Source organism: Sorex araneus, chromosome 8, assembly GCF_027595985.1.
Source record: "Sorex araneus isolate mSorAra2 chromosome 8, mSorAra2.pri, whole genome shotgun sequence".
Taxonomy (NCBI): Eukaryota; Metazoa; Chordata; class Mammalia; order Eulipotyphla; family Soricidae; genus Sorex; species Sorex araneus.
Window position 1 is genome coordinate 20690174 of NC_073309.1, and position 72089 is coordinate 20762262.

The 72089-nt window shown below is 38.1% G+C and overlaps 1 pseudogene; it reads right to left on the reverse strand.

Annotated features, from left to right (window-relative positions):
* Positions 1-9985: 9985 nt before the first annotated feature.
* LOC101555061 (heat shock protein HSP 90-beta-like) lies at positions 9986-47893 on the reverse strand (annotated as a pseudogene).
* Positions 47894-72089: the final 24196 nt, after the last annotated feature.

Consider the following 72089-nt stretch of genomic DNA (forward strand, 5'->3'; position numbering starts at 1 on the left):
TCCTTAGTCTTTCCAGCTCATCTTCTCACCTGAATGTATATTCTTTTCCTTCTCCCCTTCCTATATAAATAAGTTTAATTTAATAAAAATTGTCTTGATACAAAAAATTTAAAAGAAAAAGAATTTCTCAAGGAGTAATAGGATGGGCGTATCAGGTGTAGAGTTTCTGACCTGCAGCTCCGAATACAGTCTCAGGGACAATATCTCTCGGAACCTTAAAGGATGACGGAGAATGTGACCTCTGCTGCAACTCAGACAAGTCTTTGCAAGCATTGCCACTGAAGTATAGAATGCCCAGGGAACAGCACAAACATGGATGTGGTTCCTGATTATTACAATAACAGCAAGGGAAGTGGGAGAAACAAATCTCTATTATTGTTGTGGTGTTTTGTTTTTGCCACATCCAGCAGTGCTCAGGGCTGGCCACATGCACAGGGATAACTCCTGACAGGGCTTAGAGGACATATGAGGCCCTAGGGATCCAATCCAGATCCACTGTACCTGTTATACTATCTTGCTGGCTCCTGGAAAAACAAATTTCTTAAGAAATTTCTGACCTTGCACAGCTACACAGAGTAAAAAAAAATTTTTAAAAAATCTACCTTTTGAGGCATATAATCCAATTATATACCCCATTTCTCTGTAGGCTTGAGTCAGAAGTTTATTTTTACCTAATATAGTCATTCTGAATTTAGAGAGATTCATATTTAGTGATTAGTCAAGTTTCTCTGAGAGGAAAACCATTAAGAAGAAGAGATTAGTTTAGATCATAATATAGTTTTTTCACTGCTGCATATATTTGGAACCAATCAACATTTGAGAGCACTTTGGGATTTAGGGCTCATCACTGATTTTTCTTCCTAAGTTTTGTGTAAGACTCATAACATTAAAAAAATGTAGTTTAAAAACATACTAATGTTCAGATTACTAGTTCCTCTTTTTTGTTGTTGTTGTTGTTGTTGTTGTTTATTTTTTTGGTTTGTTTTGTTTTGGGCCACATCTTGATTCACTCAGAGGCTAGTCTTGGCTGGGTCCTGGTTGACCCACCACAATAGGGTCCCGCCCTGCCAGCTGTTCAACAACCTCTGGGTGCACTCCATCAACCTCAAGGAGATCAACCCGAGGCCGCAGATGTCCCGGTGCGGCCCAGAGACGCAGGCAGGCGCGTGTTTGTCAGGGTGCAGATCATTACAACATGCCAGCCAACCAAAAGCTTACATTTGGTAGCCTGGGAACACTTGTAAAGGCAATTAGAGGCCACCCCAAAAGCCTCTGTCCCTTGGGGCTGGAGCGATAGTGCAGCAGGTAGGGGGTTTGCCTTGCACTTGGCCAACCCAGGTTCCGTTCCCAGCATCCCATATGGTCCCCTGAACAAAGTCAGGAGTAACCCCTGTGTATTGCCATGTGTGACCTAAAATGAAAAAAACAGACAAACAAACAAACAAAAAAACAACAAAAAATCTCTCTCCATCTTGGAGAGCCTAGCAAGCTACTGAGAGTATCCCTCCTCATGGCAGAGCCTGGCAAGCTACCCGTGGCGTACTCGATATGCCAGAAACAGTAACAATGATGGTCCTCATTCCCCTGATCCTGAAGGAGCCCCCAATACACCACTGGGTTACACTAGCACAGGACAGGGACGAACGGAGACATTACTGATGCCCGCTGGAGCAAATCCATGAAAAGTGGGATGACAGTGATACAGTGATTTGTTTAGGGCCACACTTTGATGTACTCAGAGGCTAGTCTTGGCTCTGTGCTCAGCAGACACTTGTAGGTGCCAGGGGACAATATGCAGTTCCGGGGATCAAGCCAGGGTTAGGGCAAGCAGAAGAAGACACTGATCTCAATCATCCTATTAGAAACTTCCACATTATCATGCAAATGATATAAATTCTTCTAGCCTGCAAACCAGAAATTCTATTAATCACACAATTATTTTTCCTTATTTTTCTTTCCCCTGAACCTTGATAATCACCAACATACATTATATTTAAATATTTTTATCGATTCTTTCTTTATTTATTTATTGTGAAGCAAAGTTTACTGAAACTTGTTTAGAGATGTTAGGTTAGAGAGAGAAAGAAGCGTATTTTCAATAAAAAACACAGGCTTCTCCAGAGTGGATATAAGGTAAGCAATGAAACAGTGAGACAAGCAAGCAAGACATGTGTTCAAGGAGGGTGCAGACTTGAAGAGCAAGCCAATTGTATCTACTCGTAATGCACCGTGTAAGTGAAAAATATAGCATTTTCTTGTTTTTGTGACTGGCCTATTTTATCTAAGAAATGTGCTTAATGTTTATCTGTGTCATGCCATGTGACAAGGTTTCCTTCTGTTGGAAAGCTAGTTACTCCCTTGTATACCACATTCATTGTTTTGCCCATGAACTTGATGGTCTTAATACTGCTCTCATTTCTTTACCATTTGAACAATGCATCTGTGGACACAGATATATGCACATTTATTTTGAGAAATTGGCTTCCATTATTTTGCTTTTTCATACTGTACCATCCTTAAAATTTTCATTTTATAGATTGTTTTACTAAAGAAAATCTTAGCATATTAAAGGAGAATCAGTAGGCTTTATTAAGAAGCCATTTAGTTCTATACAAAGTTCCTTCCATGTTGGGGATTTTTTCTTCTACTTTTCACTAAGTTTTCTGTTTCTAAAACAATAAAAAAAATTAAAATAAGGTATTTTGACTCTTGATTTCTAGGAATGTTTTCTGGTTTCTTTGTGCTGCACAAATAGATAAAAACATTTATTTTTGATGTCTCAAGTTCTTTGTTTTACTTGAAAATAGACATCTTATAGGGCCTTTGACACACAAATATATTTCACACACACACACACACACACACACACACACACACACACACATATATATACACATATACATATTCTAGGGCAATTTCTGTGGTTTCAAGTAGAGTTTTTCAATGATTATATATTTACATAGAAATCCTAAATTGCATTCACTCAGTTTATTGCAAGCGTGTTACCCAAATACCTGTGCTGAGTTTGCTTTCGATGTCTGGTCTAGAAAACATTTGCTGGAATTGGCTTTCTCCTGCGCTTGAGTTCACACTGTTATAAGAACTCTGATGTTGAAGTGGCTGCTGTAGATTCTGACTTGGAACAAGAATAAATTCCAAGTTGTATGTGACCTAAAAAAAGGGTCCCCCACTGCACAGAAAATATTGACATTTATGTTTCCTCCTGGATTGCAGTCTCAAGCATGCTGAGAGCAGCAGTGCCCCGCGGTTCTGTTGGGTAGTCATTTCAGGCAATGGCCGATGTGCGCACCTAGAGTGCTGTTGACTATTTCCGGTGGACAATGGCCAATCAAAAGGACAGACGGAGAACAGGATTACTGCATACATGAGCTGGCCACCTTTGCTAAAGCCTTCATTCGTTTCTTTCTTCAGCGTATTCCAGATATAATTTGTAATATTTCAGATGTCAAGTAAGTCTTTTTCTTTTCAAATTACACATGCTGGGAAAGGCTTCCGTCAGTTTCAAATAAGACATGTCAATCATTAGACCAGGACTCAGTAAAAATCCTACAAAAATGACAAATATCTCCACTGAAGAACCAAGAATCTTACAAAAACAGTCCATCAAGGATATCAGTGACGAATCTCTGGTAGTTGAGTGTTGAAATAGCTGAAGAATAATATTGCTATATAGTGTCCTGAGTGAAAAGTCTGTCAGGACCAATATAATCCAATAAAAAACTGATACCAAGACTTATGTATGACCCTGTATACCAACCACCATATAGGTCTCTCCTTCCTAGAGGAAGATTATTAATTAATTTCAGCTGGAGCAAGCCTGTTGATGTGTATATGTGAATCTCTATACTCTGTCCTTTTTTTTTCTTGCTTTATGGGTCATGACTGGCAATGCAGAGGGATTACTCCTGGCTCTGCAAACAGGAATCACCCCTGGAGGCGCTCAGAGGACCATATGGGATGCTGGGAATCGAACCTGGGTCGGCCTGGCTGCATGAAAGGCAAATGCCCTACCCACTGTACTATTGCTACAGCCCCTCTATACTCTGTCCTATCATGTGAAAAGGCTGCACAACGAGATTTAGTGATGGCAATTTGCAAACACACCTCTTCTCCCTCCTCCAATTCTCAAAATTTTCCACCCATTCCAAATTCCTCATACTTCAAGGGAATTTTTTTTTAATCACAAAAACATCAACAACCAAATTTTATTCATTTTCATGAAAAGACGTATTTTGACTCTAGGTGTATATCTTGAGTTCCAAGAGAAAATTTTCCTCGGTTTATTAAGACTGAGGATGTGAAAACTGTATATTCTATGTATTAGTTTTGCTTTCTATCTTGTCAATTGGAGGAGAAATGAAAAGATATAAATAAATAAATAAATCATAATGGTGCACTTGTTTACTCTCTTCAAGATTGTGATTTAGCATCTTTATGATACAGCCAGTTCAATAATATAATAGAGTAAGAGGAAAGCCTAAAAATGGGTGATATATATGAAATAGCATCCGCTTGTGTTAAATCAGAATTTTTCACTTGACTTGGCTACTTCTTAGCACTGTACTTTTAGGCATATTATATATTTTGTAATTTTTTTTACCTCTTCTATGAAGGAAGGTGTGTAATACCAACACTATTTTGTGAGCATATAATTATATAAGCATATAAAAGCATAAGTATACACGTTACAACAATTATATAACATACATACATAATGACATGCATGTTTTTTAATATGAATATTTTCTTGTGGAATTAACATTTCGCCAAAGAAGAAATAGCTATGGGAAACAGCTCTCTAAAGCTAAATTAGAGTCATTAGGGCAACAAAAATTATAGCTGTAATGAAATAATATGACATATTAGAACAGGTGATATGAAAAATAGCAACAAAACCAAATACCAAAAAGGATGCAGAGAAGCTACTCTTCACAAATTAGGGCTGGCAATGCAAAAGGGTGCAGTCCATCTGAGAGACAGCTTGATTCAAAAGACTAAGTAAATTTTAAAAAGTTCATATATTTGCTTATGACTTAGCAATCACACTCTAGCTAATAAAAACTTCCGTCAACAGAAAAAGATGGACATAATGTCCACAGCAGCTTTTCTACAATATTTAAAACCTTAATAAACCCACTGTAGCACTGTTGTTCCGTTGTTCATTGAGCTGTTCGTTGTGTTCATTGTGCTCGAGCAGGTACCAGTAATGTTTCCGTTGTGAGACTTGTTAGTTTTTGGCATATTGAATATGCCATGGGTAGCTTGCCAGGCTCTTGAAGAGGGATGGAGGAATAGAACCTGGGTAGGCCACGTGCAAGGCAAATGCTCTACCCACTGTGCTATCGCTCCAGCCCCATCAGAATCACACTTCTCGAAAAATAAAACAGAGGCAGGGTGAGAGAAACAGTACAGTACAGTGGATACAAATGGTGTTTGCCTCTCACACTGTAAATACAGTTCTATACCAGCACCACATATGGTCCCCGCAAGCCCCACCAGGAGTGATCCCTGAGCAAAGAGCCAACAGAGCCATGAGTAAACCACTAGATGTTGCTCAAAAATAAATAATCAATTAATTAAATAAAATAGAAGGGGAAGAAAAAACAATACAGGAGTTAAGGTTAATCCTTTGCATGAGGCTGGCCCTCGTTTGATTCCCTAGACCACATGATGTCCTGAGCATCACAAGGAGGAGCCCTGGAGGTATGAGCACTGCATGGTGTGACTTGGGCAGCCCAGGCACCTGGGGTGACCTATGCAGGCCTCCGACAGCTGAATCCTAGATTCACCACATCACCCAGGCCTTGCACTGAAGCATCGCCTGGTAAGTCAATAACTGCCCAGAAGGAACCCTTGAGTGGGTGTCAGTAACATCTCCATTTGTCCCTGTCGTGGCTAGTGTAGCCCAATGGCATCTGATCCCTCCAGGAACAAGAAGAGCCTCAAACCGTTCAGGGTTTTGACAAAGAAGTCTGACCATCTCCTGGGTGGGAGTCTATAAATTGCATTACATATCTGGTCCATCTGATTTTCAATGCCCTGGCAAATGAGACAACATCCCTGATTCTGGATCATCCATGGAGGTTGGGACTCCGGATTCCTTCTCTCACTTGAGTGAAATGTGATACTCCAAGCATAGCTCATCCGATTCCTCTTTGGGATACCCAAATAGCGTTCTCGTCCTGTTTTCGTAGGGCCCATGTCTCTGAGGCAGAGTAAGTTAGTGCAGGAAGAATGGGGGAGTCAAAAAGATGTGCCTGGAGCTGGAGGTTCTTTGTCCTCTTACCCACTTCTTTGACACTCTTAAAGGCATTTCAAGCTGCTGTCTTCCTCCTGAGCAGTTCAGGTGCCAGGTCGTTTGTCATGTTGAGTTCTTGACATAGGTGAACATAACTGCTGCATTCAGAGACGTTCGTTCTGTTGAGGGTAAATGGAACATCAGGAACTAGTCCATTTCTCATGAACACTGTCTTTGTGAGATTCAGCTGCAGTCCAACCTTTCCACACTCACGGTCAAAGTCATCCAGCATTCGTGCCGCTTAGCTGATATTTGGTGTTATTAGAATGATGTCATCAGCAAAGAAAAGGTGGTGTAGTTGCCCACCTTCTATCTTCATTCCCATTCTGTCACCCTGCTGAACCCTCTCTTTACATCAATGATCACTTCCTTGTAGAATGGTGAGTTCCTGGTGGTGAATCCACAATACAGCTCGCGGAGGATTTTGATATACTGAGTTTGAATGCCCTGTTTGACCAAGGCTTCGATGACTGCCTCAGTCTCAACAGAATCAAAGGCCTTCTTTAAGTCGATGAATGTTAGACAGAGTGGCATCTTGAACTCTCGAGAAACTTCAATGAGTTTGGTCACTGTGCGGATATGGTCACGCTGAATCCTCTTCGGAACCTGGCTTGCTCGCATGGTTGTCCTTCAACTAGTGTTCTGCCAATCCTATTCAGGATGACTCGAGTGAATAACTTGTAGACAATGGACAACAGGCAGATCAGGTGATAGTTGCCAATGTCGTGAATGTCTCCTTTCTTGTACAACAGGATGGTCCTGCTGGTTTTCCATTGGGATGGAACCTTGCATTCAGACAGGTAGTGTGTGAAGAGCCAAGCCAGTGTATTGACGAGTGCTGGCAGCATAATCTTCAGGTGTTCGGGTCTGACCTCCTCTGGACCTGGTGCAGTACGTGTCTTTACCAATGAAATGGTGTGTCAGATTTTGGAAGGGAGAATGATGGCAATGACATATCCATCCTGCGGAATTTGGTATGTGGACAAGTGGACATGGCTATCAAACAGATCCAAGTAGAAGTCGTGGATAATCTTTTCCACTACCCTTCTGGAAGATGTGATGGATCCATCAGGACGTCAGAAGGCAGTCTTCTTGGTCTTAGAGTTGGCGAAGGACAGGAGGGTGTTGCCAATACTTTTCCTGGCTTCTGCCACATAGGCCAACACTGCTGGTCTTCTCTCTTTGAGGTCTTCCTTTATCGCTTCTCTGCACAGCTTTGCGAGCTTGGATGTTAGCTTGTGATTGCCTGAGGTTCGAGCCAGAACACGTTGGTGAATGAGCTCGAGAGTTTTTGAAGACAGGCTACTTTTTGTGGTTTTCTCTCTCTCTGCATTCCTCTCACAATCATGGAGGTGCTGAACCAGTCTATCATATTCCTCATCGATGTTGTCAGTGATGGCATCTTCCCACATTGCTGCAGTAGTGTCAAAGAGCTCCTAGTTGGTGGTCATTCTGGGAGTTCTCTTCTTAAACTCTGCAGCCCTTTCTCCCAGCTCCGTGAAGTAGAATTTCACATGAAGGAGATGGTGGTCTGATCCATTTGGAATTTTGGGACAACAGTGACATCGGTCAGGCAAAACTATCGATTGAATATGATGTGGTCAATTGTGGAACTGTCGACTGGGAGACTCCCATGTCCAGCGTTTAGATTCAGCCTTCTTGAACTGTGAGTTATCATAGATGGTCTTGGTCAACATGATGAACTCAGACAGTCCCCCTCTGTTCGTTCCATTCTAGACCATGGGTCCTTATATGGAGTTCTTTGGGTGACCTTCTAGGTCCTGTCTTGACATTAAAATCACCAACGATGACCTTGTAGAAGGTGTGGTCCTCTTTATAGAATTTCTCCAGCTCTATGTAGAACTTCTCAATTTCTTCTTCATCGTAGTTGGATATTGGTGCACAGACGACGAAGATAGAAACTGCTGGCAATGAGTCACATCTACTCAAATGTAAAGCATCCGATTCAGGTTGCTAGACATTCCAATGAATCAATGCTCATGGCTAAGTTCATGTTGACAAGAATACCAACACCACTGACGGCTCTACTGTCTGAGGAACAATTCTTCTCCCGTGTCAAAAATCAAGTGATGTGTTCAATGTCTTCTCGTCTCAGTCAATCCAATGACATCGTACTTGATCTTCCATACTTGCCCCATCAGATCCTTGATGGATGCTTCTGATGCCAGTGTACATGCATTAAAAATGCAAACAGTCATTTTAGTTCTTCTTCGTTTTGGTAGGCTAGTTTGGCCCTGAGATTTTATCAGCCTCTCCTTGTTCATCCCATTTAATGCTGCCATACTGGGGGCTCTTCCAGGGTCAGAGGAATGAGGCCCATTATTGTTACTGTGTTTGGCATATCAACTATGCCACGGGTAGCTAGCCAGTCTCTGCTATGTGGGCAGGATACTCTCGGTAGCTTGCCGGGCTCTCCAAGAAGGATGGATATAATTTTTATTTACTATTACCTAAGTATATGGCTCAATCTTCAATCAATTTGTTGATGCATCAAGTAATACATTTATTCATTTAAAATTAGGGCCTGAGCAATAGTATAGTGGGTAGGGTGCTTGCCTTGCATGTGGTTGACCCAGATTGGATTCCCAGAACCTCATATGGTTCCCTGAGCCATGACAGGCATGATCTCTAATGCAGAATCAGGAGTAAGTCCTGAGCACAACCAGGTGTGGCCCCCCAAACAAAAATCAATTAGTTCAAAAATCAAATTAATGTCTATCACTAATTTCTAGGAATGCAGTTAAATTGTGTTCTATACACTTTCTACTAGAATAGAATACACACTATAAGAATATGTTATTTACCACTTTTCAAAGAAATAACAAGCACAATAGTATTATTAGAAATTTAAGAATAGATATTAACAAAACTCATGGAAGAGACATTTGTCTATAACTTCATGGTTGAGGGAAAAGGTCCTAGAGGAAATGGCATCTGAGAATTGTAAGAACTAGTAGGTGACTATAAAAAAAAGCAGGAAAGAAAATTTTAAAATTTTAGTTATTTCTATAGAGACAATCAGTAAAATTTAGGTGCTTTATAAAAGTGATGTGTTATATATAAGAACAGAACAATATAAAAAGAAAAAATACTAATCCTTTTTATCTTCATTTTTAAAATGAGGTTTTATACTTCATTTTATTTCTCTGCCCCACCGTCTCTTGCAAAAGTCAGAAAGTTGATGCAGGAATGTAAATACTGGGGCAGAGACAAGACAGATTACTAACCAGCTAACATAAAGAATTAAGGGGAACAGAAAAATGAATATATCTTTGCTAATTTTTAGAGAAGAAGCTGCAGATTACAGCAAGATCTCATACTAATTCCTGATATGCATTATAGTGGGCACACCAATTTTATTGAAAATGGTCTGGAAGGGGAATAGAAATTTGTTTTCCTTAATTAGCTTGCCTGTTTGATTATTTGAGTCTCATGTATTATTTGAAGATACACTGCAAAAGAAAAAAAAGTTGACATCAGCTGTCACAATATTTCTAAAACCTGATTGTTTCTGTCATTTATTTCAGTTGTTTTCTCTCCTTTCCTTTTTTTATGTGGTTGCCATAGTTATTGGTGATGGTGGTGCAATACCCAGGAGCTACATCTGCTTGTTTGTGATGCTCTCACACTTTTTAGTTGCAGTGCTCACTGGGGTTCACACACTGTAATGATCACACACACTTCGCTGCAGTGTGCTCGAAAGCCTATCCGGTCACACTCTGGCATTAAGGGTAGTGCCTGGATGGAACTCACAGCTTTACACTTGCACAGCAGGGGCTTTGCTCCTGAAATATCAATGGCTTTAGCAGCCATCATCTTCAAGTGAGGAGGAAAAAGAAAATCAGATGGAGTTCTTCAAAGAGTAGCATCCCAATTTCAGTAAACTAAAGTTGGTATAGCTTTCATCTTAGAGGAACTTGAAAGAACTATTGGATGAGTAAAAACGCTTAGCTTTGTAAATGAATATTATTATCCATAAAATGCTGTGTATTGTGCTAAATTATTAGCACATGATCACTTTTGGTTGCAGATACTTGGAAGAAAAGTTGGGGCTGTCAGAAAAAGACTATGTATAGAGGGAAAAAGATAAATAAGAAACATTATTTTGTCATATTGAAGTATTAAACATTAGGTAGTAGGAACAAATTTTACTGTTCTCCATTATTCTGACTGTAATATTAATGCAGAGAGCAAGTAACTTGGCAAAATATTTTTCTAGAAAAATATCTCTTCATACATTATCAAGTGAAGCAACTCTCCTAGGCAGAGATTGCTGCAAACTCAGTATTACTTAATTAAATAGCATTTCTTCATAAAAGTTATATTTGAAATTGAGATTTTTTTCCCTTTTAGTTGTCCAGGCTAATCAAAGGCTTTTTCTTTCTAATTTTACAGACATTTACATTTTTATGTGGGTTGCTATAAAAATTTCTCTGATTTGAGGGCCTTTATTTTCTTCTTCAACCCCCCCCTTTAGTTAGAGAATAAAGGCATTTATTTCTATAGGAAATAGCAAACTAAGACATCAATCACACTAAGGTAAACAAAACTTTCTCTGATTTTAGGGCCTTTATTTTTCTCCTTTTATTTTTTCTTTAATTAGAGAATAAAGACATTTCTTAATATAGGAACTAGCAAACCGAAACATCTTAAAGAGGGGATGGGTTCCAGCATCCCTCCCCGCCCTGGGAAGAGCTCCCAGCGGCCTAAGACCACTGGAACCTAGCTACAGCCATGCTCGAGGCCCCTCTCCATATGTTCAACAAGCCTCACGCATGAAAGTACCGGCAGAGGAACCCAGGTGTGTGTAATCCCATCAATGGCCAACATCCAGAGACTTAAAAGCAAGCTCCCAGAAGCACGTGGTCACAAAGCGGCCACTCGATATCTTATACCTTTCCATCTAGTAGAAACTAGCAAGCTACTGAGAGCTTCATGCCCACATGGGACAGCCTCGCAAGCTTCCCATGGTGTATCCTTATGCCAAAGCCAGTAACCAGCTGAATCTCATTTCCCTGGCCCTGAAAGAGCCTCCAATATGGCATCTTGGAAAGGCTGAGAAGAGAGAGGCTTCTAAGATCTCAGGCATAGGATGAATGTAGAGGTTACTGAGACCGCTGGAGCAACTCGATGATCAATGGGATTTCATGAATGGTGATTTTTTGTTTTAAGGGGAGAGGTGGGCCATACAGATAGTACAGTGGCTAAGGGACCTTTCCTTGCATTTGGATAACTCAGTTCTACTGTTGGCATTGCATGATCCCTTGAGCACTGATGGAAGCAATTCCTAAGCACTTCTGGGTGTGACTAAATATCTCCCATCCCCAGAAAAAAGTAGGAAAATATAAAATGATAGACACAATGAAGTGACTGAAAACTAAAGTTTAAGGACTTGAGTTATCTGGACTATGTATATGAGTGTGTGTGTGTGTGTGTGTGTTTGTGTGTCAGGAGGGGGTTCATGGGCACACATGCACATACATGCATGCAGTGGGTAAATACATAGAGGACTTGGGATTGAGTGGTTGATTTTAGTACCACCGAGGCTTAAATTAGCCTTCAGGGTCAAATTAGGTAGATTAACCTTGAACCATATACAAAATCATGAAGAATGAAGGCAAGAAAAGAAAATAAAAGAAGGAACACAGAAATTCAGTTGAATGTATGTTTATAAACATATTCAACATCATTAAAGAATTGCTGAACTATAAAATCATAGGAATATGTTATACAAAATCAGTGGGGAAATAAATCTGAAAGAGCTTTAGAGACATTTGAAATTAAACTATCTATATGCATTATATATACATATTATACATACATACATATATGTTTGCAGAAAGAGAAAATAGGAAGGGAAATGAAACATTAAAAGTAATTGAGGTAGGGTGAAGAATATCCATAAACTCTTTGACCTTCCTCCTATTATGGCTGATACTCTTTCTGCTGCCATTGAAAACAGAATAATCTGGGACTGCATTGAGAAGTATAATAAAGCAAAGTCAGTTTTTCATCTTAAATCTGTAAAATGATGAGCAAGTCCCTCTTGCTCGCTCGAACCCCTGAGCTCCAGCCATACTGGATGTTGTGTCCCAGAGACCACACATGGAAATTGAAACTAGTCTGGCAGGGCCCAGGGTCCAGGTTTCTGATTGCTTTGCCACGGGCTGGCCTACTTGGAGCCTCCAGATGAGACCAGCCACTAACAGAAAACCACTTTATCTCTTCTAAATGCCACACTGTACTGAACATTCAGCCAGGTAGTAGGAATAACAAAGCCTATAATTATGAAAGATTTTAAAATATTTGTGTTTTACACCATTATGTCTTCAGGTAGTTCTTCTCTGTGAGATCATAAATATTTGAAACGGGATTAAAATAGTGGAGAATTTTCCTAGGTGCACAAAATGTGAAATCTTTAATGGATCACATCAAATACACAGCAAATAAAATACAATTAATCTCTACCTGAAATGTTCTGAAATAGAGCACAATACAGAGCAGAGTGGGTCCCAAATATTGCAAATGCAAAGGATACTTGTGGACATTTATCCCTATAGTTCCAAAACACTGTTCTAAAAAGGCATTTGCACTCTCATATTCATTGCAGTACAATTCATGGTGGTCAAAATCTGGAAACAACTCAAGTGTCCATGAACAAACTAAGAAACTGAATTAAGAAACTATATCACATATCATGGTATCACTGTATCACTGTAATCCCATCAATCATCAATTTGCTCGAGTGGGCACCAGTAATGTTTCCACTCGTCCTAGCTAGCCCTGAGATTTTTAGCAACATCTCTTTACTCCTTCTTCCCAGCGGTGCTGCATTGGAGGCTCTTTCAGGGTAAGGGGAATGAGACCCATCATTGTTACTGTATTTGGCATATTGAATACGCCACGGAGAGCTTGCCAGGCTCTGCCATGTGGGTAGGATGCTCTCAGTACCTTGCCAGGTTCTCTGAGAGGGAGAACTAGACTATAAGAGGTCACACAGCCACAAATGCAGCCATGCACTTCAGAGAGCATGATATATAAAACAACTATATCACATTTACACAATGAAATATTAACCAGCCACTAGAAAAGATAGGATTGTGCAATTTGCTGCTACACAGATGGAGCTGTAGGGTATCATGATGAACAAAGTCAGCCAGAAAGAGAGGGGTAGATATAGAATGATCTTGCTCATATATGGTATATAAAGAATAATAGTAAGGAAATAACAAATGTCCTAAATCCAAAGAACTAAGAACTGAGCTAACATGGTGAGCATATGGAAGGGGGGGTTCTTTGGACATCTTGGGGGGATAAACCCAAGACCATGGTGGAGAGAATTGTACTCCCTGGTAGAAGATGTGGTGTTGGAACACTGTATACATGAAACCCTGACATTATCAGTATTACAAGACAAAAAAATTAAAAGTTTAGGTTATATAGAAATAAACAATTCTGAGACTGAAAGCATATTCACTCTAGAATTCTACACAAGGCCAATTCAGGAATGATAGCAAAATCTGGACTTTTGCTCTAAAAACTGAAAATAATTTTGTTTTGTATATATGTTTTTTTCCCAGGGTCAGGGGAATGAGATTGCTGTTGTTAGTATTTGGCATATTGAATACACCACGGGGAGCTTGCCAGGCCCTTCCATGCTGACGGGATACTCTCAGTAGCTTGCCAGGCTCTCTGAGAGACATATATATATATATATATATATGCACATATATTTCCCTTTATGATGATGTGTCATGGTGGTCCAGGAATATGTTCATTCATGCGTGAGGCTCAGCCCAAGTATGTGGAAAGTGGCCTGGATCATGGAGGCAATTGGGTAGTGGAGTTTGGCTGCCAGGGCTGGGTCCCTTAGGGCAGGGAGGGCTCTCACCCATCCCCCTTTGGAGCGGAGTCCAGGGGCATGGTTATGGGGGGCCTCATTTTATGCTCCCTTCCGGGAGAAGCAGCTGTGAGTTCTGGAGGGTGCTTGAAAAGAGCCTCCAATCATTGGGAAAGATGAATAAGGAGAGGATGCTAAAAATCTCAGGGCTGGGATGAATGGAGACATTACTGGCGCCTGCTAGAGTAAATTGATAAACAACAATGAACAAAGGGATGACAGTGATACAGTGATATACTATATGTTATTACATTATATGTCATATTATATAACAGATATATAAAACATATATTTAGTATAAAGGAAATAAGCAGAAGGAAATAGGATACATGAAATAAGAGAGGAAACAGTGATATCTGCCTAGAAGAGAAAAAAATTTTTAAAAAATGTACTTTTATTTCTAAAGGTCATTTCTAGCAGATGAGCAAATGCATGCTAATTATTAGTATCATCATTATGTCATAACAATTTTAATATAGCAGGAGTAATACTTTTTTAACTCTCAACAATCAAAGAAGTATATGTTAATATCCTCTTTCAGTACAGAATAAAAGGTGAGCTGGAGTTTGAAATTATTGAGGTAAAATAGCTTCTAGCGATGAAAGTTTAAAATAATATTGTGCTTTCAGAGACAATAAGAAGATCATATTCTCCAAATTATATGGACCCCTGTGTGTTGTTTCAGGCTTTATCCCTCCGCTTTCAATGTTTCTTTTATGCAACTGACATGCCTTGTCTCTACTTCCCTCTTTCTACCTAACTTTCTCTTTTCTACCAAACACACTGACACCATATCAAAGACTTTTCACTCTGGAAAAAGGATTACCAATCACTTAAATAAGGTGTCCATGAAAAATTATGATTGTGTAAATAGCACGTTATAAATCCCCCCACATAGGAACCTGGGGTAATGGGGACATAATTCTCTGTCTGAAGTACAGTGATGCTACATTCCACATATTCATTAGGGAAAGTATTGGTACTGTCACTTGAAGTATAGAAAAAAATGAAGCATGCATAGGCCATATAATCAAAACAAAATCACAGAGTCATTAAGAATAAAAGGAAATTCAAAATAATGTCCTATAACCCTGAAAAATACATTATCTATCACCAATGTTCACTCTCTTAGTTGGCAGAATTTATTATGTGTCTGACTTAGAAATTTGTCTGTATGGTTTGAACTAATTTATGTCAAATATTATTAGACAGATTCGATGTGACAAAGTGAAACAGTTCCAAATGACTGTAGTTGACATATATTTATTGATGACTTAACAATTTTTCTGACCCTTGAATTATCTCTTTACAGAAAAACTATATTTGGCACATAGCTGGAGTATAAAAATGAAATTCCTGTTGAAATAAATATCAATACATGAGGGAGGGAGAAGATTATGGTGGATATTCAAGATGTATTACACATATCCTTCCACTAATGTATTCATCTAAGAAGAACAAAAGAACACATGACTAAAATTAATAAAAGTCAAATGTTAATAAAAGTCAAAAGTCAAAATAAATGTCAAGTTAACTTAATAAAAGTCAAAAATTAACAAAGTCAAATTAATAAGTCAAAAGTCAAAAGACTAAATTTATTAATAAATTAATAAGAGTAGTGATGTGGTGAAAGGGAGGTAAAGTGAAATATGGGAAGAAATCCTAACCCTAGATTTACCAGAACCAATTTAAATACAAATAATTCTTCTGCTTGCTACCTCACTGCACTTTAAAAAATTTATTTCCTTGGCCAATCCTGTATAAAATGACATCTATATTTACTCTTTGTATACGTGTTGGGGGACAGGAGAAAATCTAGAGCATTATGATGGATGTCTATTATGCTGGAGAGATTGTCTTGCCTGCAGCTAACCTCAATTTGCTTCCTAGCACCTCACATAGTCCACTGAGAACCACTGGGAGTTATCCCTCAGCTATAAAGCCAGATGTCTGCCTTGAGAACTGCCAGGTGTGGTAAAAAAATAAAAACAAAAACTGAAAGTTAGTAACATAGAATCTAGCATATCATGGTTATTTAAAATGTCACATGAATTGACCAAAGATTTCCTATTGTTTGACAAAGAAAGCTAGTAAAGAACACAAATGTGGTCCTAAAAGTGATCTATTTTAAGAATTGGGCATTTACTTCCATAAAGGAGCAGGAAAAAAAGTACTTATTAAATTTTATCAGACTGTTTTTCCTATTAATTTTAATTAGCTCCTATTAAATATTAAAGGATTCCTCTTAATGGCTACCAGACAATATTTAGATGTATTATTAATCATAGATGGAACTTCTGTCTTGTTAGATTTGTTGTCTTTTGAGGAATTCTATTTCATTTAAGTCTTTTCCTAATAGGGGATCCTGTGTTATACCCCAGAAAATCCTCCACCATAGCATATACATATTGCATACAGAGTATTGCATTTCTCTCAAAGGCACAGCTCTGTTCAGTGAAACAAGGAACTGAGTAATCCTACATTGAATAACAATTTTCACTGACCATCACAAACTAGAAATTTACACTGGTCATTGAAATAAAAACGACCCTCTTTGAGAACTAAGGAATATTCTTCAGCAGTGATAGTCCGATATTGCTTCTTTATGAGTACTGTAAAAATAATTTTTCTAAACATAAAACTATCTTCAAAAAAGAAGAAGGCATCAAAGTTTGAAATGATTATAGAGACTGAAATCTAAGCTTCCGTTTCATAATTATCATTTTAGATCCAGGACTGATGTATCAAAATGATGGATGTACCAAAGAAAGTCGGGAGGAAATGACAAGTAGGCATTGGGAGTATAGGGAGGGCAATAAGGAGGAGTATCTGTCACTGTCACTGTCGTCCTGTTGCTCATCGATTTGCTCGAGCGGGCACCAGTAACACCTCCATTTGGTGAGACTTGTCGTTACTGTTTTTGGCATATCGAATCAGCCACGGGTAGCTCCGCCAGGCTCTGCCGGGCGGGCGAGATACTCTAGGTAGCTTGCCAGACTCTCCGAGAGGGGTGGAGGAATCAAATCCGTGTCGGCCCATGCAAGTTGAACACCCTACCCACTCCGCTATCGCTCCAGCCCAAGGAAGAGTATAAGTTTCCTAATCCCTATACAAGGAAGCAAACTAAATTTGCCAATTAGCTGAATTCTAGAAACAGGAAGAGTAAGAGATGCAAGGGAAAATATTAGCAAATGACTAAGAGTAAGGTGATACAATACTGTGATAAATTTCTGGGGTGGAGAGAGCTACCAGTGTCTATCTGGCTTAGAGGCCACTATAGTAGCTATCCATCATCCAAACCATATGGTTTGGTGCTAGAACTTAGTAACGCAATACTGCTTAGGCCCAGTGGTGCTGAGGGCAGCCACCCTGTCAGTGCTCCATACCTCACAGCACTGCAGATGGAACTCAGGATCTATCACATGTATAGTATGCACTGCTCATTCCTGAGGACTCTCCCTGACTCTTCGAGATATTGTCAGACATTAGCCAGAGATCGATGGCTAATCCATTTACAGTGGGTGCAAATATGAAATCAGGTGATTCAAGAATCCTGTTGAGGAAGTACCTCAACAAAAGAAGAGAGATGGAAAGATGAAACAAGTATTTCTTTTTTATGTTGTAACAAATTACACCAAAGTGAGCTATAACAAAACCACACACATTTAGTGTTCAATTTCTGAAGTCTTAAGTCCAAAGTCAGTTACACTGGCTTCACACTAAAATGTCGTCTTTGCTGGTACTCCTGGAGGTTCTGAGTTGTAAAACACTTTCCACTGCCTTGCTTATATTCTAGAGTCAGTCTTTCCTTTCATTCTAGGTGTGAGCAATCCTACCTCTTGCTCCCATATTCCCATCTCTTGCTGCTGACTCTGATTCTCCCATATCCCTGTTATAAGGATTCTGTGATTATGGTGACCCACATGGATAATGTAAGATAATCTCCCCATCAAGATTCTTAATTACATCTATAAAGTCCCACTGAAAAGATTCACACATTTGGGGAGCTAAAACTTGAACCCTTGGGGGAAGCCATGATACAGCTTAACATAAATAATACGCAGATATGACATGGTTTTTATATCTTACACAAAATTTCATAGTTTAGAAGGAACTTTCTAAAGTTTACTTGAAGAAGAATCATTTTGGAAAAAGGAAAGATGTTGAAAACTAAGTGTTTTTCACTCAAAAATTTTATAAGTTGCTGAAGTTATGTCTCATTGCTCACCTATTTGCTCGAGCGGGCACCAGTAATGTCTCTCATTGTTAGACTTATTGTTACTGGTTTTTTTTTTTTTTGCATATCCAAAATGCCACGGGTAGCTTGCCTAGCTCTGCCGGGCGGGTGCAATACTCTCGGTAGCTTGCCGGGCTCTCCGAGAGGGGCTGAGGAATTGAACACGGGTCGGCTGCGTGAAAGGCGAATGTCCTACCACTGTGCTATCGCTCCAGCCCCCTGAAGTTATGAAAGGTATTTATTCCATATCATTAATGTGCAACACTGAACCTAAGACCATTGTTTTTCATGCCCTTTATAGTAGCAAAAATCCTCTATGATAAACAGAAAACTCATTTTTAAGGTGCCACTTAAACTAGAAAGTAGCTAGATAAGCAGATAAATGTGGGAATGGAGGAAAACAAGTGACTGTTGTCTCCAAAGTTTAATTGAATTTTTTTATAGAAATAGAAAATTCAACAAAATAGGGGAGTGATCAAGAAGAGAGAGTTCCACCAAAGACCCTCCTAGACTACAAGCGTCTAAATGGGTGTTCAGAGATCCATTTCCAATGTGTGGGTGGAGGCTTGCCACAACAGTAAGCAATCTGCAGTCTGGTGCCCCGCAATGCACCTCATTTCTGACAATATCCACCCAGAGATAATACAAACTCCGCAGGTTGGGAATCAGTCCTATAATACTTCCCTCACCCTCCCAAACCCGACCTCTGCCACACTCTTATGCCCTCTAGAAATGCCAGTGGCAATTTCAAAGTAGCACCTGTGCTCCCCCCTGAAGGACTACAAAGCAGAGGTTTCTGTGATGCTCTTTGGATCTGATTACTTTTTTTAGAGAGACCTCCAGAATTTAGACAAAGATTACATTTGCTAGATTATTGGTGTATGAAAGCTATGATCTGGATTGTATAAGTCTGTACTGCTACAATGAGTATATAGTTATCTATACTTATATAATCAGCATGTGTACTCATCGAATCCAGTAATAACCAGTTGGAAGTGAGGTCTAGAACAAGGACTATGTGAAAGGGTGTGGAGACATCATTCAGGCAGTCTCCAGCATGCCCCTCCCCCAGTGTCTCCATCTGTTCACCTACCTAGATATACTTTGCCCTTTGAATGAAGTTTCATGGCACAGCAAAGAATGATTTCAATCTCTAGTCCTCCTCTCAGTTGCAGGTCAGGGTGATGGTTCCAGATCTCTAAACACATGCTTGATTCCCCTAATAACCACCCTTCATGTCACTAGTGGTCCACAGGCAGAGTAGATCTTGAGTTCACTTTGTACAAGATAAATATAACAATTTTTTTGACACACCCAGCAATGCTCAGAGTCTATTCCTGGCTCTGTGTTCAGGAGTGACTTTGGTGAGTATTTGGAGATCATAAGAAATGAGAGGGACTGAACCAGGGTCTGCGGCAAACAAGTGTTTTACTTTCTGTATGATTTCTCTAATCCTTTATAAGATAAATATAAAATATTCATGAAAACCTAGGTGGGACTGTTTAAAAGTCATTTCGAGAAAAAAACATGGATTCTTGGTTCTCTCAGAAAAGAAAATACTAAGCTATACAGGAAAGAGAAAAAAATCACTTAACTTCAGGAGACAGTTAAGTGTAAAGACAGAATATCCAGAATCATATTATCATTGCTTCCATTAGAATGGATCAATCTCTTGTTTCTAAGTGGGTATTCAGAGCTTAATGAATTAGTGCTGTTAATAAGGGAGCATCTTTGCAATTCTCTTTATTGAAAAGGTTGGTGTGAGGGACTGGAGAGAGTGGTGCCTGCTCCTAGTGTGCTTGTTTTGTATATGACTAATCCAAGTTGCATCTCTGGCACCCCAAATGGTCCTTTGACCCTGCCAGGAATGATCCCTGAGCACAGAGCCAGGAGTAATCTCTAAGGACTTCCAGGTGTGGTCCAAAGCATCAAACAAAAAAAAAGTTTAATATGATAAACAATAACTGTAAATATTTTTAAAGCAATAATAAGAAATCAGAGAATTCTACATTATTTTCTGTAGAAATGGGGTAAATTAGTTGGATAAGGACAGTCAAAGTATATCAAGTATGGGTGAAAAGAGTTAAAAAGAATCCCCTTACTGCATATTTTAATCAAATTCTCTTGGAAACATCTGAAAAAAATAAAGAGAGGCAAACATTTTGAAAAGGAAGAAACATTGAAAGTTAAAATATAGTCCTTGATATTTGAATCAATTTACCTTTAAAGGAATTATTCCATGAAATTATGTTTGATCCTAGTTACTTGAACCTATATGAAATGTTTTGACTAGGGAAAATACATTTCCTTAAGTTCCATTTGTGGAATTTAGTTATCTATTCAATATATGTATTTCATTTAACTTCAGCTGATTTGAGACATCCAACTCTCCATTGGGAGGCACTTTGCTTTTCTCATAAATGTGTAATTTTCAGCTCGAAGAAACACTTGCACCTTCAGGGAGTAATATATTCTCTTCTCCCAATACTTCCTTATTTTATTTACCCTGTCAAGTAGCCAACAAGAACATTTTCTCATACTGTACCAGGCTCAAGTGCAGTTCAAGCACTCCGTTAGGCCAACTTCAGAAGAAAATTAGGAAACAGTCTCTAGCAAAGTAACTAACAGTAGTTCTTACTGAGACATGAACCACCTGTTGGAGATTATAATCAAATTAGCTCTGTGAATAAAGATCAATTATTTTTAAATATAATGTACTTTAAAATGTTTGCACTTTGATTTTAGCATCTCTGAGAAAAAACATTGGGATAAAATAATCTAATTCTTGCAGTGTACATGGTAATTGTTCCACTCTGGAGTTACCTAGGCATAAAAAAGTAGAAGCTTTTCCTCTCTTATTGGTCATTTAGTGAGTTGCTCAAAATTGAATATGGCAAATTCTGATTCTTTAGATTGTTATTTGTTGGAAATGTGCAGAAATTAAGCTATCAGAAATGTTCCTTTTAAATGAATAGAAGCTAGTGGCAACTTTCCAATAAAGTAATTTCTTCTTTAGTTAGAATGACCTTAGTTAGAGAGGAAATCCTATTTCAGTACCATTTTTCCCCTCCTTCATTTATGCCCAAAGCATATTGTATGTAGAGATATCACACCATGGACCCAATAATAGTTCTGCTGTAGACAATTTCCACCTGACTGAATTTCTATTACTGTGGATAACCTTCAACTCAGGTACAGCATTCACAATTTATAAAGAATATAGAAAAGAGAGGTCTTTCCTATAAATTCAGAATTCTAGCTGTGTAAAGTATGGATGTATTGCATAATTTTGAAAGTGATTGTGAAATCCTTTTGAGTATGATTCTAATGGAGGGATTACTTTATTGTTGCTCACCCTGAAAGAAGGGTCTTCCTGAATGCACTATTATTTTTCTCAAGTATCATATGTTTGCAAGACAGTTTTCTAATGTTTCCCCAGGGCATACTTCATTTGACTAGAAAACAATGAAATGAAGAATCTAGTTTAGCAAAGGGTCCTGTCAAAAATCTAAATGCTCATTACATTTTTTTAAATCTGGGTCAGGCAAGACTAGAAATTGAGTCAAAGAATCTGGCTCAATGAGGAAGTATTACAGAGGTAAATACAGAACGTTTAAGTTCCAAAAAGTATCCAGAGGCAGGTGAAAGCACATCTGCCATGGCATTGGCTCTGTTAATAATGTACAGTGTAAACTTTATTAGCTAATTAACACTTCTCTACCTCCTTTTCCTCATTAAAAATTTTATTTGAACCACGTGGTCTATAAACTTTTAATTCCAAGGTTCTCAGTTTGAAGTAGGGGAAACTTAGTGTTGTAACAGGTGTTGGCTGAATCAAGCACACAGAGACCATTCGTGACAGGAGCAGAGGAGATCTTTATTGCACTAGTTGATCAGAGTCTAGGCTAGGCAAGCACCTGAAACCTTGGACAAAGCTCAAGGGTCTAAGAATCTGTTTTTACAGGACATTGCTACAAGTCCATCATCACTTTGCTTTACGCCCAGAAACGCTAAAGTGCATGCACATGATGGCATCTTATCAGCATGGTTACAGAAACCTTCCTAATATCAGAATTTTCTTAGCTTCGAACAGAAAAGTTCATCTTAAATCCAGGCAGAGTGCACCTATATGTAAAACTCTCCACCCACAAGCAAAATCATCTCTCTAAAGTACATGCTATAAGTCAATGATCAGAAACAATGAGACAGATACATTTTCATCATAACATTAGTAAGCACATGAGATAGTCTGAGTATAGCAAATACTTCTGTTTCTTTGTCCTATCTCCTTTCTTGTTATGCACCACACAATAGTATTTACACATTTATTTACAACTAGAAGGAAAAAAAAGAATAGAAGTCACCAAATCCTTTCAAATCCATATATTATAAAAGAGAAGGTCACAAGAGTGTCAAGGTCTGCTAGAAATATTGTGTTTTGATCACAAACCATATTTGCTACCTTCGACTATAAATTTTATTCACTATGCTTGTATGCATCCAGATATCTACCCTCCAATCCATCAATATGTACTGTACACTTAATATTGTCAGGTTCTCCATAAGCTCTGAAGGACATGAGACATGATGTAATTCAGGGGACACATTAATAAACAATTAGTTATTTACATTAAAAGTACTCAGAAAATGCAGTGTAATAATGGTACTTGGCAAGCAGCCTTCTTTATTTGAAAATATATCACTTATCCCCACACGAACTAACTTCTTTATTCAAAAGAAGCTAGAGATCCAAGGTGATTTAAACACATGAAACTTATTTCTCAGTGTCCAAATACTGATCTTTTTGCAGGACTATTCTGTCACCACAACATCCATGCAACTGAATTCTGAATAATACATTGTTACATTTAGAAAAGTTTTCGAGCTTATAATGGTTTCCAAAAAGATCCTAGGAAGCTTTTATCCTCTTATAGACAAACAAAGGTTCAGTCACCTTTAATATCGAATTGGCATTCTATGTAGACTAAGGTAATAAACAAGAACAATAACAACTAAATCCTGAAGGAACTAGCAGAAGCAACCTCTATTTGGCAAAGAATGGCATGCAATTATGAAGCTATCAAAACCCCAAACCCATACATTTAATTAAAAATAAAGAAGTGTGAGTATTGAAATACTAATGAGAAAACTTTGCTAACTTTTCAATGAGAATAAGATATCTATGAGCCAGATATCCTAACTTTGGAGTTCACTGACCATCTGGGATTCAGAATGCATGCCTTTTTGTGCTATGATTTATAAATGACTGGCAGATCAAGGAGCTCTTGTTCCATATATCTTCTATAGAATAATAACTGTATAAGACTCCTATTATATAAGGTTCTGAAATTCCTTGATTCCCTTTTACTTAACAATGGCAAGCCATACATAATAGCTACCAACTTTGGCAAGGGGGCTGTCATAATCTACTAAGAGATCAATGAAGTTCTGTTATTTTCTTTTCTTTTGGGCCACACTCAGCAATGCCCAGGGCTTCCTCCTGGCTTTATACTCAGGGATCATACCTGGTGATGCTCTAGGGACAACCATGTGGTTTTGGGGATCAAATCTGGGTTGGTCATGTGCAAGTCAAGTGTCTTATTCTTTCTGTTCCCAAATGTCATATTTTGTTTTGTTCTGGGACTCCACCCACTGATAACTCAGGGATCACTTCTGGTAGAAATCCAGGAACCATATGTGGTACCAGGGATCAAACACTGATTGGCCAAATTCAATGCAACCACCTTATCCACTGTGCTATCTCTCCTGTTCTGAAGTTATTAGTAGGGATTCTTTGCAAAGTAGTATCAAGAAGAAAGCATGGGTAAATACTAGATAATTCTGCAGTTGTTCATTTTCACTTCCATGATACCTCCACTTTCCAGGCACATGTGAACAGCCAAAGGTTCCAACTAGCTGTGCCATTGCATGATTTCACAGGCACTGTGTTCTTAATCATTTGATTCTAGATTCACTCTCCAATTTTCTCAGTCCAGTAAATTGTCAACAGTAATAACTTTTTCTGAACATCAGTTTCCTGCCCACATGGGAGAGCCTGGCAAACTCCCCGAGGTGTATTCATATGCCAAAATCAGTAACAATGATGGGTCTCATTCCCCTGACCCTGAAAGACTATCCAATGCGGCACCATTGGGAAGGATGAGTAAAGAGAGGCTTTTAAAATCTCAGGGCTGAGAGGAATGGAGCCATTACTGAGAACGCTCAAGAAAATTGACAATCAGCAGGATGATAATGATGATGATGATCAGTTTCCTCAACTATAAGAAGTTTATTAGCCAAATAAAAAGGAATTCCTTACTTAGGATTGCACTGGGTTAGTAAAATTAAGAATACAAAGTTATCTTCTAAGTGTGTCACATGGATGCAGGGAATGCCTCCTTTTACTTATCTAGAAACCCTATGAGGTATACATTTACACCATTCTACTGTGGCATGCCTTACATTAAAATATGAAGATATTTAACATATACAAACAAAAAATTTTTATTAGAATTTGTATGTGTACATACTACCATAATTTTGGTCATTGATATACCTGTCATCATCTAAATTTTTCATTTGTAGAATTTGTTCTTAATTATTATTTTTATCATTATTATTTTGTGTGTGTAGTAAGAAAACAAAATAAAATCTGTCCTCAGAAAATTTTAAGTATACAATATTGCTATCTCTAGACACTATGATATACTGTATAACTCCAGAACTATGATATACTATATAATTGGATAATAGATCCTTTATAATTTTTTACCCTGTTTATCTGGGCTGGTGCGATAGCACAGCAGTTGGGCTTTCACCTTTCACTCGGCCAACCCGTGTTCGATCACTCCGTCCCTCTCGGAAAGCCCGGCAAGCTACTGAGAGTATGGAGCCCGCACGGCAGAGCCTGGCAAGCTACCCGTGCATACTGGATATGCCAAAAACAGTAAAAATAAGTCTCTCAATGAGAGATGTTACTGGTGCCCTCTCAAACAAATCGATGAGCAACGGGATCTCTAGAACTTTCGCCCTTCTAGAACCCTGTTTATCCAACTCTCAGCTCCTTGCAACTACTATTTTATTGTCTCTTTCTACATGTATGACTATTAGATTAGAGAAAGAAATTAGATTAGACGTAACTGCTGCTGGTCTATTTCTCATGGAAAAATCCCACCCATCTTGACACAAAGTAAGTAGTTCTCTATTCCTCATTATATGTTCATACCAAATTTTCTTTATTCATTCATCTGCCCCTGGATATTTAGGTTGTTTTCAAAATTTTTTCTAGTGTAAACAATGCTGATTGAATACATGAGCACTGCCATATTTCTGAGAACCGGATTTTTATTTCTCTGGACAAATGCTCAGCAGAAAATAAGACTGCTACATCAGGTGGTGTTTGGTTTTCAATTTTTTTCAAAGGGGCTACTCCTTGCAAAGATCAATCCTGTAAGGGCTGATGGTGCTCAGGAGTCACTCAGACCATGACCTAATGGTACTCGCAGGGCTACCAGGGAAATGCTTGATGTGTGCTGAGGAGATCATGTAGTCCCTGGATTGAACCCGAGATCTTAACATGTTAAATATGTGTTTAACCACTTAAACTTTCTCTTGCCACTGTTATCATTTTTGTTTTTGTTTTCAATTTTCAAGTATCTCTGTGCCATGGCCAGAGAGATAGTACCGAGAGTAAAATGCTTGCTTTGCACATGGTTACCAAGGGTTTGACCCCTGATCTCCCATATGGTTCCCTGAGAATGGTCAGGAGTGATCCCTGGGTACAGAGCAAGGAGTAAGCTCTGAATACTGCCAAGCTACCCCTACCCCCACCAAAAACAAACAAAAGGACTCCATATTGTTATTCATAATCACGGTTCCAGTTTACATTTCCATACACAGTGTACTAAGGTACCCTCACATCCTACAAAATATTTGTTATCTTAAATCAAACTCTGATCTATTATCTAGAAGGTGTGAAGTAATATTTCATTGTGTATTCAGATTCATTTATGAGATGATCAGAGATGCTGTGAATCATTTAATACACCTGTGGATAGCTGTATGTCTTCTTAGGATACACTGACTTGTAGAGTTTCTAGTTTATTTTGAATCTTCATTTTTTTCCTAATATTTTTCCACTCCCTATGATGTCTTTACATTTTCTTTAATTTGCTTAACACCTTGATGTGCAGAAAAATTGTCTTTTTGTTATTTTATATTGTTACTTCTTAGGCATCTAGTGTCATGTCCAAAAATATTATTACTAAGACCAATGTCAAGGAGTTTTCTGAACCCCCAACTACACTTTGCTGTAGTTTTATGAGTTCAGGTCTGTTGTTTATTCCAATTTTATATTTTGAGTTGAATATTGTATATGGGGCAAAATTTATGTCCAATTTATTCCTCTGGCTGTAAATTTCTTATTTTCTCACAATTATTTAATAAACTATAATTTCCTTACTTTATATTCTTTAGCACTTATTGATTATTAGTAAAATTTTTGTGTATTTATTTATTTGGAGGGTCAAGATTCTGTTTCATTGTTCTGTTTTCATGCCAGTTTTTACTGTTTTGATTAGTACTGCCATGAAATATAATCTGAAGTCAGAAAATATGATTCCCCTACCTTTGTACTTTTTGCTCAAGATTGCTTGGGTCATGTGTGTTTATATTTTGGTTCTATAAGATTTTAGGGATGATTTTTTTTACATTAAAATTAAAATGACATAGGGTTAAATGGGCACTTCTATAATTCTTTGAATTTGTAAGATAAATCTTTGCATTATTTGTCTCCTCATTTAAAAAATATATATTCTTTATATTTCAGAATGCAGTCTCTTACTTTGACTAAAATTCTCTAAAATTACTTAACCACATGAATATTATTGCAAGAGTTATTACTTTCCCAGTTTTCATAAGCATATTTCTATTTTCTATAAGCTTTTTCCACTATTTAATTTTGCCTTGACCTTTATTTCTGTCCTACTGCTGAATTCAAATTTTTTTTTTTTTCTGCTTTACTCAAATCTCTTGCCCGCACGCCTGGCTGTCTTCCCCTTCCCCGGGGTCCCTCGGAGAGGATGGGCTCCAGCTTCCCTTCCCACCCTGAGCAGAGCTCCCAGCAGCCGAAGACCACCGGAACCTAGCTACAGCCATGCTGGAGGCCCCTCTCCACACGTTCGGACAGGCCTCATGCATGAAGGTACCGGCAGAGGAACCCAGGTGTGTGTAATTCCATCAACGGCCAACATCCAGAGAGAAACTTAAAAGCAAGCTCCCAGAAGATATCTTTAGCCTACTTCTCCCTCTGGGAGAAACTGGCAATCTTCTGAGAGTTTCCTGCCCACATGGGACAGCCTTGCAAGCTTCCCATGGTGTATTCATACGCAAAATCCAGTAACAAGCTGGATCTCATTCCCCTGACCCTGAAGAGCCCCCAGTGCAACATCATTAGGAGGGCCGAGTCGAGAAGGACTTCTAAGATCTCAGGGAAAGGACAAAATAAGATGTTACTGAGCCTGCCAGAGAAATCGATGATTAATGGGATTTCAAGATTCGTGATTCGTGACTCAAATCTTGAAGTATAGCACTGTAGCACTGCCATGCCGTTGTTCATCCATTTGCTCAAGCGGGCATCAGTAACATCTCCATTGTAAGACTTGTTACTGTTTTTAGCATATCAAATACACCACGGGTAGCTTGCCAGGTTCTGCCCTGCGGGCGGGATAGTCTCAGTAGCTTGCTGGGCTCTCTGAGAGGGTTGGAGGAATCGAACCCATGTCGGCCCTGTGCAAGGCAAACACGCTAGCCTTTGTGCTATGGCTCCAGGCATAAGTTAGTTTATTTATTTGCAATTTTGTTGTTGTTGTTCCTGTTACTGTAACTATTTATTGCTGCTAATGCTATTCTTACTGCTTCCCTTCCCTCTGATAACTGTGTTGTTTGCATCCCATGTGTTTTTATATAGTGTTTCCTTTTACATTTTCTTATTATTTGTTTCGATTTCCTTTTTGATTTCTTCACTGATCCATTAGTTGCTAAGAAGTTTTATTTAATGTCCACATATTTGTGAAGTTTTAAATTTTCATCCTTATATTGATTTGGTGTTTTATACCATTATGATCAGGGAAAAACTTATGATTTTAGTCTTCTTAAAAATTGTATTACTATGCATGTATCTGTGCAACATATGCTAAGAACTTTTTTTTTTTGAGAATGTTCTATGTGGTTTAGAGAAGAATATACAATTTGTTCCTGTTTGGTGGAATGGTCTAGATTTGAACATACAGTCTATTGGGGCTATTGTATTCTTTCAGTTCACAGTAAACTTACTGATTTCCTGTTTGGGTGATGTAAAGATAGTTGAAAGTGAAGTACGAAGTATCCTGTTATTACTATGTTGCTGTGTATTTTCTATTCATATATGTTAATTGATATATTTAGAATTCTAGTGATGATCCATGCAAATTTAAATTGTTATTCTTCTTGAAATTTGATTATTACAGGACTCTGAAGAGAAAGAAAAATAAAAAAAATAATTATTCCTCTTATAAATAGACTATTTTACCATAATATAATGGCCTTCTTTATGGTATTACTGTTTTGACTTGAAGTTTATATTTTATCAAAAATAAGTATAGCCATGCCTGCTATATTTTGATTACAAATTGTATCTACTATATTTCTTATCTCCTCATTTTCAGCCTGAGTATGTCCTTAAGATAAAGTGAATTTTGGGGATGAAAATTCATTGTATTTTTTTCCAATCCTTTCAACTACTAAATATCTTTCAATTAGATACTAGTATCCACATATGCTCAAATTAATATTGATAGGTTAGATTTATTATGTCCATTTATTTCTTGTTTCTAACCATTTAATATTTTCCTTGTTTCTTTGGGATTACATGGTGTTCTTTTGTGGGTTATCTGATTTTTATCTTTTCTCCTTATCTTCTATACATCTTATAAAGGTTTACTCTTTGTGATTAACATGAGACTTATGTAAAATATCTTCTATTTGTAACAACTTACCTCATGATTTTATTGCTATTGCTATTTTTTTGGGAGCCACACATGGATGTACTAGGGGCTTATACCTGTCTCTATGCTCATGAATTACTCCTGCTGTTGCTTAGGGAACTATATGTGTTGCCGGGAATTGAACTTGAGTAGGCTGCATGCAAAGCAAGTGCCTTACTCACTGTACTATTTATCATTCCCAACATTATTATTCTTATATAAGAAAGTGGGTTGATGGCTCAATTTTATACGTTGTTAGTCAGATCCCACCAGAAATAATATCTACCATCTGGTAATCATATCTATAGAAGATAATGTTAAACATGGTAACATTTCTAGGAAAAAATGAGGAAGAAAATACAAAACATTTAAATTTTACTCTAAAAAGGCAAAAAAGGAGATTGAAATATAAAATAAATATCTTCCAAAATTGCTTCTTAAAACTTAGGTACATAATTTAGTATACTGTTAGTAGTGATAATTTAGATCTAGAGTGTTTCAGCACCAGATGCACCAAGGGGTGTCCGCATTCTTCTACCAGTGTCTCTAGGTCCTGAGCCCCTAATAAAATATTTTATTATGCAAGAGATTTTACAATGCAGGGCCTGAGAGAGTACAGTGAGTAGGGCATTTGCCTTGCATGCAGCTAACCCTATATGTTTCCCTGAGCATGGTCAGGAGTGATCCCTGAACACAGAGCCAGGAGGAAAGATCTGAGCACAGCTGAATGTGGCCTAAAAAAATCAACGAATAAATGGAATGATTTTATAATTCCTTATAGCTGCATCTTATTAACTTCAGCTAAATTAAAGAAGCCAGACAAAAGACAAAGGATATCACTTATATGTGGTATTTAGAGTAACTGAATGAGGAAAGGCAATTGTGTAAGGGCAGGGGGGTGGGGTGTCTAGATCCCCTTGACCCAGAGGGTAGGGGAGGTCACAGAAAGAAACAGGGTGAAGAGGGAGGAGGGAAGAGATGGATGAGAAGTAACGGTGGCAGGGAACAAGGGGAGTCTGGTACATTGGTGGTGTTGAGGAATGAGAGAGCTAAATATCCAAGCGACAGAGTCAGCAACACCGAAATCTTGAGACTCACAATTTAATAACCAAACACAGAAGATGCTTGTCAAGATGGTAGGCTGGGGCTAGGGTAAAGGCGCAGGTAGAAGAGGGAACCTGGGAACACGAGTCGAGGGAAACTAACGCTGGCAGAACTTTGTATGTCAAAAACCCAACCAGGAATAATTTTGTGATTCAGTGTTTAAAAAAAAATAAAGTTTGAGGGGAAAATATTCTATCATGTATTTTAAGTCAAGTGAAAGATTCTTCTTCTTCTTTTTTTTTTTGCCAAGCCCAGAAGGGCTTAGGTCCTACTCCTGGCTCAGGGAATAACTCCTGATGGACTTTGAGGACAAAATGGGATGCTAAAGGTAGAACCCAGGTCTACTGTGTGCAAGGAGAGAAGCCTTACCTGCTGTACTATTGCTCCAGCCCCAAGCGAAAGATCACAGACGATGTTTTATGTCAATGTTATTAAGAAGCTTGCTATAGAAAAATAAATCCACGTTAAGTTAAATGATATATAAATTAAAAATGTGCTCATTTAATACTAACATAAAACATTTATTTTCATTAGACTTTTAATTTCGCAATGTATCAGAGCACTTCAGATTACAGTGTGATACTTGCAAATGGAGAGATAGTGCAACAGATAAGGTGTGTGTTTTGCGTGCAGCCAACCTCAGTTCAATCCCCAGACCCACATGGTCTGCTGAGCACATCTGGGCATATCTCGGAGGTCCCAAACATCCTCTGGATGCCCCAAGCATCACAGACCACCCGCACTCTTTCTCATTCTTTTTATTCTCACTCTTTTTTCTGCTGGTTTTGGCTTGGTTCAGTTTGAGGTTTGGGGTTAGAATATCAAAGGGGCACTGATTTCTGTAGGGTCCCAGATCAGCTGAGTGTTTGGTTGGGGGTGGGGGATAGCAGGAGAGAGGGAGAGAGAGGGAGTGAGCGAGAGAGAGAATAATAGAGAGAGAGAGACATAATATTAGAAAGCAGGAGCACTAGGAAAGCCAGGAATTTCCTTCCTCACAGTGGGTTTATGTACCTTCAGAATTACCTTTAGTGTTTCTAACTCATCACACTTGATAATATCTTTTTTCTTTGTTTTCACCTGCAGGATGGTGGAAACTTTTAACTTTGGGGAATCTCAGGATGGCACTAGAATCTTCTATTGACTCAGAACAATTTTTATCATTCATATAGTAAATCCCTAGCATCTAATCACTCACACTATATGTACTTTTATGTTCATCTTTTTGTTTGGGCTCATTCCCAGTGGCTTCAAGGGCTACTCCCACTAGTGCTTGAAGGCCGTGTGGGTACAAGGGATGGAACCCAGTCAGCCACATCCACAACAAGTATCTTAACTCCTATTCTATCTCTCGGGCCCCATATGTAATTTTTTTTTAGATTTTATTTTATTGAATCACCGTGATTCAATATTTCATGTTTGAGTCACAATCATATAATCATACACTCATCCCTCCACCAGTACACATTCCCCACCACCAATCTCCCCAGTATACGCCCCCTTTCTCACCCTCCCCCAGCCTTCATGGCTGATAATTTCCCACACACTTTCTCTCTACTTTTGAGCGTTATGGTTCGCAATACAGATACCAAGAGGCCATCACTTTTGGTCCTTTGTCTACTTTCAGCACACATACATCTTCCATCCCAACCAATCTTTCCAAAGATCATTTTCTTAGTCATCCCTTCTCCATTCCAACTGCCTTCTCCTCCCACTGATGGGGCAGGCTTCGAACTATGAAGCAATCTTCCCGGCCCTTGTGTCTACTGTCCTTGGGTGTCAGTCTCATGTTATATTATTTTATACTTCATAAATGAGTACAGTCCTTCTATGTGTGTCCCTCTCTTTCTGGCTCATTTCACTTAGCATGATACTCTCCATGTCTATCCCCCATATGTACTTTCAATGGCTTCTATTTACTGGTTAGACTCTGGCTAATGTAAAAATATTTTGTTACAGAGACATGTGCTATTTTCTTCTTATTATTTTCTTACAGAATTTCATAAATTAAATATATCATGTACACAGCATACCCAAATGTTACACTGCAATGTGTCACTGCATCACTGTCCTCCCATTGTTAGTTGATTTACTCAAGTGGGCACCAGTAATGTCTCTATTCCTCTCAGCCCTGTGATTTTAGCAGTCTCTCCTTACTCGTCTTTCCCAATGACTAGAGGCTCTTTTAGGGTCAGGGGAATGAGACCTGTCGTTACTGTTTTTGTCATATCGAATATGCCATGGGTAGCTTGCCAGGCTCTGTCTGTGGGGTTGGGATTATATTGCACTGCAATGTAAAATAACTTATTTTGTTCCATTCACTTTCCACTATACTCTTTAGTGGAATATAAAGACTTATATTCTTTAAGATTCATAAAACTTTTATTGAGCAAATCCTGTTCTTTTTGCCCCCTTTCCGAAATACTGTAAGAAACTCTGCCCACATTATTTTGCTTTATCCTCCCATAACCCCCTGAAGGAAGCATGATTCAGAAACTGAGTTTAGAAAAGTGAAGTGCCTTGCCTACACCTATTCAGTAAATAAGCATACAAAATCAGACTCAAACACCAAATTCAGGTCTTTCCAGAACAGAATCCTGCTTCCCTAGATGAACAAATCATAATATTAAAGCTACAAGAACAGTTTTAGTGAGTAATATGATTACATTAATTGTGGAGATGTCAAATAAAATGCAAGTGAATTTGCCTTTTAGCAAGAGTTTAATCTAATATCTGATGTTACTCTGATAGAGACTTTTGCCAACTTTGTTGTTTTTATTTAAACATCGCCTTATAAAGTACTCTATTCCCGAGGTACAGAATGAATATCAGCATCTATAAACACTACTCTAGATTAGCACTTAGCAAATAAATTAGCACAAGAGCCAATCTGCTCAATTAATGTTAACATTATAACCTTCACCATCGTTGTCTCCAAAATAATTCAATGCACAACTTTTTGTCTGATGAAGGAAACAAAACACAAAAATGCTTATGTATTTTTTTCTCTCCCATCTATGTGGGAGAGGAAAAAAAAAAAACAATTTAAGATTCTCTCAGTACTGGGATTGCCAATATGAGATGAGATGCATAACTAATCAGTCCAAGACATACAACAGGTGACGTGATGAAAATGTGAGTGTGAGAGATGGAACAATAGTCTGATGCGCATAATTCATTTTTCCCATGGAGCCCCTGCCCATCTGCTATGGCTCAATTGAATATGAGACGGTGGAAGGAGGCCATCACTCATTAACTTGCCCAACTCCTTCAGGGCCCTGCTTCTCCTTCATTTCATTTTTGCTCTTGCACCAAAGACTTGGAACCCACTAATATTGCTCTGTAGGATTCTGAGCTTTCCAGGCTAGGATCTAATCAACTTCCCTTCTACAGGGAGCAGAGGTGTGAAATGCTTTATACACAAAGCAAAAGAGAGCTGAACATTTGTTAAAGCTCTAAAGAGCTGCCTTCTCCTCAGTCACGGTGAATTAAAACCATGAAAACACAGGACTAATCCAAATGTTCTTGGAGACAATCCTCCCAGGCTTTATTTTTCCTGTGTCTGCTGGGATGTGTGCAGGTTTTCAACACGAAGCAATTCTGGTCACCTTTGGAGTCATTGCTTGAAAGAATGTCTGAATTTTAAGGTGCAAAGAGAATGCATGGATGATTTTAATTTAATCGGTATGACATATGGGTCATTTATTTGTAGTATATTTATCAAGTGGTGCTTTGTGTTGAGATATCCTTAATCAACTATTCTTTTATCTATTTTTGAGAAATGTGATGTCTTTCATCAGTTATGCAGTCCTTTACCAATCACACAATGAAGGTTTTTTTTTTGTGACAAGCCCTAGAATAGGCGTGAGGAACTTAGTAAACACAAAAACAAAGTCCCTTTCTTTAATGAAATACTGGTAGGTGAGTACTATTTCCCCACAGCAAGAAAGTAAAGCACTTTCTCCTATCTGGACGCTCTCTCCAAGTCTCTGAGTCCTGAATCCTGTTCCCATTCCTCAAACTCAGTCACTTGAAGTGGTAATAAGAAGGGTGAACATTTGATTCCATGCAGGAGCTGTTAAATCTCTATTCCCATAAGAACCTGTCACATAGTATGTCTGATATGCATACACTTGCTTATGAATATGATTGCAGTTAGTTTAAAAGATTAGTAAGACTGAGCAGAGGGGCTGGATCGAGTTGTTTATGGGACCTTTACTTTCTGGACTGCTGGCAAGCACAGGAAGCTCCCTTAGTGGGGGTCCAATAAGTGCTCTTATCTCTGCTACCTTTCCCAAAGAAAATTCCTTAGAGATAATCTCATTTTAGAAATCCTCAGTCATATCTCCTTTGTCCCACATTCCATTCCTCCAAGTCACACATCCTTTAGATTAGCATGCTTGCTTTTCTTATGATTGTTGATTGAAGGCAATAAATAGGGAATGTGATGAAAAATCAGAGCTCTCAGTCCACAAGGCTGTGAGCCCCCTGATCCAATATTTCTGTCTTATGTCTGTCTTTTCTTAATCCCGAGGCACCCTTGCTTCAGCTCGTCCACTCAGGGCTAGTTCCCAGCAATAGTTGACCATCCAAAGATAATTTGAAGCAACGCTTTCATTGAAAATTTTCTGTTTCTCCAAGTCAAATGGTTTCCCCGTGTCTCTAATTCTGTTTCACTCTCACAAATTCTTGCAATCAGATGTCTCTCAGAATGGATACAACATTTTTAGAAATGTGTTGGTCTTATCAAATCTACCTATACACCATTTCGAAGGAAAATTACTTCATCTTGTGATGCCATATATCTTAAGCATGTCATACTTAAAACAGTTGACTATAAATATATTTATAGATATACTATATTTTTAAAAATATGGCCCACACCTAGAGGTGTTAGGGATTAACAGGTAGCCATGCTCTGCCTGTCAGTGTGACACTGTTGTTCCGTACTTGGATGCCAAACTGCTGGGGGCAATTAGGCAGGTGTGGGTGGGTGATATTGTGGTACCAGAGATCAAACTCAGGGTCTCATACACGAGACAACCACTATGAGTCACAGTTCTGGCTCTGCTACATAATGATTCTTGTTCATTTGTTTGTTTGACATTTGATAGATTTCAGTTTGAAAGGAAAATAACATCTACCCCATTATTAGTGAATCTCTTTGTAGTCAAATTGTCTATTTTGTTAAAAATTAGAAGCTATACAAAGGACTGATGTGCATACCTCACAGAGGAAGTCCTCAAGTTTTCAGTACCTGGCCTTTATGGTCCCTGTATGCTCTTCTGGTTGTAGCCTTGATGGTTCCTGAGTTGAGCTGCGATGGTCTGGTGGTGGTCAGCACCGCCAACCCAACTATTGAAACTTTAGCTCCACATAGCTGAGCCAACTTTCAGTAGGATCAACTGCAGGGTTCCCTGAGCATTGATTAGTGGGGAGATTCCCCCACCCCCTCAGTTACAGCAGAGAAAAATATGGAGTAATACTTAAATATCAGAATTATTTTCTGATATTGCAGACCTGTATAGAAATAATTTGGTTCAAATAATACTTGTTTTGTGCAGTTTTATTTATTTATGCTTTTTGGGTCACACCCAACAATGTTCAGGGGTTGCTTCTGGCTCTTTTCCCAAGGATCAATCCTGGGTGAGTTCCGGGGATCATTCACAATGTCAGGAATTGAATCCAGTTGACTGCATGCAATATAAGCATCTTATCCATTATATTTCCTCTACAATCCAAACAAATTTTCTTTGAGAACAAAACATTGACATGAGAGAAACTCTAAATACATATGGGTAAAAGCGCACATAGAATTTTGTGGAAAATATACCTCTTATATGTAAAATCAAGTTCTACTTAAGGGGTCTTACTCAAATTTAATCCAGCTGATCAGAGTACAGTTTGGATATGATCGAACAGTAACCAAATGCTATGGTTTGGCTATAATTTCCAAAAGCAGATCAAAACAAAGAATTGGAGAGATAGTACAGTGAGTAAGGTACTTACTTCATAGACAGCTGACTTGGGTTTAATTCCAGAACTTTATAGGACCCAGGGCCCCACCAGAAGTGAATATTGAGTGATTCCTGAGCAAAGTACCTAACTATACAAGCTAGTACATTCATTAAAATTCCCAATTAAGAACACCCTATTTCTCCCAATGTACTTTAACTACATCTCTTAGCAAAGCTTCAACGCTTCATGAATATTAGAAACCCTGAGCACAGCTGGTTGTGGCCAAAGAAAATATTTTAAAGGAGTGAGGTAGAAAACGGAATACAACAATAAATATTTTAGGATTTATGAATGAACTGTAGAAATTATGCAGCTTTGAGAATATATATACATGTATATCAGCTTTGAGTATATATATCTTGATAAATAACTATATCTTGATATATATGTACTTATATATGTGTTAATATATATGTATATATATATTAAGAATGTGTGTTTATCTGTAGCTATAGTACCACATACTTTTCATGCTGGATGTCATAATACATTGAAATTATTGGCATGGTCCATAAACAATAAATAAGATTAGAGAAAGTTACTCATTATTCTTTTGTTGAAGTCTCAATCATTTGAGAGAATAATATTACAGATTTTATTTAAACTGATGTGAATAATTTTGTTCATAAAGAAATGAGTAATGACCTGTTAGTCCAGAAGATTAAATGCCAAACAGGTGTTTCACAAGAATAAAATTAGTCCAGGGTAGGAAACAAAAACAAATATCTGTTTGTCATTGGCTTACAGAATCCAATAATGTTAAACAAATTGTGTTTGTTGAGTGGGAGAATGGGATAATGAAACACTTTGTCATTTTTCCCCTCAGTTCTATTTGTATAGAAGTTTCAAATGTCCTTTTAGAAAATAAGTATTTGTACTTTATTTTAAAAGGCAGAAGCTACTGAGAAAATGGGACCTAAAACAATTTATCTCCAACTTTGTTAATGGATATAAACTTTGTGGCTAGGATACCAATTTCATTGGAATCCACACAATCATTGATCCACAGGCCCAATGCAGAAGATAACATTCTATCTTGTAACTCTATTTATGCTACCATTCAGTGATTTAAAGAATCTTTTACAGGGTATGAAAAATAGAGGACTGTTTTGCAGAAAGGAAGTTCAAAAGATCATGAAAGGCAATAATAATAATATGATCAGAGTAGATGATTCATAAGGGACCTGGAATTGGTATTTCTCATGATTCAAAGGAACATGAATTAATTACCTACAAAGGGTGTGGCATTAAATTAAGTACCAGTAATGCAAAACTCATTACCTGCACAAAAATGTCTATTATGTTGGTGAGAGAACTTCACCTCTTTGGAGTAAAATATTCTAATTGTGCAAAGATATTTTGATCCTATACCTACATATATCCTATATATCCTATATCCTATACCCAGAGGGTATGCAAAAATACACTGATTTTCCTATTTAGGACCCTTCGATGTCAGATTCAAGAATTTTCAAGAAATCTGCTGATTTAAGCTGTTGAGATAGTACAAAGATTAAGGTCTTTTCCTTGCATGTGACCCACCCAATTTCCATCCATGACACCACAGATGGTCTCCTGAGCACTGCCAAGAGTGAAGCAAACAAAGAAAGAAAGAAGCCTTGAATATTATTGTGTGTGGCCCAAAAACAAACAAAATACAATTTTTAAAAGAGTGTTTATGGGTCTGGGAGACGGTGAAGCCATAGACCAAAGAACTAATGCTTGATTTTAAACACATTTTCAGAGAAAGATAACTAAGTTTCAAATTGAATAACACTAAGTCCTGATAATATGGTATTTTTCTCACTTTGCATGATCATTAGCTAAATGTCATAATCTTAGTTTTAAATTAAAATATATCAGATACAAAGAATTTAACACAATCACTGAAGCTATAAGTGCAAAGAACAGGGTTAGTAATTAAAAAATTCAGATAGGTTTTAGTCCCATGGAATGTTTTCTTTAGTTTTCACAAATCCAGTGTTAGGAGATTTGAAGGTGGTCAAGGTATGACTCAAAGGGGGTTATTTTCAAACCATACATGGAGCATTTCTAACCAGTGACACCCATGAACTCTACTGTATGTGCTGCATATTTTTTTCCTTTTAATTAAGACGTGTTGCCTTAGTGTTCAGCATGTTTCAGATTATTTCAGTGGGCAAACTATTTGAAAAGTATCTAACAAGAAAAAAGGAAAGCATCTATGCAAGCTAGTACATTCATTGAAATTCCCAATTAAGAACATCTAACTCTTCCCAATGTACTTTAATGATGTGTCTTAGCAAAGTTTTAAAGCTTCATGAATATTAGAAAATTTTGAATGCATTTCCTAATATGCTGATTATGTAATCAATGATACTGATCATGTAGTAAGCTAAATTACCATCGACTCTGAACTGCCTTCAAATTTCCCAAACATAAATTACCATAAAATTTTCACTTGAACTTTGTGTCTAGAAAAAGCAAGGAACTGTCATTATGCCTATGCAGTTATTTGTAATTCATTGACTACCATTAGTGTTCTTAATATATCAGATGTAGTCTTTCAGCTAAAAATTTTCCTACAAAATAAATATCTAGAGAAATCTACCTATGCCCCTACTATCCATCATGCATTTATCCCATATCTGATATACAAAATATACAGTCTCTATTTTTCTGTCCTAGTAAAATTCTCTTGCTTGTACTACCATGGTGAAACATCACTCTATAAAAGCAGTCATTCCTGCAACTACAAGAATTCTGTGTGACTATGCTCTCATGGAAAGAAGATGGAAAAAAAGAAGATACAGCATTCACTAAATAAATTCTCATGCCAATAATAAAATGTATTAATGATCACTCCAGTGAGTACTTTACATATAGTCATGCTGTTAGTGGGCACCCATCAAACCACTCAGCATACAACTATTGTTGAAAAAAGTCAGAACTCCCCCACGAAATTGACCTTAGAAGGGTTTTCAGTGATTGTAGCCAAGAGACAAAGGCAACAAAAAAATAAACTAATGGATAATATCATATTGTAAAGCGACTGAATGGGAGAACATATTTGCATGAACTACATCAGACGAAGAAGACTATTATCCAATATTATAAGGTACACAAAGCTCAAAATATATAGGTATCAAATAACCCATCCAAAAAGCAGAAAAAGGAGATAAACAGAGATTTTTTTTTTCTTTTTGGATCACACCTGGCGATGCTCAGGGGTTACTCCTGGCTCTGTACTCCGGAAATACTCATAGCGGTGCTTGGGGAATCTTGTGAGATGCCACGGATCAAACCCAGATTTGCCTCGTACAAGGCAAATGCCCTCCCTGCTATACTATTGTTCCTGCCTGGAACAGAGACTTTTTCAAAGAAGACATACAGAAGGCCAGTAGACCTATGAAAATGATTATCATCATTTGTTATTAGGGAAATGCAAATCAAAATGAGAAATCAAGTTATCATCATCATCATCATCATCATCCCGTTGATCATCGAATTTCTCGAGTGGTCTCAGTAATGTCTCCATTCATCCAAGCCCTAAGAACTTCTAAAGTTCTTAGGGCTTGGGTACTTGTCCTTCTAACGATGCTGTACTGGAGGTTCTTTCAGGGTCAGGAGAATGATAGCCAGCTTGTTACTGGATTTAGCATATGAATACACCATGGGGAATTTGCAAGGCTCTCCCATGTGTGCAGGAAACTCCCAGTAGTTTGCCATGTTCTCCCAGAGGGAGAAGTAGGCTATAAAATATCGCTTCCGGGAGCTTGCTTTTAAGTCTCTGGATGATGACCATTGACAGGATTACACAGCGCTGGGGGCAATCCCTGGGTGTGACTGCCTAGCTACTGGGAAATCTGGGTGGAGGCGGCCCAGTCCAGACCCGAGCAGGCTTGGAGGTCTCAGCCCCGGGTCCCACACACCTGGGTTCCTCTGCGGTTCCTTCAGGCATGAGGCTCGTCCAAACGTGTGGAGAGGGGCCTTGAACATGGCTGTGGTTAGGCTCCAGAGGTCTTCAGCCACTGGGAGCTCCGCTCAAGGCGGGAAGGGAAGCTGGAACCCACCCCCTCCAAGGAGACCCCGGGGAAGACAGCCAGGTGCGCAGGCAAGAGACTTTCTGCCATTCATACCAGTGAGTATGGCCTGTACAAAAATAATTTGTTATAGGGGATGTGGTGAGACAGGAACCCTCATTCACTGTGGGTGGGAATGTCATCTGGTTCCACCTCTCTGAATAAAAGGATAGAGGTTTCTCAAAATGTTAGAATAGAGCTTCCATATGACCCAGCAATGCCATTTCTTGGCATATACCCTTTAAACAAAAATATCAACTTAAAATACCATATCCACACCCAGATTCATTGCAACACAATAGCCAAAATATGAAACAATCCAAATATCTAACTATAGATGTATAGATCAAGAAGTTGTAATATGTATACATAGTGGAAAACAATGCAATTGCAAGAAAAAAATTGCTACAGCATGTATGAAACTGTAAGGTATGTTAAACAGAATGAATCAAGGGCAAAGGACAAGTACAGGATGATCTCAATCACGTGTAGAATATTTGGAGTCTAATTTAAGAACATAGTACTAAACAATGATAAAACTTTGACACTGAACTACAGAATCAATTAACAAGCAATGCAGGGGAAGGGTGGGAGCAAGACCAAACTAGAAGGTACATAAAGAAAGAGATGGAGGATTGTGGACACTTTGGAGATGGTGGTGGGGTAGTACGTTTGTCTATCAAACTCTATTATAACTTGCTAAACTATAACAAATACATTTTTTAAAGTGAAAAAATCTATTTGTTATACTCATGGCAGAGCCTGGCAAGCTCCCCCCTGGCATATTATGCCAAAAACAGTAACAAGTCTCACAATGGAGATGCTACTGGTGTCCTCTCAAGTAAATTGATGAGCAACGGGATGACAGTGATACAGTGCTACTCACAATATTGTAGAATGCATGTTATGATGAATCATATCTCAGTGAAAGCACATTAGAAGAATTTAGAAAATTTGTACCCTATTGGGTTTGTGTGGGTCTGGAGAAGCTGTTTTGCACAGGGTGTCATGATTAATATTAGCTGCAGGGGTTGCAAATTAAAGGGAGACTGAAGTTGCATTTGTTTGCGGGTGGGGGAAGGGCCTGGGTCACATCCAGCAGTTCTTGGGGGCTAATCTGGCTCTGTGCTCAGTGGGTTCTCAGAGGGTCACTTCTGGCAGTATTTCATGATCTAAATGGTTCCTCGATTGAACTGAGAGCAGCTACATTCAAGCCAAGTGCTTTGACCTCTATTCTATCTCTCTGTTTCCAGAGAGTTTGTATTGGTTTTTTGCATATTTTCTTTTTAATTTTGCTTATCTTGGGGGCAATGTTTGTGTTTTACTAATGTTTAGACTTGATGGCGAAGATGTCTTGTTTTGTCTTGGTCCATTAGTATCACCAGATGACCTTGTGTATTACTGAAAATCCATGGAATCATGTCTGCAGTAGAATCACAAGACCTAGTAGTGAGTGAACAGCACTGGCACAATTATAGCAACAATACCTAACTGAGAAAACCTAAACTAAAACTGCGGGATATCAGGTACTTCTCCTTCAATACATACATTTATCACTTCCCTAATTAAAAAATTCAATTTGTTGCATATGATTATCATATCCACTCAATTGGTGAGACAAATGGAAGTCAGATATCACTTAGTTAATATCAGATATCAGTTAAGGTAGGGACGCAGTGATAATGACTGAACCTAGTATTGGGTTATCTGTTTTCCTGATTGCATCAATCAAACCATTCTTCCTGTATTAAATTCTCAAGGAAGATGAATCACCTTCTTTATTTTGAGTCCAGTCATTACCCTCGAGTCAAATTAATAACTTACAGGTTACAAAAACTAAACACAGTTCTAGTTTAGATCCCACATTTAAATTTTGTGTTTTCTCTCTCCTCTCACTCCTACACAATTCTTTATTTTGCAAAGTTGATATCAGTTGCTGCACAGTCTCTCTAGGTTCAACTTACTCATTGTGTATTATTCTCATGTCTCCAAGCTGAAATACAGAAACCATATAAATGATTTTAGGGTAAGTCACCTAAACCCATGAATAGGTAAAGCTTTTTCCTTTCTTCATCCAAAGAGATGAGCAGAAAATCTTTCTTAAGTAATTCCTGAAGCAACCTGTGAAATTGGGGAATTATTTGGCTCACAACTGTAATCATACCCAGCCCAGACGGCTCAACAACACAAAGTGGCTCCTCATGACTTCCTTTTATCTGACTTGGTACATCTTTCACCTTGAATTTTTCCATGCGAGGAAGAATTCAGAATGATGTGACTTATAGTTTTACAACTTTCAAATAAAATATAGTTGACAGTTGATATGACCAAGAATATGGTGTTTAACTTTATGCTTAGAAATCTGTAACATTTTTATAGAATTGTAATTTGATATTATCATCATACTAATTTTACCTATAACTGTATATTTAACTGTGCTCCAAATGAAAGATACAGTAAAGCTCCTTGAACCTTTAATGAGCTTATGAGTGCTCTGGTTTTTAAAATAATGGTAGAAGTAACCTTATGTCACTTCTGAGACTATTTCATAAAAGGTATGAGCTTCTGCTTTATTTATTGCTTTTTGGGAGGAGGAGGTCACACCCGGCGATGCTCAGGGGTGCCTCCTAGCTCTGCACTCAAGAGTTAATCCTGGTGGTGCTTGGGGGACCATATGTGATGCCAGGGATTGAACCTGGATCTGCCACATGCCAGACAAATGCCCTACCTGCTATACTATAGCTCTGGCCACCTCTGCTTTATTTATTGGAAAAATCATTCTTGAATATAAACACAGTGATCTAAGAAGTTCAGTGTTTCTGAGGTCACCTTGGCAGTGAGGAGAATTACCTCTATTGAGGCGCCAGAAATGTGACAGAAAGTATCTTGGTCCCTTTGAGAAATATCTGACAACACCATGTTGAATAGAAGAATTACTCAGCTGTGCCCCGCCCAAATTTCTAAACCACAAGATCATGACATAGAATAAAATTGCTATTGTCATCACTTCATATACCGAAATAGATAAAAGAAAATAACTTCAAAGAACTGAAGGTTGTAAGAAATTTCCCAAGTTCCAAGTAATGGCTATTGTTTTGTTTTGCTTTTTTTCCTAAATGAAAGAGATTTTTTTTTTGCAAACTCAATTCAACATATTATAAAGGCATACATATTTATATATCTATAAAATGCCCAAAGTAACACAAATCTGGATGTGGTCAGGGAAGAAAAAATATTCATTCACATTATTTTTTGTAAAACACACTGTCAATATTAATTTCAAGAATCATTCTTCACTGAAGAGAATAAATTTTTATTTGGCCTTTACTTCTTGCTTAGCATTATGTTAAGTGTGAAAGCTATAGCAGTAAGACTCCTACACTAGCTCTACACAAGGATTTTCTTTTAGTTTAAAAAAACAAAAACTACAAATATTTTTAGAGTACTGATACTTTTGGTGATATGTTTCCAGTCATTATTTTTTTAATCTGTTCTATCATCTGTTTCAATTTCTGGGATCAAAAGTCAACATTGGAACATATTTTAGCTTGATGGATAATCTAATGAATGATGAATACAGCAAAGTTATTTGAGAGAGTTAAAAAGTAATTTGATTCTAAAACAAAAATTACTTAATTGAATGGAACTGGTTACATAATAACAATCAATTGAATTTATGAATGTAAAATATAGTACATAATAAAGGTTATTATAATTTTATATACATTTTGTCAAATGTGTGCAATATATTTGTAATTAAACAAGCTTGAACATTGTCAACTGTCATTAAAACAATGTGTTGGGCTGGAGCAATAGCACAGTGGGTAGGGCGTTTGTCTTGCACGCGACCGACCTGGGTTCAATCCCCATCATCCCATATGGTCCCCTGCGTACAGCCAGGAGTAATTCTTGAGTGCAGAGCCAGGAGTAACCCCTGTGCATCAATAGGTGTGACCCAAAAAGCCAAAAAAAACAAAGCAAAACAAAACAAAACAATGTGTTATTCGCCTTGAGACAAAATAATACGTAAACTCCAAAAAGAAAGATTATAACTGACCCAAAGGCTGAAGTTCAATTTGTAAAAGATGCATCAAGAAATAGATCCTAGGAAAGTGTAACGTTATATCTGACTGCTAGTTACTAAAAATGCATAACCTCATAAAATGATAATGTTATATTATAATCAAAAATTTTTGTTGAATACAAATAACTTTTAAATTAAGTAATTTTCCATGTAAGTGGTTAGCATACAAAGATAAATAATAGATGAAAACTTACAGACCCATGGAGACTGCCAATATAGCACAACTAATGCTGAAACAATGGACTAGCCTGAAAAAGAAGACTGAGGAAAGAACTGAAAGAAACCCAAACACTTCTCTTATAGATTCAATGCAGAGAACAAGTAGCAAGCATTGTAGATCCAGACACATAGACATGATGCTATGGGCAGTCAGTCATATACATAGACCAGAATCATCCCACACATGGCTCAGAGACCTTAGGTTAAAAATGGCAGATATATAAAATGAAATCCTATTGAGAAGGCCATTTTCTTCGCTCCTTTTTGTTTTGGGTAGAAAACATATCATCTTTATTTTCCATACTTCAGTTGCAGAACAAAATAATACAATACACAACATCCAAACCTATAGTCAAATTTAAACAGGGTGTGGGGCGTGGAGATCCTACCCCTTATCCTGCCTTAAGACAGAAAAAATAGGAGTGAAAAGAAAAAAATTAGAGCCAAGTGGAAAATACCATGCAGGATTGCCTGAGGGAAAGATTAGAATAGAAACTTCTAGTCTACTTCTTCCATGCAAGATACATTCTCAAGAACGGTACCTTTTTTTTTTTTTTTTGCTTTTTGGGTCACACCCAGCAATGTCCAGGGGTTACTCCTGGCTTTGCACTCTGGAATTACTCCTGGCGGTGCTCAGAGGAGCATATGGGATGCTGGGAATCGAACCTGGGTCGGCCGAGTGCAAGGCAAACACTCTACCTGCTGTGCTATTGCTCTAGGCCCTCGAGATGGGCATCTTGTCAGAACAGCAGCACTGGGCTCCTCGGCTGTCATTTAATCTTCATTAATGTCCAGGCCGAGAGGGGTCGTGCAGTAAATACAGTTGGCGGGGGTCTGGGGGGTGCTCAAGTGAGAAGCCAGGAGACAGCCTGGCAGTTTCCAGCAACAGCACCGTGAGGTCCTTGGCAGTCTTGTCATTCTTATCTCCCTCTGCCTTCAGTGGCACTGTCTCTACACTGGGGTGGTCAGGGTTGACCTCCAGGTGCTTTTTGGCCAACATGTAGCCCCTCTGAGAGTTATCCCAAAGGGCCTGGGCTTTCATGACCCTCTCCATGGTGGCTGTCCAGCGTAAGTGCTAGTCACAATAAAGCTGGGTGAAGACACAAGACGATTCAATATTGTACCTCCTCAACCTTCTCATTCAAGGTTTCCTTCATAAGTTCGCACAGGTTCTCAAACTTGGCCTTGCTCTCCTCCATTTTCTTTTTCTTCTTTTTATCCTCAGGCAGCTTCAGGAACTTCCTCTGTAACTGAGTCCAGGGTCTTCCCATCAAACTCCTTAAGGTGCTGCACACAGTATTCACCAATGTGCTCCACCATAGACACTACCATGAGACCCTGCTTTCATATGTGCTCCACAAAAGCCAATCTTTGCTCTCACGAGTGATGTAATAAATGAATCTCTGAGTCTCCTTCATATGAGAGAATGAATATGAATGAAAGTCATTCATATTCAATGAGAGAATCTTCTGAATGAGAGTCATCTCATGCCCAGACTGAGAAATGTGGTAGCACAGCAGCTCAGAAAGATTTGTGAAGTCCTCATGGGTTCCAAGCTTTAGGTTTTATAGAGAATCACTGTTACTGTCACTGTCATCCCGTTGATCATCGATTTGCTCGAGTGGGCACCAGTAATGTCTCCATTGTGAGAGAAATGCTTGTAGAATTTCTTGTAGTTCCCCTTGTCTTCTTCTAGCTCAGAGAAGAGCTCAAGACACTTCTTAATGAATGTTTTTGTGAATGACCTTCAAGATTTTGCACTGTTGGAGCATTTCTCGAGAAATATCCAGAGGCATATTCTCAGAGTCAACCACACTATGGATAAAGTTCAGATATTCTGGTATCAGTTCATCACAGATCTCCATGATGAATACATGGTGGACATAGAATTTGATGTTGTTCTTGTTCTCTAAAAGGTCAAATGGAACCTGGAAGCAGGTTAAGAGCAATGCCCTGGATTCCAACAGACCTTCTGTAGAGAATTGCTTGACTGCAAAGTGGTCTTCCCAGTCAAACTCTTGGAAAACTCTCCACATTCCTCCTGGGTGATGTCATCAGGATTTCTTACCCAAATGGGCTTAGTATTATTTAGTTATTCCTGGTCAGTGTATTTCTCCTTAATCTTCTTGCTTTTTTTTCTCTTATCCTTTCTATTATAATCCTCCTCATCTGAGCCAACATCTTCAATCTTGGACTTCCCTTCCTTGTCTTTACCTTCTGCTTCTTTATCACCTTTTCCCTCTTCTGCCTCATCATCACCGGTTTCTTTCTCTCGGTCTCCAAATAGAGGGTGATGGGATAACAATAAACTGTGAGTGTTTCTTCACTACTTCTTTCACTCTCTTTTCCTCTAAGTATTCTATCTAATCTTTAAGGTGGAGGATCACTTTGGTACCTGGGTCAATAGGCTCACCATGGTCAGCCTGTACAGTAAAGAAAACCCCAGGCATACTGCTTATCATCATTGTGCTCTGTAATCACAACCACTTTTTCTGCAACTAGATAGAATAAAAGCCAACACCATACTGCCCTATCATAGAGATGTCTGCACCAGCCTGAAGAACTTTCATAAATGTTTGAGTGCCAGACTTGACAATAGTTCTCAAATTATTTGTAAGATCAGCTTTGGTCATGCCAATGCCTTTGTCCACCAGAGTCAAGATGCATTCTTGGGGGATCTGGATGATGTCCATTTTCAGCTCTTTACCACTGTTCAGCTTGTAAGAGTCTACCCAGACTCTCAACGAATATTGTCCAAGGCATTGGAAGCATTACTGATCAAATCCCAAAGAAATATTTCCTTGTTGGAATAAAAGGTACTGATGATGAGAGACAGACATAAGTTGGGCAATTTCTGCCTGGAAGACAAAAGCCTGCACATCCTCCTTCTCATGATGCACTTCCTCAGGCATCTTGAAGGAGAAGAGTTGAAAATATTAAGGAGCAGGTGGCTCAGACAGACTCCAGCTCACATGCTGTAACAACTCAGAAAGGCAACTCAAAAGTTCTTTTCTCCTTTTGAGTACACCAATAGATTCTGTCTAGGGTTGAACTATACCAAGAGACCATCTTAAAACTTGTTTAATTAAAGAGAGAGTAGTCTTATGTACAGAGCCTTCATAAAATATGACTCTTTGGGTCCAGGAGAAATAGTACAGGGGGGACTATTTTATTTTATCCAGTTTCAACATACTTTGAAAGTATTAACCCTTTACACATCCCATTATTCACCATTTTTCAAGGTCCTGAACGTGGCTGACTCGGTCAATCCCTGGTACCACATATATTTCCCTAAGGCCGGCAAGGAGTGATCTCTGAGCACAGTCAGGAGTAAGCCCTAAGCACTATGATGGCCCCCAAATAAACAAATAAACAAAAAAAATATTGTCTTGTTAAGACTATAATAGAATGTCTTTGGTTTGTTTGTAGTTTTATGTTTACTTGACCACTTTAGTCTGAGGAAAAGGGTTTTTTTTATACTCATAGTTTGTAGAAAACAAAGGTTTCCAGAATTCTGAAAAGCTGCATCAAAATTTAATAAGAGATATAGACTCTGCCTGAACTTTCTTCTCTGGAAAGAAGATATGTCCTTGCAGATTCTTAATTAGTTTCTGCCTCACATTTGCTTGTTGTATATTTCCAGATTAAGATCTCCATCACATCTACCTATCTTGTCAGAACCACCAAAATCTCCTGCTTTAATCAAATGGAAACTACTATTTATTTATTTACCCCTTCCCTTCTGCTAGTTCTAAAACCAGTAACTAATGCATCCCATGCAATCAGATTATGCAGCTGATCCATTCAGAATGCTCCAGTGTCTCTTCATTTTACTCAGAGGGAAAGTTTGCAAACCCCTGTTTAGGGTCTGGCTTCCGGCTAAGTCCTTGATCAAATACAAATCTCATCTGTGTTCCACCCACTGAACACAGATAACTTTTGCTTAGGAACACTTCCCTAAGAAAATTATATCTTCAGGAAATTTAAATGCTAACAGGAATATTTTCGGTTAAATTAGATCTTGCTAATAATGTTTACTAGCTGCTGCTATTTTGTTTTTTTAAATGGGGATAAGTACATAATTCCTTAAATAATAGCAATGCAGTAAGGATGATGAATTTCTGCTTATCGTAAAATTAATTAAAACACACTTGGAAAATATTAACCCTTTGCGTGTCCCATTACTCACCAATTCTCAAAGCTCAGACCTGATTATTTCTTGTAAAAAGACCCAAGCCCTCTGGTTCAGAACCAGATTTAAACAGCCCCAGTGACAGGAAGCTGAAACAAGCAGGAAAGAGATGCTGATTGCTCATGCATTCCATTATCAGCATCCTCCCAAAGCTCTGTTTTTCATTTCACATCATGTATCAGTAAAAATGTGGCAATGACAAGGTAATAGAAGGATGATTAGCTTTAATGTACTCCCTTTCATGTTTGTAGTTAGAGCAAATAAGAACTAATTTATACCCTTCGCTATTTTTCTTTTCTGTGTGTATTGTAACAAATGCGAAAATTGCTGGTGTAAGTGTAATCGATCAATTGAGATAAATGCAAGTCGAGTTCGATGAATCTTTAACAAATTTTCATAAGGCTACCCTTCGTGGTAAAAAATTGTGAGCAATTTCTATGTCAGCATAAACACTGTAGGATCCTGGGAACTCCAGCTTCCAGCAGGTGACATGAATTTTTTGATTAAGAAAAGGATGCAAGCAGCAACAAATCAAGTTTGCAAACAATTGGGTGGTATAAAACAAAGAAATCACAAAGCCTGTGTTTGATGTTAAAGCTGCATTTCTGTTATCTTAATAGTACAGTTAATCAATATTTTGAAAGAAATAAAACAATCATGGATGGTATAGGCAATCGCTTCTGAAGAATAAATGAATCCAGAAATATTCACTGCTTAGGTTAGGTGCTACTTCTAGGTATCCCATAAATCATATGAATTATAGTCATAATGATTAATAAAAGCTTTATCAAATTTAATTATATACTGAATATACTGACAGTGAATGACGAGTCAATTTACAGGAGCTGGACCGATAGTACAGCGGGTAGAGTGTTTGCCTTGCACAAGGCTGACCCAGGTTCGATTCCTCTGCCCCTCTCGGAGAGCCTAGCAAGCTACTGAGAGTATCCCGCCCGCACGGCAGAGCCTGGCAATTTCCCCGTGGCGTATTCAATATGCCAAGAAACAGTAACAACAAGTCTCACAGTAGAGACGTTACTGGTGCCAGCTCAAGCAAATCAATGAGCAATGGGATGACAGTGATACAGTGATACTGTTCTATGAACAGAAACTGGCTTAAGATTTCATTAGTGACTATTATATATACATATATCATTAAATATATATGTGTATGCATATGTTTCTATACATAAACATTTAGAAATATATATATATTTGTATAGAGAAGGATGATAAACAGATAAATATGCATTCTATTTTAGTTAATAAAGAACAGAATAAATTTGGAAAGAAATATAACAAAATTCATTCTGACTTTTTTCTGATTATAATCTTATAGTTAATAAATGTATGCTTCTAAATTAGGAATAACTGGAAATCAAACCACAGCCAAACACAAATGCCATCTATAAACATTACAGGTGTTTGTTTACACTTACAAATGTACCTACAGATACTTCAACTAATACTAGTGCCTCCTTAATCCTTCATAAATGATTTACATAGTAATAAAAATAGGGAGCATCGGAGACGTGTCAAAGGCATGTGCGCATGCTTTGCACGCAGGGGCTGGCGTTCAGCCCACCTGGACCGCAAGTTCCCTCAGTTCCCTCAAGCACAACCACCTGGAATGACTCCCAAGCAACATGCTTGGAGCAGCCCTTCATCACTGTCAGGTGTGTTCCCCAAACCACAATCAATAAATGTATAATTTGTCCCAACAATGGAAAGCTTTTGAAGCCACCATTCGGTTACAATAAGAAGCTGTTGCATAAAACAAATGCCTTCTCTTAGACCTACAAGTGGTCTGAGATCCCAGAAGAAAATGTTACTAAACTCTAGACAGAAGGGGAGAACTGAGCTTGTTGACCAAGCACAGGAGCGGGTGGAACGATAAACTGGCAGGACACTGACATGGTCCTATTAACAAGTGACCTGATTCTGAGCAGAATTGGCGTGAGAGTGAGGTTCCTGAGACTCCCTCGGGAGGCAGCACATCCTCCAGGAATCCCACCTGGATTTTACAGTGAGGATCTGGGTGTGTCAACCTCATGGCTCCTTATACGAGGAGGAAAGAATAATCGTGTCTATATCCAAATCTTCTACCTTACAACGCCCACTCTCCAGGGACAAAATCCTTTCCAGGAGCCTTCGCTCAGTTGGAAAGGGGCATTTCTCCAACTTCATACTCATTTCGCCGTTTCATGTAAGATGGAAAACAAAACAAGGCAATCTACCGTCCAAAGGAGTGATGGCTTCGGGGAATTCAGGGAAGAAAATTGAGGCGGAGGAGAGAGTAGACCAATGAATGCTTGTGAATGTCAGCGCCCCACTGTCACAGGCTGACTAACACTAAGATTTCATGCAAGATTATAGCTTCCTTCCTCCCACAGCTGACCATCATGGCACTAGAGATGTCGTGTTAGAATAGTGGATTCAGGGGCTCGAGGGATAGTATAGTGAGTAAGGTACACGCTGCTAACCTGGATTTGATCCCTGTCACCCCACATGGTCCCCTGGGCCTGCCAGGAGTAATTCCTGAGCTCAGGGACAGGAGTAATCTCTAGCCAGTGTGGCCTCCAAACAAACAACAAAAAGTAGTCCATTCAAGCTAATAGCACTGCAAGGTAAAATTCTCCCTCAAGTTGTTATGGACACTGAGTCAAGGAAGAAGTTAAGACATTACTAGTAATAAAATAGAGAATCTCTAGCAACTTTCAACACAGTAAATGTCAAACACAACTTATCAGTCAAATAACTATAAATACATTTAATGATTATTTATCTTGGTTGCTAATTCTTAATGGAATATGTATCTTTACACACACACACACACAAAGGCTTGCCAAATGGTAAGACAAAGTGATAATCAGTGCTAGAGTCACCTTAACATTGATATTGGAATTATCAGAAGAATTTAAAGTAACTCATTAATATGTTAAGTGCTCTAATGGAAAAGAGAGCAAAGGAGCAGAATAATGTAAGAAAAGAGAAAACTCTTGAAATTAAAAATTGAAACTCTAAAAAAAATAAGTGGTAAAAATTATTAATTCTATCACAAAAATTAAAATGTTTGGGTTCCTAATAATACTCGACAGTAATACTGTATGAAAGTAGTAATAGTGGATACAAGTCTACATGTATTTCCCAAGAGGAATTGGACCATAGAACAAAGAATACACCTAAAGATATGAAATAATAAGTAAAAAACTGAAACTCTAAAATAAATAAATGCAGAGTGCAACAAAATACCTTTTATGGAACAATCTTAAACTTTGAGACAATAAGGTAATCTAAACTATAATTACAGTGAGTCGAATAAGTAAGATTTTTAAATCTTAAAAAAGTGTATATATACTTGCTACTGTGGCTTATAAAGTTGTTTTTATTGGACTATAGGTTAAAGATTTTAAATTCAGTTCTATAGTCTAGGACCCAGGATTTCTTATCAATAACCTTGATTTATTACTCTATAAAACACAGATCAGAAAACTGGGTGGGAAGAATGATGAAGTACACTTTGTCACTGTCACTGTCATCCTGTTGCTCATCAATTTGCTCGAGCAGGCATCAGTAACGTCTCAATTGTGAGAGTTGTTACTGTTTTTGGCATAGCGAATACGCCACAGGTAGCTTGCCAGGCTCTGCGGTGCAGGCAAGATACTCTTGGTAGCTTGCCATGCTCTCCGAGAGGGGTGGAGGAATCGAACCTGGGTCGGCCGTGTGAAAGGCAAACACCCTACCCGCTGTGTTATCACTCTAGCCTGAAGTACACTTTAAGTAACACAAAGGTATTCATTGGTGATGAACATGGGCACTTCAGTGGTGGTGAGGTAAAATTTATATCAAAATAATAAATGTCAATATAATTAAATAAACAATGACCTACGCTACAATAATTGAAAAGATTTCAAAACAGTGGTGGAAGGTTGTTGGCACTTTTGTGGTGTGCAATAACTTTTTAGGTAACTAAAATGCTAACTTTTAGTTCATTGAAACTGCTAACTTTTAGTAATTGAAACTGTTACCTAACTCATGATTCTTAAAAACGTTTTAATACAGATAAAGAAGGAAAAAACTTGAGTACAATTTAAGCAAAAATCTTTTTTGTAAATCTCCATACCTTTGTCTCTAATTAGAATTAAGGAAGTGTGGGCAAATGGTGCAGTCCATTTTCTCCTTTTGAGCGAGAAATTATAGATTAGCAAGAGGAAAAGCCTAATAGAATGGTCCGTGTGATAATGGATTAGGTTTGGAGAAATTAGCTTAGTGGCTGATATCTGTGTTTAAGTACATATGGTTAACAGAAATATTGTAGATATGTATATGCATATAATAGACACATTCACATATTTCCTTTTTCAGTCATTTTCAAAACAGTACTACAGTAGTTGTGGAGCACAGCCAGTACTAAAATCTTAAGTGACTATTTCCATTCCCCAGAAAGGGAACATAGGTTCCAAGATAAATAATTCTAGAAATTAATAGGAAGTAGGAGAGTCAACCACCTTATGGTACAAGAAAATAAGAAAACCTGGATAAAAAACACCGCACAATAATGGGCTTATGTTTCTAGTGGCCTGATGGATAATTAAGTACCCATTAACAAAAGCAATTGAACAATGCAAAAAAAAATCTCGTCATTTGTTATGAATTATAATTCTAAATATAAAATAAATTTCCATAAATCTTAAACATTAATAAGAATAGATGATTGAAAAAATTTAATAGCAGGAATGACAAATCTTTTATCTGGAAAAGTACTAAATAATTTATGAAGAGGAAGGAAGCATTATTTCTCCACTTTTTATTTTAAAATATGCATGGAGACTTTGTTCCAAGGAAAAGAATTTAAAAGGGGGTGTGAAGAAGAGAAACCTTACAATGCAGACTTGAGAAAAATGTGATCTCAGTCAATGTGATGGAGGCCAACATTAATGTGATTGGTAATGGTGTTCTCGATCACTTGATACTATACTACCAGTTGATGATGAAGATACCATTTATTGATAAAATTATCTTAACTTTGTTTTCCTCCAAACCTCTACAGCTAGGTTATGGGAAATAGTGAAATCACAGTTTGATGATAACATATTCATCAAAATTGGTAAGGTCATTGAAAACAAAAAAAAAGTAGATCAAACACTCACAGCGTAAAGGATGCTGTAGAGACATTACACTGAGATGCAATGTGATGGAGTCCTGTATGAACAATCTTAGGAGAAAAAAACTCAGCAAATCTTAATATACTTTGAATGTTATTTAGTTATATAGTAACAGCACTTTACTTATACTCTCAGTAGCTTGCCAAGCTCTCCAAGAGGGGCAAAGGAATTGAACACGGGTCAGCCGCATGAAAGGCGAACGCCCTATCGCTGTGCTATCCCGCACGGCAGAGCCTGGCAAGCTACCCGTGGCGTATTGGATATGCCAAAAACAGTAACAATAAGTCTCTCAATGAGAGATATTACTGGTGCCCACTTGAGCAAATCGATGAGCAACGGGATGACAGTGACAGTGACAGTGACTTTACTAATAGGTGGGATTGAATATTGGATTTATGTATAGGTCTCACTGTACTATTCTTGATTTTTTTCTGTAAATTTATTTTAAATAAAATATTAGTTTTTACAAAGAATGTGGGTTGGGTACACAGACAGAATGTGGTAAGGTGCTTGCCTAACGTGTGGTTGACTCGGTTTAATCTCAGCACTCCAATATGGTTCCGTGAGCCTGCCACGAGTGATCCCTGAATGGAGTCAGGAATAAACCCAGAGCACAGCTGGGTGTAGCCCCAAACCAATGTAAAATAAATTAAAATAATATAAAAATAATAATTCTCCAATCTGAAGATTCATTTGTACCTCAACCTGAGATGTAGTCTTGGCTTTAATTTCACTTCTGGAAAAAAGACCGTATTGTCTGGAATACATCCCTTTCTCTTCCTCTTCCTCTTCCTCTTCCTCTTTCTCTTTCTCTTTCTCTTTCTCTCTCTCTCATTTTCTCTCCTCTTACATTTAAATAAATTTCTCTAAGTAAAACTATTTTACTTCAGTGAGTAAAACTATTTTACCTCACTGAAGAGAAGAACATAATATGGCATCAGAATTTTAACCATAACGTTAACAACAACAACAACAAAGTGACATCAAAGTGCAGTTACATTGATATATCCACTAATGGAAAGATGGAAAGTGATATTTAAAAAAAAAACTAAAAGCAGCATAACACTCTGACCCCAAAATTATATTTCTGGCTATATAGCCAAAAGAAATAACACCATCATGTCAAAGAGTTTTCTGTCTTGCTATGTTCACTGCACTACTATTCCCAGTAGCTAAGATAAAGGAAGAAACCTATATGTCTGCCTATGGATCAATGTTTACGGTGTGGCATATACATAAGAGGAATGTAGTCACCACAAAATATAGGTATGAACTCTATACACAACGCAGATAAACCTGAATGACATATGCAAGACAAAGGAGGACAACGATTACCTGGCCCAACTTTATGAATAGTCAAGTTCAGGAAAGAGTCAAATGGAACTTTTCAGGAGCTAGAGGGAAGCAGAAAACGGGTCAGTAATCCAAGGGTATAAAGTTTCCATTCTGGAGGGTAAGTCCTAAGGATCAAATTTACAGTGCAGTGTTAACAGTAAACAATATCATACTGAATATTTAAAATTTGGCAGAGCAGGGGCCAAGGGGAGGGCTCCATGGGGAAAAGTGCCCCCCTTAGAAAGCGTGAAGCTTTGAGTTTGATCCCTGATGCTGCCCACTGTGCTGAGGGCACTTCCAGATTCTCTGCTCTTGGGGGTTCCTGGTGCCATGGCAGTGTGCTAGCCCTGATCCACCACAGGCAGATGTGTCCAGGCATCACTTTAGTTGTGATGCATCACAACCCCTGGAGAACACTGCAACTGAGAACTGTAGAGCATGGCAACCAAGCGTGGGACCTCAGGGAGTATGTACGTGAGCCCCACAGTGACCCCCGGGCGCGTTACAATGAGAACAGGTGAAGATCAACAAGGCAGGTGTGGATCATCGCAGCCGTCATTGCATTGGAGGAACAGCAACAAAGGGAAGAAAGAAAAGGGTGAAAAAATACTTCTCCAAACAATAATTTTTGGCAAGGGCTGACCTTGTGTGATGACAATCATACCGCTACTAGTGATAACAATGCTAATGACTATAAAATGGCAGAGGAAAAATTATGGAAGGACTGTAGAGATGGTTAGGGATGACGGCAATAGTTTCACATATGTACTCTATCTCAGGACTTATCAAAGTACATATGCTAAATATGTTCAGCATTTTGCATGTCAATCATACTCGATAAAATGACTTAAAATAACAATATTAAGGCAAAAATGGGGAAATGGCAGAATGCCATTATTGAAATTCTGATTTACTTAAACTCAAAATCCATCCCTCCTATGTACAGTGATTTCCCTAGATAGATAAGCCCTCTCTTTTACTCTGAATTTCCATATCATTTTGTTGTTTGATTTTTGTCTCAACAAAAGAATAATTTCTTTTCACAGTTTTGAAAATTGCTAAAGCAATATGTATCTCATTTCCACTTAGCTGTAGGGGCTATCTAGTTTGGGGACAAAATTATTGACATAAATAAATGTGGTCCCAAGACAGTTTATTCTTTGGTATTTTTATATTCAGAAGATAAATAAATCACTTTTTAGAAACACACACAGATATACATATGCACATATATGCTTAAACCAAGTTTCAAATAGGAATACTATAGGATTTTGTAGTATCTGTAATGACAAAGCATTTTTCTACGTATTCAAAGAAGTTGTATTCCTCAGTGTAACAATCTTCAGCAAATTTCACTGTATAGTTCTAATTTTTCTTCTAGTAAAATACTAGGATGGCATTTTTTTATAATTTGAAGTTATGTGGTCATGTGACTAGCATTTGCCACATGAAATCTGAGTGGAAATACTGTGTGCAACATCTAGATGGATGCTTTAGATCTAAATATCAAAAATCTCCATATTTAGTTTTTAGTCCTTTGCAATCATGAGAAACAGTCAAACACTGAATATACTTTATTCTGGATCTCTGATTGAGGATAATATGGAGCATATTCCATTAGCTATTGCCATAAATGAGACATAAAACTTTGCCATTTTAATTCACTAATATTTTCAAATTATTTATTATTGCAGCATAATCTAAACTGTCTTGACAGATGTATAACATATCTATTACTAAACTTATTTCTGAAAAACAGAACACATAGCTCATATTTTCTGAGGAAACATGTTAAAAAATAAAATATTAAATGTTGTATGCATATAATTAAACATGAATTAATGTGATATGCATTTCTCCTTTAAAAATTATTTTATCAGATTGGAGGGCATGTAGCAGTCATCTGTCAACAAGTTGTCACTTTAATCATGTAAAAAGAAAGTTACTTTATGAAATCCTTTAATTTAAAATGCTTAATTATTAATTTTCCCAGAATTCTATCTGCCAATTTCATTTATGACACCAATCAAAAATTAAAAAATTATACTGATCAAAAAAGAGATTATAACTTGACAGTTTAAGACACCTAACTTTTAAGACTGATAAAAGTTCAAAAAGTTGATAAGTGTGTTTAAAAATGCACAAATTCTTTGATAAGTATCAACTTCCTGAAAATGAACTCACTTTTTGATAAAATGCATTTGAGAGAAATAAGACCCAGCGGGTTGAATATATTTGTTTCCAATATTTTCACTATTATCTGGGTCCATAGAAACTTAAATTAATAAAGTTTGGACATATTTGGTGATTATTATTTTTACTGGAAAAAATCTTCTGCCCAGATTTCCTATTTTCCAGTAGCTAGGTGGTCACACCCAGAGACTGCCCCCGGCACCATGTAATCCCACCAACGGCCAACATCCAGAGACTTAAAACCAAGCTCCCGGAAGTGACATCTTATAGCCTAGTTCTCCCTCTGGGAGAACCTGGCAAGCTACTGAGAGTTTCCTGCCCACATGGGAGAGCCTGGCAAACTCCCCATGGTGTATTCATATGCCAAAACCAGTAACAACGCTAGGTCTCATTCCCCTGACCCTGAAAGAGCCTCCAATGCGACATCATTGGGAAGGACGAGTAAAGAGAGGCTTCTAAAATCTCAGGGCTAGGATGAATGGAGACGTTACTGAGACCACTCGAGAAATTCAACAATCAACAGGATGATGATGATGTTGATGATGATGATGATGACGATGATGAATTTTACACTGAGGAAAGATAAAGTGTGTGTGAGATTTTTGCATTCTCTTATCTCAGCTCCTAGAACACTTAAAGAAGCTTCATGTTCCTGATAGAGCAAGTTACAGGTCAACTTATGCCATGAGTCACTTTTCCTTGTGTTCCCTTACACCGTTACAAAGATCTCAGGGACTCTGTCCTTTATAAAACAGTTGCACCTACCCCACCTATACAATAGGTCTATGATAAACATGTAAATCAGGAAGAAATAAATCTCATATATTTAACCATTGAGATCTAGAGATTGTTAAGGCTCTATAATTCTAATCTAGCCTGATACCCTTTGTTAGACAAGTTAGGGACTTATACAGTCCTAAGGGCTTTTCTAGGAATTCCCATCAGTAGACATTGGTAAAAGAATAGATGTAGGGTGAAGATAAAATTTGGGGATTTTTTTTAGGCTGATATGGCATGTGAATGACACCTCACTGTATGTAAAAAATGGAAGAAAGATTGAGTTTTGCTTGAATGATCATTAATAAACTTTATCTATCTTATATCTCTGGAAGAAAGTATGACTTCAAAGGTAAATTTTATTAAGAAATGCACAAAAACTGGTAACAACTTAAGGAAAAATTTGATATAGCACAAGTAACGTTCCCTTAAACCAACTGTAAAAGCAAAAAACCTTTGCATCAGTTGACAGTAGCTATGGTCCCTATCAAAACAAGAAGAGCAGAACTTAGAAAGACCACAAAGAAACTAAACACATAAACATCGACATATTTTTTAAATTGATTATATAAGTTTTATGAAGTTTTAATTTTAATTATAAATGTGAGAAATGTCCTTTAAATGCTAGGAAGGGGCTGGAGCAATAGTACAGAGGGTAATGTGTTTGCCTTGTGCAGGGCCAACCAGGGTTCAATCCTTGGCATCCCATAAGATTCCCCCAAGCACCACCAAAAGTAATTCCTTAGTGCAGAGCCAAGAGTAACTCCAGACCTTTGCTGGGCATGATGCCCTCACCCCTTCCCAAAAAGAGAAATACTAGGAATAATTCATTTCTTATACTTAGATCACCAACCTACTACAGACCACAGAATTGTATCAAATATACTTGATTGCTTCTTGTAAGAAAAATAAATTACTGGGGGACTACTGCATGGGTTGAGGGAACACAACAAATGTAAGAAATCCTATTTCCTCAAGCAGAATGCACACTGGTGAAGGGGGTAGAAAAGTATTAAACAAATAGTATCATAACAAATTACCAGGTAGTAAAATGTGTTAGAAAAAAAACACCAGCAATAAATAGGAAGTAAAAAGTAATCTTGCTAATTTACATAGTGATGTTATAGAGGTCCCTTTGTTCAAGTAAGTTAATCTCAGAAACCAGCATAAATTGAGGGTATGAGCCTTAAAATAATCTAGGAGAAAAGAACTTCAGGTAGAGGAGATTCAGCTACAAGTTCCTAGTGCCAAGATTTACAAGTCTCCGGTCTATTGTGCTTAAAAAATGGTGATGGCCAGAGTCAAGGCTGAAGGAATGAGAAAGAGAATATTGCAACATGCAATTGGATTCAGAGCTAAGGCCAGACTATGTAGGTCCGAAAAAGTATCTGCGTACTTTTGTTGCTATTATTTTCAAATTGTTAGAAGATGAGGAACATTCTTAGAAGATGAAGAGTGATATTATCTGATTCCAGATAGGAAGAGGAAATAAGAATGCAAAATAGTCTCCTCTGAGAATGACTAGAGAACTGGGTACATTATTTAACAGTAATTGGTTTCACATATTTTCCCCACAGGTTGCATAGATCTTTGGTGTCCCCAAAAGAATGTTAGATTGAATCCGACTATTGTCTCAACTTCTTGCATAAACGTGACTTGATTCCCAGAGAGGGACTCAAACAGAATCTTGTAGATTCACTGGGTTAAGTGAGACCAGGGTTCTGGGTTACTAGAAGTACTTACGTAAAGCATGGCTTCATAAACCTTTCCCTCTTGTGGAACTTTCCCCCCTATTTTAATGAAATCCCTGGAATAGAGACATATAAAATAAGCATACAAATAAAATGTTTGCTGATAACAATTTATGAAAAACTTATCTGAAAACAAATTTCTAAGATTTTTTCATAAATATCCCATACTGTCAGAGGATCTGATATGGATTTTAACCCACAGATTTAGAAATTAGGGGATGGGGTACTGAAAAGGAAGACTGATGCAAAAATATAGCTCCAAAAACATAGTTAAAGTTCCCATATGTCTTTCTTGAATATGCAACTACATATACACAAAGTAAAATTTCAAGAACATTATCAAAAACAGGGCCGGGAGATAGCACACAAGTAGGGCATTTTCCTTGCACACAGCCGATCTGGGTTCGATTCCTCTGCCCCTCTTGGAGAGCCTGGCAAGCTACCCATGGTGCATTCAATATGCCAAAAATAGTAACAAGAAGTCTCACAATAGAGACATTACTGGCCCGCTCGAGCAAATCAATGAACAACGGGAAGACAGTGCTACAGACCTTGCTACAGTGCTATCAAAAACACCTAAAGCTGAAAGACAAAAAAAAAAAAATCATCAAATCTCATATACGGCACAGAAGGATTTGGTCAGAATCCAATCACAGTATTATCTGTGGTGATCAGCCAGGCCATTTGGTGGAAAGATAAAGAGCTTATCATAAAAAAAAATAAGACCTAACTGACCCTGGAATGTAGTTTAGTTACTTGGTAGAAACACTTTAAAACATGGTCAGGGTCATACAATTTTTCTGTAATAACTTAACTGTCAAATTTAATTGCCAAAACAGTAGCATGTCCTCCAGTCAAAATATTTCCTACGTGCCAGGAACCAGGAAAAGGCAACTCATACGCAATTAAAAAAAATTATTCGATAGACAAAGTCACAGAAATGACAGAAATGATGACAGATAAGGGTATTAAGTAGCAATTATAACTATTAACAAGAATTTAATTAAAACCAGGAAGATAGGCAAGAGATAAATTGGAGTTACTTTAAATTAAAACTTCCATAACAAAAAAATTTTGAAATTATCATTGCGTGAGATGAACACATTAGACAGAACAGACTAAAAATATCAGTGAACTTGAATAGAATGGAACCCAAATGAAATCAAAAGACTGAAAAGAGAATCTGTGCCCTGCCCTGAGGGGTATATTATGCAGTCAATCACATATATAATGAGTCCTAGAAGCAGAGAGACCAGGAAGAGATAAAAAAAAGTTTTGAAAATATACTTATCAAAAATTTTCCAAATTTAATATAAAAAAGTTTAAGCTTGAAGAGGGGGAGAGGAATCTCAATGAAGCCAACAGTATAAGCAAATATAAGAACATGGCAAAATAGATCATACTTAATTTTTAATCAAATTTTTAGTCACCATGATTTATAATACTGCTAATGATAGAATTCCATGCATATGATGTTCCAATTCCATACCCTGCTTCAGAATAACTGCTTTCTTCCACCACTGGCTCAGGGTAACACCCCAAATCAGCTCCTCCCCTCTTTGCCATAGGAAGCTCAGATCCATATATCAGTTTTCAGATTCTCTCGCCTTTAGGTCATTTGTTCATTATATCTCTCATTCTGACTGATTTTACTCAGCATCACACTTTTTAGTTCCATCCATGTAATGGCAAATTGCATGATTTCATCTTTTCTTATAATCGAGCAGTACTGTATTGTGTAGATGTACCATAATTTTATTATCCAGTCATTTGTTCTTGATATTTGGGTTTTTCCCAGATTTTGGCTGTTGTGATAGTGCTGCAATGAACACAGGCATGTGTTTTTCTGATAAGAGTTCGGGGTAGATGCTGAGAAGTAGAATTGCCGGGTCACATGGAAACTCAATTCTTAATTTGATGAGGAGTTTCCATACTATTTTCCCCAAAAGTTGAACCAGTTAATATTTCTACCAACAGTAGATGACTATTACTTCCTTCCACATTTCTATTAGTGTTGGCTGTGTTTGTGTTTGTTCTAGATGTGTACCAGTCTCCCTGGTGTGAGGTAATATCTTATTGTTGTTTTGATTTGCATTTACTGATCATAAATGAAACAGAACATTTTTCGCATACTTATTGGCCATCTGTATGTCTTCTTTTTTTTTTTTTTGCTTTTTGGGTCACACCTGGCGATGCATAGGGGTCACTCCTGGCTCTGCACTCAGGAATTACCCCTGGCGGTGCTCAGGGGACCATATGGGATGCTGGGAATCGAACCTGGGTCGGCCTCATGCAAGGCAAACGTCCTACCCCCTGTGCTATCACTCCAGCCCCTGTATGTCTTCTTTAAGAAAGTTTCTGTGCATCTCTTCTCCCCAGTTTTTGATAATGTTGGGCGGTTTTCATCTTATTAAGCTTTACAAGTCCTTTATACATCACTTATGTCAGATGAGTGATGGGGCAAACATTCTCTTCCAGTCTATAGAGAACTGTTAATAAAACTGCCAAAAAACATTTAAAAAATATATGTAAAAGACACCAGAGGAGAAAAAATATGCATTTACATAAGAAGGCTATAAAGACAAATGAATAGCCACTTGGATCCCCAATAAAACCATGCAGGGGCCAGAGCTATAGTACAGAGGATAGGGATTTGCTTTGTATGCAGCTGACCAGGTTCAATCTCCCCAGCATACTATATAGTCTTGAACACCAACACCAGGCGTGATTCCTGAGTGAAGAGACAGTTATAATTCCTGAGCATTGCCGGATGTGGCCCAAGAACCAACCAACCAATCAAATAAATGAAAAGTACATACAAAGTAGGATAAAATGGAATGGCCTCATGAGCTGAAAGAAAAACAGAATAACTATTCACTTGGCACAATATGTTTCATAATGACTATCACAAACTTAATTTTAGGAGGAGTGACACAACTGTCCTGGAATTGGGTTGTGCTGTAGTTATAGAACTTTATAGAATTGTACAGTTACAAAAGTGTACAGTTAAAAAGTGAATTTAGCTCAACATCAATTTTTCTTCAATAAAAAAAAGAAAAAAATAGGACTAAGGAGGTAGCCCATTGAGCTAAAGAGCACATCTTGCATTTGTGAGGCACCAAGTTCCATCCCTGGTATAAATATGAGCCCTCAGACATGAACAGGGATGTCCAAGGTGATTTCCATTGCTGGGTCTGAGCTCTGAAGGAGGCCACAGGGCTAAGTAGAGTAGTATCAGGAATAGACTCCAGATTGCATCTGGGAGCCCAACTCTCAAGAAAATTTAAAAAAAGAAAAAAAGAAAGGAAAAAAAAAGAAAAAGAAAGGAAGAGAAAATAAAGAAAAAGAAAGTCAAGCTAAAGCATCAAAATATGTTCTCAGTGTGCTTCCAGATGAAAGGAAGTTTTCCAGACGAAAGAAAAATGCAATCCAGTGAAATTTTGAAATTCTGAATCTACATAAAGAAAAGTACCTACTAGTTCTGGTGAATGTAAGCGTGTGTATAGTACTTGGGGTCATACTCAGCAGTGCCCAGGCATTTTTCATGGCTCAGAGATCACTCCTGGTGGGGCTTGAAGGATGGAATGGGGTGCCAGGGATCAACAGAGATTGTCTGCGAGCAAGGCAATTTCCCTAACCACTGTACTATCTCTCTTGTTCTAACCTGTTTTAATCCCAAGTGCTGAACCACTTTAGACTGCATTTTTAAAATCTCTCTCTCTCTCTCTCTCTCTCTCTCTCTCTCTCTCTCTCTCTCTCTCTCTCTCTCTTGTCTCTCTCTCTGCTAGTATGTGTGTGTGTGTTGTATTACCAGTGTTTTGAATAGAAGCTTTCCTGTTTGATTTAGTCTAATTTTTAATTTTTTTTATACAAGGCATACATGGCATTCCGTGGATGGATTTGAAACATCTTTTCCTAACCCGGGGTCACAAAGATTATCTCCGATGTGATACTGTCTTGAAATTTGATAAATTTAGAAGTTACATTTTGAAAGATGTAGATCAAAGTTCAGTGCTTTTATGACATGTGATTATGAATCTTCCAACATTATCTGTTGGAAAGACTTTATTAAACTTCCTTTGCATCACTGTCCAAAAAAAAAATCACTTCTTTTTTGCATTGGTATATGGCATGTCCTCCTCTTCTATTTAATTGCTCTATTTGTCTACATTTATTCAAATATCACCCTGCCTAGATTGATATAGCTATATACTGCATTTAGAAATCAGGCAGTGTTTGTCCTTTGAATTTGGTCTTTTGTTTTCTCACAGTTGTTTTGTCAGCTCCGCTCCTTTGTACTTACATATGAATGTTTAAATCAGCTTGTGAATTTCTACAACCGTGCTTGCAGGGATTTTGATTATGGTTATGTTGAATCTGTTCATCAATTTAGAGTGTGAGAAAAAAGAAGCAATGCTGGAAGTTTGAGAAACATATTGTCAGTGTTGAAATACCATCTGAGAAAATGCTAAAATAATTTTATTATTACAAGAAGCTGGAGGACACTATACAGAGAAATGTGAGAAAATAGCATGGGAATCTTAAAATCCTTTTATCTTGATCCACGCCTCTCCTCCAAGAGCTGTTTTCAAGGATTTAAATCATGACAGGGAATACTGTGAAAAACAGTATTTGATGGTGGCATCATCCTGACTGCTTTTTTTCCCCTTCAGTTACTGATAACCAAAATTTCAGCATGGCATCTTGGCTCTAAAGGTTTTGCCTTTGCCTTTCTTTAACTTTGCTCCATATTGTCCTAACTCACTGCTTACCAGAAACACAGACTTCTCTCTGTTTTCTAACTGTGCCAACTTCTCCTATCCTAGGATTTTGTTCATGCTTTAATAATGTTCTTTCCCATAGGTATGGATAACTTCTATTCAGAACGCTGCTCATATATCACCATTTCATAAGAATAATTATTACATGGGCAAGGAGAATAAAGGGATAACAGTAAGATTAGATGAGAGCAACTTTATTTCTGTTCAACAGTACTGCACTTTACTTTTCATAACGTATCACACTATTTACATTCATTTATGTTTAGCCACCTCTAAAACTAGGAATGTAGGAAACAAAACTGTCTTGCCCATCACTGTATCAACTATCCACAGAAGTGTCCAGTAAATAGTGAGTATAACCGACAGATGTGTGAGGGGCCAGAGAGATACTATAGTAAACAAAGTAGGGTGTTTACTTTGCATGAGTCCAACAGGGGACTGACCCCCATAATTCTATATGGTCTCCGGAGCATCACCAAGAATAATTTCTGTCTCCAGAGGCAGGAGCAACCCCTGAGCATCCCTGGGTGTGTCCCCAAACAAAAACAATAACAACAACAATAACAAATACCAAAAACCAAATACATCTGTGAAAGGAAGTCATAAAAGAAGAACTTTGAATACTGGATTTTAGGAATGCCTTAAAAACTTTTTTTTCACATCTTGGCCTTAGGTCATTTTCATTCTGTTTTGAATTTGCATAAATTAGTTTCCTTACTGAAAGTTAAAATGTTGTCTAGAGTGCTCTTCAGGAAAAAGTAAAATGAGATGAAATTGAGATGGCATGCAGCCAGTATTTACTCTCTTACTACTAGGGAGATGTGTACACAAAAGGTAAAGCAAAGCAGAGAAAAACTTTACTACTGGTTGACATATATTTTATTCTTACAACCTAATGTAGAATGTGAATGATCTAGTCTTAAACAACTAAAGAAATAATTTTTGTGATCTGGTCTGAGAACCTCTGTAAGCCAGAATAAGAAGACCAGAGGTTGGCATTTGTTTAACACTCACTCCAATGAGTAGGCAAAATTATTAAAAAAGCATTGGAGTAAAAAGGAAATGTTAGTCAGGAATATGGTTTGCAATGAGTGGAGGGAAGAACTTTTCTTTTAAAGTTTATTTTCTGACATCACCACAAACCATCACTATGTCTTGTTGCTTAACTGCCAGTTTTAAAGGGCAAAATAATTATTAAGAAAAAAGAAAAAACCCCTCACCCCCCCCAAAAAAAAGACAAAAAACAACCAGCCAGCCAAATAACCAACAAAAAACCACCAGATATCTAGAATTCTCCCTAATAAGCAAGCCTAAATCTTTAAACCATGGAGAATCTGATATTCCTCAGATAACAACAGCAAACATCTCTATTTTTTCAGGTGTTAAAGAAAGTAAAATTTTTTAAAAAATGTATAAGAGGGTCATGGGTTGTGGGGCTAAGTATAGTTAGAAATTCTGAAGAAATATGACAGCAGCTCTGGTCCATATTATGAAATACAAAATCACAAGTGAGCATAAAGTCAGAAATAAGAGAACATTAGAGGGGCTAAAGCGATAGCACAGCAGGTAGGGCATTTGCTTTGCACGAGGCCAACCCAGGTTCGATTCCCAGCATCCCAGATGGTCCCCGGAGGACTGCCAGGAGTAATTCCTGAGTGCAGAGCCAGGAGTAACCCCTGTGCATCGCTGGGTGTGATGCAAAAAGCAAAAATAAATAAATAAATAAATAAATAAATAAATAAATAAATAAATAAATAAATAAGCATATGAGATGATGTGCTCTCCATCACGAGGAAAACAACCACCACCACCTCTGTCTAGCCTCTTGGAATTCGTGAGCAATGGCCAATCAATGACCAGAAATTTATCCCCCACAGCCACCAGGCCAGAAGTCTCTGCAGCCGTCAGTTCAGAAAACCAAGCCACGGTCCTTCAGAGTCAGCACTCAACTCTTAAAACAGAGTTCAAAGTTCCACTTGGACTATTTTGTCACCTTGGGTTTCAACACAAGACCCAACCAGAGACAGTCACATCCGCGCCTGAAAACAACCTCAGGTAATTCACGTCATTTCTAGCTAGGCATCTCTGCTTCGGCCACACAGGCCCCCTCTGATCAAATACTTAATTCTTCCCTGGTATGGCTAATGGAGCTCTCTCCTGTTTCGGCGTCTGCCAGATAGGGCCTGGCCCTGAGCTCTAGAAAGTGCTGGATGAATACTTGCCCTTGTTTTCCTTTGGGTGGTCTCTGTTACATGTATTGACATTATAATGAGCCTAACTGACCAACAAAGGCATTGACACCAGAAGCCCCGGAGAGAGGTGGGGGCAAGTGAGACCTTGATCAATGAGACAGCAACTGAGGGTACCCAGGGGCACAAATCAGTGGCCCAGAAGACTAATCCTCACACATGAGGACACAGTTCAATTCTTGGTGCTGCTAGCACTGAGCAAGGTCCTTATTGCTACACTGCTAATACCCGCCAGGCACTTGCAAACCACAATGCAGCCAGGTGTGTAAGAGCAATGCAGAAAAAAAGGGCTGGCACCCCCCAAGTACCCTCCACACACACACAAACACACAAACCTCTGCAAACGCCACAGCTGCAAAATAGAAGTGTGAGCAACACACCCAGGAATGTGTGTGTGACCCCAGCAAGAACAATAACAGTTAAGGGAAGGGATGGGAAAGGGGATAAAAACAAAAATAAATAGCAACCACTTGTGTATAAAGATACTGATAAACAGACAGGGAACAGGCAAGAAAAAGATAAAAGACCCAGCTGTGCCTAGAGGCCCTGCCTAATTTAAAATGAACAGGTGGTCCTGATAATATGCCTCTGAAATATAACATAAATAAAAGCACTGAATTAAGGCAATTGGAGGCGCCTTCCAGATTCCACACTCCTGAAACCTTCCCCAGCTTGGGGGAGAGCCTGGAGGAGTTGAGCTCTGCAGAATGGGTCTGCCCTCCCTGGGACTGACACTCTGCAGTGAGCTAAAGCCTTGTGAGGACACGAATCTCTGCCACCCATTCTAAGTGCCTGGGGGTATGTTTACCTCCCCCCCCATTTCACTGTAGAGTGAATTATAATGTGGGATTCCCCCCCAAATTCGAATTGTTATGATAATGTGCTTGGCTTTAGCTATAAGTGAAACATCTTCACCCAGTTTGGAGTTTGCCCTCTTAAAATCTGAACTTCACATTACAGTTCTTCATTTTCACTAAATGAAAGGTCATACCCTTTACTCCTTGCAACCCTTCCTCTGAACAATAAAAAACAATAAGTTGCTATCACAGCATCTGGACTTTAGAATAAAAGTATTTCTTACACTAGAGATAAGGATCCACATTTTGCATCCTTCAAATTTCCTTTAGAAATCTTTTAGCTTTCCATTACCTCCCTTGAATTATAATAGACTTAAACTCAAAATAATAAATGGAAGTATTTGTTCACATTCACTGTATCACTGCATCGCTGTCATCCCGTTGCTCATCGATTTGCTCGAGCGGGCACCAGTAACGTCGCCACTGCAAGACTTTTTGTTAATGTTTTTGGCATATCAAATACGCCACGGGTAGCTTGCCAGGCTCTCTGAGAGGGGCGGAGGAATCAAACCCAGGTCAGCTGAGTACAAGGCAAACACCCTACCCACTGTGCTATGGCTCCAACCCATTGTTCACATTACTATTCTTATTATTATTTTAATAACGTTGTTCACATAATTTATTACATTCAATATTCCAACACCAATCCCAACACCATAACACCTTCCCACCACCATTATTTTGAATTTTCCCACCACCACCCACGCCTGCCCCAAAAGCAGGTCCTAAATAATTTATTTTGTATGGCTCCCATTACTATTAACAAATAACAAGAGATGATGATACCATTGCTTTGCTGATAATTTTCTGGTTTGAGGATAGTCTACTTCTATGTATTTATATTCTATAATAAATATATTGGTATTATAAATAATAGAAAGTCTATTTATAGCTATAGTTGATTTCCGACTTTGCACTCAGGAATGATTCCTGGTGGGATCTGGGAAACATATGGGTTGCCGGGGATAGAACCTGGGTTGACTGTATTCAAGGTGAGCACTCTACCTGCTTTACTATCTCTCCAGCCCCAACTACGACCAATCTCTTAAAGACCAATCTTCGTAAAGGTTTTGGAGTGAGTCTCCATCCCTTTGAACCCTCTCCTGCTGCTCTACATTAACAGTTCCATTATATCCCACATCCCATGTAGTAGACCTTTCCAGTTCCCATCCATCCCGTCTCATTGGTCACCAGCTTAAAAATACTCAGTTGTATTTTTATTGGGCTGGAGTGATAGCACAGTGGTAGGGCATTCGCCTTTGATGTGGTCGACCCGTGTTCAATTCCTCCACCCCTCTCGGAGAGCCCAGCAAGCTACTGAGAGTATTGAGCCTGCACTGCAGAGCCTGGCAAGCTACCCGTTGGTGTATTGGATATGCCAAAAACAGTAACAACAAGTCTCTCAATGAGAGACGTTACTGGTGCCCGCTCAAACAAATCGATGAGCAATGGGATGACAGTGACAGTATTTTTATTTATTTCTTTTTACTTAGTTGTATTTTAAATGCTAGTGAGGCAAAGGTGCAACTTGAGAGCCCATGAGGGTCATAACTTTGGAAACTATACTAAAAGTTTCATTAATATCATCTAATAAAATTCTTGTAACAGTCAAACTAGCTTTGTCCTCTTCATTAAAATGTAGGTAACACGTAAAAGTGACAGTTTTTGAAGCTGATATTTGAAATATCTCGAGCTCAGAGGCAAGTCTTCATCAATACAAAATACATCACAAACTGGACCCAAGAGAGAACGCACAGGGTTATTGCACATGCAGTTTGCATGCCAGAGGCCTAGGTTTGATCTCTAACTAGTGCCTGTTCTCTGAGCACTGTTGGAATTAATCCCCAGCTAAGGAGCAGGAATAGACCCTGAGCATTGTCAGAGGTGACTCCAACAAAGATACACATTACAATCTTAAAAAAAAAAAGAAGAAAAGAATGTTTTAGAGACATAACAATAGTAGCACTATCTTTTTCCCCCCAAAATTCAAGAATGATCTCACTTGAAAATAAATTCAGGAATTAAAGAGATATTTTCATCATAAAACATTTGCCTTGCCTGAGGCCACTTCAAGTTGGTCCCCCCCAAGCACTACCAGGTTTGATCCCTGAGCACAGAGCCAGGAGGAAACAAACACGCAAATGAACTAATTAAAATAATACATGAATTATAAAATGCATTTTAATCAAATAGCCCAAAGAAATCCATTCTATGGACTTTAATGAACTGTTATTGTATTAATTTATTTAACAAATTTCAACGATTCACACAGCACCTACTTATTGTCAAACTATAGTCTTAAAAAGTCAGAGTTGAATAGGGCTGGAAAGTGAGCACAGAGGTGGCCATAATTGCCTGGCACATGACCGACTTCAGTTAAATCCCCCGAACCTCATCTGGTCCCCCAAGCCCTGGCAGGAGTGATCTCTGAGTTCAGAGCCAGGAGTAAGCCCTGAGTACAGCCAAACATCAAAACTGAAGCAAAAAACCAGAATTACACAAAGGACACAAGATAGACAAAATTTTCTGTCAGGGCAGGGCTTACATGGTTGAGATCACTACAAAGATAATGTCAGGCGGTGAGAAATGTTATGAAGAAAATAAGACAGTCCCATGTGCAAAAAAGATACAGGATAGCACTGATTTAGATGCCCTACAACAGAATCCCTGATGGTAGGAAGGAGACAGGTAAGTTCAATGAAAGTCTCGGGGGGCTGGAGCTTCTGAGGGAGAGGTAGCTGCAAAGATTGGATGGTGGGAAAATAAGCTCAGTACTTGTGAGAATACAAACTCAGTACTTGTGAGAATACAAACAGAAAGCTCTATCCCCATCTGTGTGAGCTGAAGAGCTATAGCCTGTAGGGGTAAGGACAACTATACATTCCACATAAGGGTAGGAAACAGTCGGTACCTAAGCATGGTACTGGGGACAGCGAAGAAAGTGGGTGGCAAAATGGAAAGAGCCCTTGTTTTCTCTGAAAGGTTGGCTCTGATAGAAATGAAGTGGAAATCTTACATTCCTGGTGCCTAGAACATAAGTTATAGTTGGATGAACCTTGATCAGCCACGAGGTCTTGCTAATTTTCACCCTAGGGTGGAGAGGTTACTGCATAAAAATGGCTTCTTTTATGAAACCGGTCTTAGTCATCTGAACAGATTTACAATGCAAAATTGTCCTTGTACCCAAAACGCAAATTGGGAAGTCTTATACACGTAAATGAAAGGCCAACCTGACTAACTATACTTTTCAATGTAAGTAAAATTCAAGTCTAAATGCAGTTTAGAGATGCCAAGACCATAAATACATTGAAGTCTTTTTATTCCTCCCTAGATAACTTCGTTATGTTCTTATTTTGCATCTTTGACTTTCAAATCTATCCAGAAGAAAATTTGGAGGCGGGAGAAGAGGGAACATGCAACTCTCTGCTCCACAGTTTCACAGAGAACAACAAAACATATGTTTGAGGTATCAAATGCACATTCCAGAAACAGCATGAAGACCACGTGCTGGCGAAGGTGAGCTTTATATGATACTATCATTTACCTATTAAATCAGCATGATCTTTCGGGAAATCGATGCCTATCTAAAGTAAGAGACTTCAAGATCTAGTATTGAATCAACTAATTCCATATTAACAGCCTTAATCCTTAGGGAGATGTTGAGGGATAGAAATATTATTTCTCAGTATATTAATGATAACTGAAGCATATTTTTGATATGAAGGGAAAACATGTAAAAAGAAGACAGCTAAAGAAGTTATGGGACAGTACTAGGGTGGAATATTAGAAAAGTAATATTTTTAAAAAA